Source organism: Aplidium turbinatum, chromosome 2 (assembly GCF_918807975.1).
Source record: "Aplidium turbinatum chromosome 2, kaAplTurb1.1, whole genome shotgun sequence".
NCBI classification, from domain to species: domain Eukaryota; kingdom Metazoa; phylum Chordata; class Ascidiacea; order Aplousobranchia; family Polyclinidae; genus Aplidium; species Aplidium turbinatum.
The window spans coordinates 32,186,489-32,258,577 of NC_137473.1; the positions used below are offsets into that span (position 1 = coordinate 32,186,489).

At 38.6% G+C, this 72,089-nt stretch overlaps 5 protein-coding genes across 7 annotated transcripts in view; 1 reads left to right on the plus strand and 4 right to left on the minus strand.

The window, feature by feature from the left end:
• Window positions 1-4,053: 4,053 nt before the first annotated feature.
• On the minus strand, window positions 4,054-5,152 carry LOC145788506 (protein FAM200C-like). Its single transcript, XM_082600269.1, has 2 exons — window positions 4,537-5,152; window positions 4,054-4,058 (listed from the first exon to the last, which is right to left on the minus strand). The coding sequence occupies exons 1-2, from the start codon at window positions 5,150-5,152 to the stop codon at window positions 4,054-4,056; spliced, it is 621 nt and encodes a 206-aa protein (XP_082456395.1).
• Window positions 5,153-8,724: 3,572 nt separating this feature from the next.
• On the minus strand, window positions 8,725-11,219 carry LOC145765100 (RNA-binding protein 3-like). Its single transcript, XM_082576853.1, has one exon. It carries the CDS (start codon window positions 11,155-11,157, stop codon window positions 10,612-10,614), a length of 546 nt encoding a protein of 181 aa, XP_082432979.1. The 5' UTR covers window positions 11,158-11,219; the 3' UTR covers window positions 8,725-10,611.
• A 5,855-nt stretch (window positions 11,220-17,074) lies between these two features.
• LOC145788507 (protein FAM200B-like) lies at window positions 17,075-23,253 on the plus strand. Its single transcript, XM_082600270.1, has 2 exons — window positions 17,075-18,520; window positions 23,143-23,253. Exons 1-2 carry the CDS (start codon window positions 17,075-17,077, stop codon window positions 23,251-23,253), a joined length of 1,557 nt encoding a protein of 518 aa, XP_082456396.1.
• Window positions 23,254-35,404: 12,151 nt separating this feature from the next.
• Window positions 35,405-37,517, minus strand: LOC145788508 (uncharacterized). The gene is made up of 2 exons (XM_082600271.1): window positions 36,522-37,517; window positions 35,405-36,337 (listed from the first exon to the last, which is right to left on the minus strand). The coding sequence occupies exons 1-2, from the start codon at window positions 37,515-37,517 to the stop codon at window positions 35,405-35,407; spliced, it is 1,929 nt and encodes a 642-aa protein (XP_082456397.1).
• A 31,934-nt stretch (window positions 37,518-69,451) lies between these two features.
• The window catches only part of LOC145765410 (uncharacterized), a 14,220-nt gene continuing 11,582 nt past the window's right edge, over window positions 69,452-72,089 (minus strand). For 2 of the 3 annotated variants that reach the window (XM_082577232.1, XM_082577231.1), the window contains 4 exons: window positions 71,778-71,970; window positions 71,035-71,111; window positions 70,395-70,605; window positions 69,452-69,859 (listed from right to left, as the gene is read on the minus strand). In XM_082577232.1, coding sequence (XP_082433358.1) covers window positions 69,755-69,859; window positions 70,395-70,605; window positions 71,035-71,111; window positions 71,778-71,970 — 586 coding nt within the window. In that variant the 3' untranslated portion in view covers window positions 69,452-69,754. Of the gene's footprint in view, window positions 69,860-70,394; window positions 70,606-70,766; window positions 70,972-71,034; window positions 71,112-71,777; window positions 71,971-72,089 lie in introns of those variants that run through there. The other variant, XM_082577233.1, reaches the window with a different exon arrangement.

A 72,089-nucleotide genomic window follows, 5' to 3' on the forward strand; every position in this document is an offset into this window, starting at 1 on the left:
CTATATATTATAATGATGTAGGCTAACCAACCTACTATGATACAGAATTTTGTGTCGTGAATATTATTTTGAGGCAAAAATGAAAGAATATAATTAGACTAAAAGCGAATAACAGAAATTGTTATATTGCAAAATATGCAGTAGCTTAATTAGGCTACATGGCCTTAAAAGGGCACCATTGCCCCCCCTGTCCCCCAATCCAGAAAAAATTTGAGGGCAGGGGGAGCATTCGCCCCCCCTGCCCCCCGCTTCCGGCACCCCTGGGTCCAGTCTGTTTGTTGTTGATAATGGGCATTGTTTCTATTGTCTTGACAATTGGCTTGTAGTGGCTTGAAACTTTCTGGTGCAGCGTTCAAACTCGGTATTCAACTCTGGCTAAGAAAGCATTGCAAATTTTGGTTCCAATTGCTACCACTTGACTGTGTGAATCGGGATATTCATCTCTGCTTTGCATGAAGAATACCGCAACGCCCTGGACCCCAAAAATGATCTGCGCATTGCATTGTCCCACAAGGTTCCACTTTTCGAACATATGATTGCAAAGAAGAGGCAGGAAAAAGTCCAAAATCTTGATTAACGCCATTATGTTCTCAGTTTGTGTATTCTTGATTTATTCGCTTTTGCATTTTGTGTGATTGCGTTGTTGAAGGCTGCCTTTTTTCCTATTCGTTAGCCATATAAAGGCCGGTGAGCTGCTTTTCTGCGTTGTTTTCGTATGTATTTTGAATTTTTTTCTCAGAACCGCTCCATTTCAAAACAGGGGGTGCGAGATTGGCTTCATCAATCCCATGGGGTGTGGGGTGATAAACGAATCGGGAAGCCCTGATCTAACGACACTCGCACGAGTGTCTCCAATGTTGCTGATTTTGAAGAAGTTCGCCACTCCCCTAGAATTTTGTTTAGCAACGAAAAACAACGTTCGGCATGTGTTGACGATGACGGCAAGGTAATAAAACAAGTATTTCAATGATGTGAAAGACATTACTAAAAGAAGCATAATAATTTTTGCAAAATATGATCAAAAAATGTTTTCCCCTCGGGTATCAACTAACCTAGTTCTTCTTTTTAACAACTGACTTTAACAACTTCTCCTTTTTGACTTAAAAACGACAATATTGCCAGCCGATGTAAATTAGCACTTCGGATTAACACTTTGTTAAAATAAACGCCGGGAATTAGAAACAAGACTTACAGCGCTGATGATCTCAGATGGATATATTCCATCAATGACAAATATTCCCGCACAATGCGACAGTGGCGATTATGACGCGCTGACCTAATTTTGCGTCACTCTTTGATACTACATATTTTGGACAGTTAATCCACGATCATTCCATTTGCGAAATTAAATAATTGGCTAGAAGAAACCGGCGGCCAAACTTGGCCGATTGAGGAGGTAGCACCGGCGGTCATTCAAGCACTAATTAGCGGCCATGGCCGCAGGCTGCTTTAAGGCTTGACCAGGCCCGTAACTAGGGGGGGGGGGGGCGCAGGGGGAGCGAAGCCCCCCCCCTGCAAAAATGTTGGCATTCCCTGGAAAAAATTATGTTAATTAGCTCTGTTCGCTGACTTTTCAATTTTATACTCAATTTTCTTGTGTTATTTAATTGTAAACATTGTGTGTTTAAGGGTGTGGTAGAATGTTGTCTCTTAAACAAAGTTTGCCTAGTTTTAAACGAAACTGCATTAAAAGAGCGAGTTTTGCCAATACCAAACATTCAAATATCTCAGCCAGGAATTAGCAACAAGAAAACATAGAGACTTAGCTTTATTACCGAAAAATGCCCTAGAAAACATGATCTTATCCTTTTGCTATGCCACCGGACAGCACCATTTTACAGGAATATTTATACCCACATGTTTGTTGAAAATGCTTTCAGAATGCACCAAATTCAAAGTAATTTTTCAAAATTTTCTGGGGGAGGCTCCCCTAACCCCCCGCTGCTGGGTGTCGCCTTTGGCGAAGACGCCGTCGGTCTTTGCCCGTCGGCCGTCAACCCCCACCCCCTTTCAAAATTCCTGGCTACGCCACTGACTGTTTCTATGATAAACTAGTCTAATGTAAACGTTGTATTAGGCCTACGGTTAATGTTCTTGCGTAAATATACCCACATTGTGTACAAACGTCGTTTTCGTACATGATACGGAAGGTAAAAGTTGGGCCCCCTCTAGAATACTTTTTGCCCCCCCTGCTGCTCCAAGCTAGTTACGGGCCTGCTCCCCCTCGATAGCGTTACGTAATATTTGAACGGTCCCTATCGGGGCGGAATGTTTTTGCGAACAAGTATTCTTTAAATATGCACTACATAACATTTTCTAACTGTCTTCTGTGGTAGGCACTTTGACATAGGACAGTTTTCCTTGCGAATCAGCTAATTTCAGTCATGCGACTCAGCACGTGATATTCTGACCGATCTACTCGAAAGATTTTTAATATGTACAAAGAAAATTAAGTGAATGTATCGCCACAAGCAGCGTGGCCTAATGGGTTATTAAAAGGTTAGGGCAAGGGAACAGTCATTTCGACTGCGTGGGTTCGATTCCCACCCTCTGCTAATGTTCTTTTTTCTTCTGCAACTGAAGTGAGTGGAAGGATATGATTTCAGTTTACTTCCACTTCCAGCGTTTTGAAAAAATAGGAGATGTTTTCCTCCTCCTCCTCCTGTTACCATGGTAATGAAAAAATATGTTGCCAAACTATTGAAACGCAACTTTTTTATTCACTTGTTGATTCATTCATATCAGTAACAGTTTGTATCCTCTGGGGATCCTTTTCTTGTATCATGGGCCAATCCTATAGATGTTTGCTGGTACACCCCTTCATTTTCTTTGAATATTGAAACGCACTTTGTAATTTTGGAGCAAATCGGTGTTGCAATTGATCAATAATCATCGAAACGAGTCAAATGACCATTAATTGTCTTAACAAGCGCGCCAGTCAGCAAAACAGTTTTTTTTGCATTGAATCAACCTGTTCAGACGTGAAATCACTGTAAAGAAAAACAATAGGCCAACTGAGTGATTCAACGTATTCAGACATTGAATCAATGTAAATACGAACTGCTAGGCTAATTCGGTTCTTTGAACAAATTTAATGGCTTTTGTAAATGTTTCTCAGTTGCAACCTATACCTAGTCAGCAAAAGTTCCCTTTTTACAGGATTTCAACGTCTGGCGACGTTAAAACGATGTAAAAATGACAGGTTTTGCTAGCCGGTAGCTAGGCTACTGTACCGAAGTTTAACTTAACCAATTAGGCGGTTGCAAACATATTTCCTTTCGATGAAACCTATAGGCTACCACATTTGGTTTGCCTATACATTACATTCAAAAGTTTTGTTGACATCATAGCATGGTCATTGCCTATATTCATAAGAAAATGTTTGCTTGGATTTTTTTAGCGACTAGATTTAGTTAGCCTACAGGACTTCTAGCTAGTACCGGTAAGCAGTCTAGTGACCCTAAATGAATAGGTAAATTAGTCTAAACCTTAAAAAATAATAGAATATTTTAATTACCTTGCTACATAAAAAGTAAGCTCTTTTACATGACCCATGTGCATTGATCAACACACTTTGTTTGACTAGTAGCCTGACTTTATACTAGTAGCCTGGCATCATAGCTCTGGTATCAGACCTAGAAGTCATTGCTAAATTTCAAGCTTTTTTCACACTGATTGGTGTTTTGGTTTCTATTTATTTTTTAAGATGTGACGGGGAAATGAGTTATAAAACGTTTTTTTTTAGTTTAAAATTGAAGCAACCTGTCAGGCCCCAGGAGTGGCAACACAGCAAACCCTTTTGGGGCATTATGATGTCATTGGGTGATAAATTACATCACAAATGACAGGATAACTAGTCAATTGGCAGTGAAAGTAATCGCTACGAGCCTTCGTATCCCCTTCTTTAGATATCCCTAGGTACGGCCAAGCGAAACAGATTTCAGCAACTTTTGGGATGCGGGCTTGAGCAATATAATGCTTTTCATTTCAAAATTTGAAAAAACGTCAACAAAAAATAAAAACTTAATAGCAATTCTGGAAGACAATTTGGAATTAGTCTGATAATACATCAAACACATTTTTCGAATGATTAGTCCAGGGGTTCTTAAACTTTTTGAGCCGCGCCCCCTTTTGACGTGCCATCCAAACTTGCGCCCCACCAAACTACAAAATTAGCAAACATTTATGTGTAATGATTACAGGAACTTATATTTAGCTTTCATCAATGTGAGGGATGTAATTGTTTTTCGGAAATCAAAAGTTTAATTCGAGGCTTTGTAGCTGATAATGCACACCTCAGATCGGCTTCACAATCAATAAGTTTGTTTCGATGTTTTGTTTTTATGTTCAAAAGTGTAGAAAAGCCACTTTCGCACAGATAAGTGGACGAAAACGGAAGAAGTGTGCGTATCGCCACGCTACCCACTCCCTTGTATATGTGCAAATATTTAACCCAAAAATCAGTTAGTGGCATTGCTTCATAATCGTCTTTTGCAGTGGAGATACACTTTATTTCCAAGAATTCCTCTTGCAAACCGTCGGGAAGAATGTCCTCGTTAACACGAAAGGGATCTCTTGTCATCTTCCATTCTAGAAGGTCGGTGTCACCCAAGTCTGGGAAATAGCGTTCGAATTCTTGTTTCAAAAGCTGAAGGTGAGCCTCCACTTCAGTCTTAAGCTCACCTTCCAGTTCAAGTTGCTTTTTGTCAAGTGCAGTATCTAGGTTGGGAAATGAAGCTGCATTGCCTATTTGTATTCGGCGGTGCCACAACCCCAGCTTTGCCACAAATGCTCGAATGGAATCATAGCTATTAATCCGGTTAGTACTTCTGCCCTGCAAGAGCAGATTTAAGTTATTGAGGGCCTTGAAAATGTCCACGAGGTATGCCAACTCCAGCTGAAACTTCTCTGATGAAAATGGCAGGAGATCTTGCTTCCCATGAGCTTCCAAAAATAGCATCAGTTCATCTCTCATTTCATACACGCGGGCTAACATATTACCTTTCGATAACCAACGAACAGATGTATGGAAGAGGAGAGTCTCATGGTTCGAATCCATATCCTTGCACAGCTTGGCAAACAGTCTCGTATTGACAGCACTGGTTTTGACGAAGTTGACGGCTCGTATGATTACTGTAAGCTTATCTTTCATTGCAGCTGGTAGAGTCCTGGAGGCCAGAGCCTCACGGTAAATCACGCAGTGAGATCCAATGGCATTGGGACTTTTTTGCTTTATCCTGGCAATAAATCCACTTAGTCACATAGTTTGACATCGCTCGCGCCCCCCAGTTTAAGAACCGCTGGATTAGTCTATCTTCCAATTGCGTTTCATCATGTTTAACCTAGGCTACATTGTCAAGTAGCCTAATTTGTTCAGATTAGGCTATAAGTTTAATTGTTCTGCGCCGAAATGGTCTTCAACAGCGATTGCCAACCAGTGCATAGGCTACGTAATTTTTTGATGGTCAGGAGAAAAACAGGGACATTATTTATGATGTTTCAGATTAAAAAATGATAAGAAACAAAACGTATTATGGATGGTACGGTTTAATTATACTGTAGTAAAATAGTTCCACCGTTAAAAAAGACTTTTTAAAAAATTTGAGGGAAAATATGGACTAATAAAATTATCGACAAAAGCGGTGGGCTACAGTAGTTTCATGCGAAAACCAAGATTTGTTTTTAAATAAAAACGAGTTTGATGCAACTGCTTATGGATTTATAAAATGCTTAAAATTTCAAGGAAAGACTAAATCACAAACGAAGATGTATATACTATTTAGAACGCATGCCAACAATTAAAACAAGAAAGGTGAAATGGCCATATGATTTGCAATAAATCTATTGGAAGACAACTTATAGAAAACGTTCAAATATTACGTAACGCCTTCGAGGGGGGGGGGGGGTATGCAAAGCGTTACGTTAGCGTCACATCGGGGGGGGAGGGGGTTCAAGCAAAACGATACGTAACGCTTTCGAGTACGGAATGGTAGTTTTTTGTGCTGAATTCGTAGTGAAAAAGCGTTACATGGGGAGGGGGGATTGTAAAAAGCGTTACGTTGGCGTTACATGGGGGAAGGGGGGTCAAAAATTCGGAAAAAAAGCGTTACGTAATATTTGAACGTTCCCTAAGAAGGATAAATGAGTTAAAAACAAAATAGGGGCAGATCACCAAGAATTCGAACTAATGATATGAAAGACTGGTCAGGACTTGATTGCAAAGCTGCAATAGAAAAACCTCAGAACAGAGAAAACGGACGCTTCATTGCCTCCAACCCTGGAAGAGAGGAAGATAGTTGATAATGGAAATGCGCCATAGGAAAACACGCGGTGTTTTCTTTAATTCACCAGACATCACTGAAAGGTTCCGTACCTCTAAAATTATCCCGGGTCTAAAAGTACCCCTACTGATTGCCATTGTAAAAATTATTTTAAACTTTAAAAAACAAAAGCTCTTACATCAGAAACCTAGCTTTGATTGAGGATTAGCTTATATGGTGAAATAATTCTACCGTGCGTAAAAAGGTAAAAGTGAGTCCAATACTTAATCTAATCATCGGGGGATGAGAAAATAAGGTTCTCATTATACTTAGCCTTCGGCACTAACGTGTAAAAAACACAAAATTTCCATCAAAACCGTGCTCAATAGTATCGGTTAGCTACATTTTCTCATGCCACCAAGTCTACATATGCCACTGCTTTCCTACAATATATATGATCAACTCGGGCAGACTTATCCAACGTATCATACAAACTTAAGAAATGCACATAACACAAGTAGGAATATTGAAATATTTTTAGACAATGCATTACAAAGACTAAACCAAGCAACATCAATGCAGAATAGGTAGGAGTATTCTGTGAACAGACAATTATTTTAAATTTGTTTTGCAAGCTGATAGGGGAAGGTGGGGCAGGACGGGACACTTAACTTTAATCGATGTTTTGCAGAATTCCTTTTTATCAATATCGGTAACTTTGGTATCATGTTATTTCTATTGCACACTACTACCAACCAGCAAGATACAAAGACTCAGTTAGTATCGCATGACCTTATAATTAACAAAAACAAAAAAAATTAATCTGTCCCATCTTGCCCCACACCTGGGGCAGGACGGGACGCGTATTGTTCATATGAGGAATCACCTGTAAAACCACAAATCTACTGGTAATACCTTGTAATTTCAAAAATGACTTGCATTTACAGAACACGTAATTACATCAGGGCAAAATGACAGACTACTTTTTTCCATAAAAATCACATACAAAATTGCCACGCCCATTATAAGCAGAACAGATGTCCCATCCTGCCCCAAGCAGCTCTGTCCCGTTTTGCCCCAATGACTGACATTTTGAAATTTTCTGTTTGTTTATTATATATGCAACTCACATCTAAAAAGTCAGATACCCCAAAAAGCACTTTTATTACTGTATCTCCAGACCACGTATCATCTTCCAAATTTTTCTGAAATCATGCTAAAATGTGAAAAGTTTTGATAAGATTTCTTATAGCAACTAGCCTTTAATCAGTTATCTTGTTGCCACGACCACGTTTTTTCTCTGAACATCTCTTTTTTTTGCAAGTCATCGAGAATCATGGTGTCCTTTAACATCTAAATGGGTAGAGGACGCTAAAGCTAATACTTTTAAAAATATCCACGGTGTCCCGTCCTGCCCCACGTCCCATCTTGCCCCACCTTCCCCCTACTGATTAAACAAATACATTAAAAGCTAAAACCAAGCATCAATATAATATTAACTTAAGCAATTTCAGGTCTTCTGCTGATATATAGCCAGCAATGTGGTTAGCATTTCTAAACTTAAATATTTAAAGTTTTGTATGGGATCGCTGTAGTAACAGACTAACAGTAATAATCACAGTCCAATACCCATTTCAATTAGCCTACAAATTGCGACTACTGGAGACCATTCGTTTATACAACAAAGTACAAACAGCAAAATATGTTCACATAAGGTAGAAAACAGAACACCCTTGCTTTCAGCAAACGACCAAGTGTTGTCAAATCACAACGTCTAAAAAGAACATCCATAAAACAACTTTTGATTATGAGTTTGAATACGCGTTTGATTTTCAAAAATAATGTGTTTAGCTGCAGACAACTGGTCGACCTTGATGTTTCGGTATAAAGACCAGGGTTCGTGAAAACAAAATGGGTGATGGTGATGAATGTGTTTAGTTGTTTGAGAAAATTTAGTTTGAAACTGGTAAGCAGACCGTAGCAAACAGTTCTCGTGAAAACACAACATCAACGTTGAATGCTCATCTCAATTCGCTTGATTTCCATGCACAGTCTTTTTAGGTACAAAATATGCGAAATGTAAGACTGTGTTGCTTTTGTACAGTTAAGTGAATAAAAATATGTTTCTCAGATGTTGCACAAACCAAAAAATAGCTTGAAATCACAAATCTGGATAACTGTGGTGTGGAACTTGTCATCATCAAACTCAAAAGCATCGCTGTGTGCAAACCATTTGGAAAGTGCTTATCATTTAAATTGCCATATCATTTGAAGATATTTATTAGTGGGGGTAGCTTCTACAGAAATAATAATCCAGCCTATAGTTGCAAATTTAAAGTAACCTATAATTTCAAACCAATGAAATCATCTTGCTGATGCCGATAAGCATCTACCTCGTCAATTGAAACATGCCTTCTGATGACATCCAAATTTTCAATGCTAATTTTGCATACAGAAACATGGCCTTGATAAAATCAATTTATTTTGTTCATATCACAAGTGTACACAAAGTTTTGAATGAACTCTTTTTGTCAACTTTACTGCAACATGCTCTTCATGCATCGTCTCGTCAAAAAGTGGTGTGATGTTCGTTTCATGGAACAAACGAAAATTAAGCAATGTATTCAAGTTACATATATTTCTTTATTTTAAAATGTTTAAAAATAAAATGAAAGTGTTCACTACGGTGGTTTTATACTATTAAACTGGAATTGAACAAATTCTATGTCAAAATACTTTAATTAGTCTGATTACAGTCATCCATGTAAGATATAATGCCAGTACAGTTGACAATTGAATTCAAACGAAACCAGCAGACCAATAAATCAATAACAGGAAACTACAAAACAAAAGACAAGTTCAAATCAAAAAAGTATCCACACAGATTTATGATAAGCCAAACTAAGAAAGGTTTCAATCTGATATGTTAATATTGCGGGGGACTTTAAAAGTATTTGCTGAACTCCCTTGTGAAAGAGACCAGATACAAATTTGGTAACTAATGTTTCAGTGTATGCGTCATTACGAAATAATCGTCACAGCAACACATGAAGTCTCAAGTTCTCAATATAGTAGACAAACGAATATGCATGACAGCAAGTTAAATTGCTGTTTGTAAACTCATCCACATTCAAACTCAGCTATGAAATGCTTGGAAAGTAAATACCTTTGTAACCCATACAAACATATTTGGGAAATAAAGCATTTGTCACATTTCTTCTAAAAGAGTCCACTGCATCAGAAAGAACTGAGCATTAGTTAAAAATAATTAGTAGTTGGACTATTATTTGACACAGGAATTCCCAAACGCCACAATTTTGCATCGTATTGTTGACATCCAAAAATGGCTAAATGCTGTGTCGTTGCTTGATTAAATCAGCTTACCTATGCCAGTAGTTCAAAAATAGGGGCTTGCATTCATTTAACGGAATGGCCCGTTTCGATGAGTCCAATTCGGCGAGTCCCCTATTCGACGACAGCCTTTTTCGGCGAGTTCCCTATTCGGCGATTTTTTGAAAATCCAACAACGCCTTATTTAGAGAATTTTGTATTTTATACCACAATATCGTTTCTTTTGCATTCCGACAAAAAAAATAATTTGAAACGAAATTTAGCGAAAAATGTTTGAACTATTAAATTAAAATGTTTGGTCACATTAAATTGATATAACCATGACATCCTACGTCATCTACCTTCTTTGCGTCATGTTTATGTCATTTGTCATGTCATTCATTTTTTAAATAAGCTATATATTTGTTGATTTTTTATGATATTTCAAATATATTTTACATCAAAACAACCTTTTTCACAAAACGATGCTATAACTCAAAACAGTCAAAGAATTTTTGATGTTAACAAAACTTATGAATGTAATGTAAAAGTAATTACATCGTTTTAACGTCGCCAGACGTTAAAATCGTGCACAAAAGGGAACTTTTGCTGACCAGGTATAGGTTGCACCTGAGAAACATTTACAAAAGCCATTCGATTTGTTCAAAGAACCCAATTAGCCTAACAGTTTCGTATTTACATTGATTCAATAATTGAATATTGAATAATATTCAATCGTTGGATTTACAGAAGGCGTCGTTGGATTTTCAAAAAATTGCCGAATAGTAGCAGACCCTTCATCTTACGTTGTTATTTAAAATAAAAGGGTGTTAATGCAATATCAAAAAAAGTCTTTATAGTAATTTGCTGAAGTTGTCCATCAAACGAAAAATACCGGAAGGCACCCATGTTATTTTTTCCTCAACTCAGTGAAAAAATGTAACCATCGAATTATCATAACATGGGGTACAAAAGGATCGATATATTGTGGCATTTTGTAAAAAGTGTCCAGTAAAATAAGTTAGTACTGGTATTGATTATAACCTCCTCGCTCTCCACGATTGTAATATCCACTTCTTGCATAATCTCCACCACCATATCCTCCGTAACTTTGTTGATCATAACCACCTTGGCCATAACCTCCTTGCCCATAACCACCTTGTCCATAGCCACCCTGGCCATAACCATCATGACCATATCCACCATAACCACCACGGCCTCCCATGTCACCATAACCCCCACCATTGTATCCCCTATCATAACTTCCCTGGTTATTATCTCTTCCTATTCTAAAGTCACTAAAAGTCCGATTATTATCTTGGTTTTGTGCTAATTTTACTTTTAATGGTCGCCCTTGAAAGTCTTTTCCATCCATTTTTGCTACAGCATCATTAGCAGCTTCATCACTGTCAAACATGATAAAAGCATATCCTTTTGAACGACCAGTGTCACGATCAAGAATTATTGCTACTTCTCCCATTGATCTACATTCGCTGAAAAATTCTTTCAAATCTTCTTTTCTGGCTTTGAAGTTCACATTGCCCACAAAGACTTTACATTCAGGCATTTTGGTAATGTCAGTTTAGTCACACAAAGAAAATATAGGCAAATGCCTATCTAAGCATACACTCAGCTGGAAACAAGAAACATAAATTATAAATTTAAAAACCTATAAAAATGCTGAAACGCATTTTGAGTTTTTTTATACGATTTGCAATCACTTCAAGCATTTTTGAGCAACAGGTTTACAATAAGTTGAGAAGAAGCGATCTTCCTGGCCAGCGTCAGCACTACCTGACTATGCGGGTGACCCAAAAAAAACTATATTTTGATTTTTAAACTTTTTCTTGTTTAGACCTCTGCATTGTGGTCCAAAATGACACCTTGCCAAGTTTTGTTGGGATTAGTGCATATTTGACACCCTAGCAGTGGGCCGGTACCGCCCGCCGGGTTAAAATCAGCCAGTCTGGCTATATCTCAGCAACCGGTTGGCCTAGAATGCTCAAACTTGGCTTTAAAGAAGCAGAATGCATGGTTTCCTATCTAACTTCCAGAGGGTTTTGAGTTCTAAAACATTTAGTTTATGAAAAAAATGCCAAAAACACGTTTTTGACCAAATGTGGCCCCCATAAACGGGTAATTTTTAACTTTTAGTGTAATATACAACACTAATTGACTAATAACACAAGATTTAAAATACAAGCAGCTTTTGTTTAATCACAGACAAGCTTTATTGTTTTTGCACTTTGGTTTACCACTTTACTCTCAACCACCGACCACTGTAATTAGCCATTAAATACTTCAAGTTAGTTTTTTTCATTTTTCGTATTAGTTTACCACTTAATATTTCTTAAAAATGACTTTGTGGTTGTGTCCAGCTTTTTGGTGGACAATGACTTCTTGGCCATATCTTGAACTTTAGAACGGTTAGCATGAGTGACTTTGATTGCTTTGTCCAACTTCTCACTACTTGGAGCAGAAACCTTTCCTCAACATCAGTGACCATGCCCAAAACTCTCTCCACAACATCATTTGTAGCAAACATTTCGATCAAGTTCTGAGAGCCGTTATTGGAAAGGGCTTAGTTCAAATGCATTCTCTTCAAAAATTCACCCGGACCTGATCGGACTAGACTCTTTTGAATTCATTAGAGTTTTTCCCAAGACTGAATGTCTGACTCATGAAAGTCCCAGATCTTGGCACCATATGGAGGAGTTCACATCATTCAAAGCTCTGCTACAGAACATGCCTGCTACAAACGATGTTGTGGAGAGAGTATTGCGAGATAGAACAGCGAGCATTGTGTTTCGGTAACCATACCGGTGTACAGGGGCTCTATCCACTTTTAGAATTTGGGGGGGGGGGTGATTTTTGGACAGTGGGCTAAAATCGTTATAGTCATTTCAACAACAACTTTGAACTCGTTGTAGTCATTTCAACCATTCCAATGAGTTGGGGGGTGATCACCCCCTCACCCCCCTATGGATACAGCCCGTGCCGGTGTAGCCTCCACAGTCCACACTAGCCATCAAGGCTTTTCACGTGTTTCGTTCATGAAGGATGGGCTCATCAGTATCACACCACTAATTCATGCCACATAGTTCTCAACCACTACTTTTATCAGTGAATTAAATGGTAGGGATTCAATAGCAATGAAATTGTCTGAACTGCTGCGGACAAGAAGATACAACTAAAAATTAGCTAACACATAAAACATACAATTAGCTAACATCTTGCTTATTGCACAAAACTCTATTGCAGTCTGTGGCATGTATATATATTTGAAACTTTTACAGACTGTTTATAATACAAAATAAATATATAAGCTTTTTTATTGCATGTTTGTTTGAAATTTTGTATCAAAATTTATTTTTAATCATTGCAAAGACTCAAAACTATCGACCCAGTTGGCCATGTTTATTAGGGTGCATCAAACGAGCCATCATTTTTTTAATGTGAGTTTTTTATTTTGGCAATTTAACAAAAGCGTTCTACCTCCTGAAAAAATGATTTTGTCAAAATTTTGTAAATTTTTAATAACATGTACCGGGTCAACATCGAGGTAGAAAATTTTGAAAATATTAAAATTATTATTTTTTTTTTAAATATCAAAATTGAAAAAAAAATGTATATAATATTCATTTCAGGATGAAGAAATATAAGGTTTTAATACTAACAGCCTGTCAGCCAAGTGGCGAAGCTCATGTAGTGGGATAACATCGCTTAAAAGTGCAAGTGGTACCATTTCTGCAGTCAAGTACCATAGGTGACGTGCTAGAGCTGTTACAGCACTCTTTGACACAGTTGGATTGACTGCCTTGTACTGCAGAGACTTCTTGTACAAAGATAAGTCATTCCAAGGAGCATCCGAAGCTGTGGCACAAGTGTTCCATCATGGACTGTATATCAGGCACACAAATGTAATCAATTCACGCAACTTCACACTCTGTTGTTTGCTAGTAATTATTCCAGATGGCAAGGAATTTATCTGTTGTTGCAGAAGAACAATTTTTGCAGAATACAAAAGTTTGGCCATCCATCCAGCCTTGTGCAAAGCACCGGGACGCTTGAATTTGAATTCTCTGTCGTGACCATCTAAATATAACAAACACAGTTCTGAGAATTCCTTGTAATAATCACGTTGATGGTGCGTGGAAGCTGCTGTATGATAAAGTGCCTCATTTGTCCATTCCTGTACTAGAGCTTTTGTCTCATCAGAATAAGAGCTTAAATCAAATAATGCAAGTGTTTCCTCGTTGGTATGGAGTACACTTTCAAAATTTTTCCTAAATCTGCTGAACACAGATACTTCTGGAGATTTTGAAGCTTCTATCTTCAGGTCTGTAAACACTTGTGCCAGCATTACCTCACCAACATGATGGCGGCATGCTGCCCAGAGCAATGGTCGTCCTTATGCCTGTTGCAGACTAACACAAGCAGCAGTCACATGGCCTGCATTGGATGCTGTTGTGTCAAACACCATTGACACAATAGATTGTTTACAGTTCCATATCTGCAGAAGTTCCATGCTTTTCTCTGTTATAATTTCTCCTGAACGCTTGGTAGTGCCTGGTGGATAAGCTGGAACTCCCAGAAGCTTCATTTCTTTCTCATTACCTACAGTCACAGTCAACCGTTCTTCATTCACCTTCTTGTTGGATAAAGTATTCATGAGTTTTGAGTCCCAGTAAAGTGATGCATATGTATTCATTCTTCTCTAACTGCTGCAGTGATTTTCTTTCCAACTTCACGTCGTGACCTGTCTGCAGTGGCATATGAAACTGCAACTTTGCTTTTGTCACCACCACACTCTTCAACGATTGTTTGGGTGTATGCTACCTGTTGAGCTGGCGTCAATTTCGTTCTTGTAGCTAATAAAACAAGTTTTGGAGATTTCAAAATATGATGTGCAATGAAGGCTGATGTTTCAGAAGGAATGACTCGATGATGAGTTTTACCTTGTGATGGAACAACAAAGTCTTCAATCGTTTCTAGCACTAGTTGCTACGTTCATCTGATGAAATTGAAAGTAAAATTAACAACAAACAAGATGGTTTATTGCTTCACTGACGTTTCGCGCACCATGACAATGCGCATGCGATTGTCATGGTGTGCGAATCGCACTGCAGTATATAACCTGGTGAAATTTTATTTTGTATGTTATTCGCTCTGAGGATGCGCATTGTCATGGTGCGCAAAACGTCAGTGAAGCAATAAACCATCTTGTTTGTTGTTAATTTTACTTTCAATTTCATCAGATGAACGTAGCAACTAGTGCTAGAAACGATAATTGTCCTGATGAACACCCAAACTTTTCAGTATAAAGTCTTCAATGTCATTCTCTTCATCTTGACTGCTGTCACTGTCAGACAGGTGAACTGATTCACTAGTAATTTCTCTTTCCTTTGCCGCCTTCTCTTGATAGATCTTTTGTCTCTGTATACATGTCTGCTTCCGCTTCACTTGCGATGTCAATGCTTGATCAAAAACACCAAATGAGGCAACTCTGTCAGTTTTCATTGATTGAAGAAACTTAAGATCTTGTGGGTTTTTGATTGCTTGCTCAATGCTCTGCGTCTCTGGTCCCCAAAGGGAAAGTTTTCTGTAATACAATTTCCATTTTTTTACTTTACCCAATGCTCCAGGAGTTGAATGCCGGTCTACTGGTATTTTTCGAAGTTTAGCATTCTTTTCAATCAATTTAATAATTTTATCACAGCCCCTTTTATGTGGCACCATTGGAATGTTTCCTTTGAGATAAAATGGAATTATCTTTTCTAGAACAATCTTTGCATTGTCTCTTTTCGTTCTGCTAGATTAGCCTAGCATCGCCGATGCATACTATTGTTATTCTGATAAGAGTAAACAGTGATACTGTAAAACAAGAGTCAGGAACCTGTTACGACATGAGAATGTTAGGACTGCCCCTGTAAAAGACTTTTGTGTGTGAAAATACCTTTACATCATGTAAGACTATATCATTCTGCATGCTTTTTGCTTAGTCCGATTTTGCCATTATTACAGATATTCAAGGCTAATGTTGACCCGGTAGAATTATTCAAATTTTCTGAAACTTTACAGATTGTGTTTTTACCAGAGGTAGAACATTTCTAATTAATTGCCATGACCAATTTTTTTGATTGGGGGGGTTTGATGCACCCTAATGTTTATTGTTTGGTCGCCAGCTTCTAACCCAACAATTTTCCACTTCAGCTACTGAGAAACGTCGCTGATAAAAGTTTCTCCAAAAGTCTGAGCGTTAACCATTAAAAACACAAAGACCTGCTCTACAGTATTCGGGAAGCAGTGCATTTAAGTAGGCTACATCTACACGGAATGGCCGTTTCGGTGAGTCCGATTTGGTGAGTCCAATCCCTAAATTGGGTTTTTTATCAATTTTTTTTTTGAATTATTGGGTACCGTAGTCTAATTATCATTGCCGTTTTAGGGTTAGAGGTTGGGGGTTAGAGGTTAGGAACTCACCGAATAGTAGCAGACCCCAACTACAAATATGTTTTAGGGCCTTGTTCTTCGGAATGGCCCGTTTCGGTGAGTCCGATCTCTATTCGGTGATTTTTTCAATTTTATTTTTAAATTATCGGGTACCGTAGCCCAGGGTTTCCCAAAGTGGGGTCCGCGGACCCCTGGGCGTCCGCAAAGACTGCACAGGGCAGGGGGTCCCTGACGATATGACAAAAACAGGCTTGACATTGTACGGTACCGTACTTCCATTGTCGCAGATGAATGCCGCCGTGATTTGTAACTAAAATGAATTATTTAATGAATGTTAGGCCGTGTCAATCTTAAATATTTGAAATGATTTAGTACGTCTTGGTAATTGCTCTACCTTAAAAATTGCATTCGGCGTCTATGATGCAACAATTAAACGTACGGTGTATAGCAGTCGGGAATGTTTGCTATATAGCTACAAGGCTAAACTGTTTTTCGGTTAGCTACCTGTAGGTCTATGCAGTCCGAGCATTAAAATAGATAACCCCATAGGTGGTAAGGTTATGAAGTTCTGAAGTTTCAATTTTTGTTCGAATTGGCCTTAGGCCTAGCTTAATAATTCAAAATAAAATAAAAATAATAGATAAAAACATAGAAATAACTCAATGCGAAGGGGCGGTGTTTAGGTATAAGAGTAGCAGTAGCGAAGGGACGATAGAATAGTAACGAATCGAAGTTATCAGATAATTCATTTGTGTTAACTTTTAGTAGAATGGCAAAGGTGGCACTGCAGCTGACAACATTTTTTACAAATATATTTCTGCACAGCTTTTTCTCCGGTAGTCTACAAAGTCAGTAGGCCTACAACAATTGAGGCTAAGCGATAGCCTGTTGCAAAAGTTTGTGCAGAAATAAATTTGTCAAACATGTACCGGTAGTCAGCTGCAGTGCCACCTCTGCGATTTTTCTAATATCCTGACTGACACGGATATTTTTTTTCTGTTTTTAAATTTTAGTGTTATAGTTCAAATCTTATGGATAAATTTTTGAAGCGAAAGGATAAGTCGAATGATTCGGAATGTGAAGCCCAGCAATCTCAGGATGTTTCATCCCAGAAGACGAAGAGACAAAAAGTTCGAACATACGATGAGGAGTATCTTAAGCTCGGGTTTATTGAATGTCCTTCAGATGTTACTAAGCCTCAGTGTTTAATATGCTACAAAACATTGTCGAATGAATGTATGAAACCAGCCAAGTTAAAGCGGCATTTGATGGCTCAACATCCTGAGCTAGCTGGAAAGCCACAGGCTTTTTTTGACAGAAAGAAGAAAGAATATTTAAAGCAAAAAGAAACTTTTACACAATCTTTGGTGTCGAACAAAAAATTAATGAAAGCATCTTATTTAGTGGCGCTAAGGGTGGCTCGAGCCAAGAAAGCTCACACAATTGCGGAAAATTTAATTCTTCCAGCAGCAATTGACATGTGTGAAGTAGTTTTGGACGGCAAATGTGCAGCCAAGCTTAAAGAAATTCCATTGTCGAACAACACGATTTCAAGAAGAATCGATGAACTTTCGAATGACATAAAGGCACAGCTGCTTGAAAGACTGAATCAAACTAATTTTGCAATCCAATTGGATGAAAGTACGGACATTGCCAGCCAAGCACATCTCTTGGTTTATGTTAGATATTCATGGGGAGACGAAATGATAGAAGATTTCATGTTTTGTCATCAAATGCAATGCAGAACAACCGGTTTAGACGTTTTCAACGTACTTTGTGATTTCTTTTCACAATCAGAACTGTCGTGGGAACAATGTGTGGCTATATGTACCGATGGTGCAGCTTCAATGACCGGCAAGCACTCCGGGGCTGTAGCTCGTATCAGGGAAAAAGTACCAAACATTATACGAACGCACTGCATGATTCATCGCGAAGCGCTTGTTGCGAAACATTTAGGAAAATCTTTGTCTGAAGTCTTATCTTTATGTGTCAAAGTTATCAACTCTATCAAAGCTCGCCCACTGCAGTCCCGAATGTTTTCGAAACTTTGCGATGAACTAGGCTCAGAACATTCAAGCCTTTTGCTCCATACGGAAGTTAGATGGCTGTCGCGAGGAAAGATTGTAGAACGCCTGTTTGAACTGCAAGAGGAGGTTTTAATTTTCTTGCGAGCGCACAATGCGGACTTAGCTTCACTAGTAGCCGATGAAATTTGGCTTGGGAAACTTGCATATCTGGCAGATATTTTTAACCTTCTCAATCAACTGAACTTGTCACTTCAGGGAAGAGATGCGAACATTTTACTCAGTCAAAACAAAATAACAGCATTCACAAAGAAACTCAACATATGGAAAACGAGAATAAATGAAAATGTTGTGGATGTGTTTCCTGTTCTGTGTGACTACATTGCCAACAAACCTTTAATAAATACAGATTTGATTTTCTCTGACATTCAACAACATTTGGAATTGCTTTCTGTACATTTTACGAAGTACTTTTTAAAAGAGACATATGAGAATTTTGACTGGATTTTAAACCCTTTTGTTGTTGCAAAAACTGATCTGTCAGGACGCAAATAAGAAGAATTGGGTGAATTGTCATCTGACCGAACTTTAATGATTAGTTTCAATCAAAAACCTCTTGCATCTTTCTGGTTAAGTGTTGAGAACGAATATCCACTGCTCTCACAAAAGGCTACCCAAATGTTATTACCTTTTGCCACTACCTACATGTGTGAGACAGCATTTTCAGCTCTTACAAATATGAAGACAAAATACCGGTCCAGACTTGTCGTAGACTCTGAATTGCGGGTTTGCTTGTCACAAATTGCTCCAAGAATTGACAAGTTGTGCAGTAAGAAGCAATCACATCCATCCCATTGATGTTGTCATTTCGATTAATAAACATGATTCAGTGTTACTTATTTTTATTTGTATTAACATTTATCGCTGGTTAGGCGAAAAATTGATGCGACATAAGATTAGGGTCCTTGAAAAAACACTTTGACAAATAGGGGTCCATTGCCCAAAAAGTTTGGGAAACCCTGCCGTAGCCTAATTATCATTGCCGTTTTAGGGTTAGGGGTTAGAGGTTAGGAACTCACCGAATAGTAGCAGACCCCTTGTTCTTACCTGAGCAGCCTTCAACATTGAGCTGCAAAAAAATCATAGCAGACGTAAAATTATGAATTGTGAAATGGCGTCGGAAATTGCAAAAGTGAAAATTTTGAACACGTTTATTTGACGTACTCAAACTGCATTTTTAAATTTGATGATTTCTTATAGATTCTAAAACTTTATGCGATTGCCGATTATTGCAAAATATGCAAAGCTCATGAGATAAAATAACTGCTATTTGGAGAATAGCAATCAAGTTTTCCCTTTTCACGTGTACAATCGTTCTTATTATGTAACATTCCATGATCAAAGCAATCGATCTCAAATCTTAGTGGGCATAGTGACCACATAAAATAATGATGCAAGGTTGGCTAGGTAATAATAGCGGTGATAGAAGTGGTTAATGCACACAGAAAACAATAAAAGCACAAGAAAATACGTAGAGTAAATATGCTCGAAAAGTCGAAAGCGACACACTCATCAACAACGGCAATATTAAATCTTCATCGTTTTGCAGTCACTGGCATACCCATTTTTAACCTTTGTGACGTTTTCGGCATGAAAATTGAAGAAGCAAATGTTGAGAATGTCAAAGCCACGATATTTATATTTGTGAACAAAACCATAAAACATCTTATCTTGCATTGTTTTATTTAATTCTCACACATTACAAGTATCTTTGCTTCAAGAACGCCATGGGGACTGGGGAGTCTTAATCCCATATTTTACTGGCTTAGTTTTGTTTGAATGGTTTTGCTCTTCCTATCGACCCCTCACGTCAGAAGTTATAGATTTCCCTGCACAGTGCACACTACTAGACATGCTTTTTCCCCTCAGTTGAGAAATTGCTGGTGTGCTGTGTGTCATCGAAACGAAGTGACTCAATCGTTAGGCTGCTGCATTTTTGTGGTCAATTTTTAATTTGAATAGCCTACAACCCAATTTTTTTGTCTTTTCAAATATGAGTAATAAAGTTAGAGTTTTTCTAATTTGCTGGAATTTGAGAATTTCTCTGGTTTGCCTAACTTTTCGTTCGTCATAAGAGGATGTAACCATGTTTGTCGAACGACGCATTACATTTTTGCTCTTAACAAGTTAGTTTGGTGACTGTAAAAAGTTACAATACTTCTTTAAAAAAAAATGGTTTTATCAAGGTCAAGTTTAATTTTAGGCAGTATTTTTTAGCAGGCAATTTATAGTTTGAAATAAAACCCTTCCGGGTAGCATCGAACTCATACCCTTGGGAATACCAGCCCGAGAAACATCCTACGCGCCACTGATTCAGTTCAATCAAACTATTGAATTTAAAACTTATATAGGCACTTTCTTCTTCTCTTGTCGTCTTTTGCTTTGAAAGAGAAAAATACGTCATGACCGGTCAAATAGCCACTGCCAATTATTTTTAATTGCAAAATATTGGTCTTTTATTCTGAACCACTATTTGACCAGTCATGACGTACTTTTTTTTCTTTTTCTCTGCGATCAGCGACTTCGGCTATGTTCTATTTTTTTCTCTTGATCTTTTCAGTTCGTTTGTTTGCGGAAACTGTGATCAACAACTTCGGCTTTTTTTAAACTTTTTTCTCGATCTTTTCAAGGGGAAAATTTTAAAATGTTTGCGGAAACTGCGATCAGCGACTACGGCTTTTTTTAATTTTTTCTCTCGATGTTTTCAGGGTACAAACTGTTCAGGGTACGAACTAGGTTGCATCCCGTTTGATCAATCTTCAGTTTACTTTTAGGCAGTGTTTTTTAACAAGCAATTTAGTTTTAAAAAAAAAAACGCTTCCGGGTAGTATCGAACTCATACAGTACCCTTGGGATACCAGCTCGAGAAAGATCGCATGCGCCGCTGATTCAGTTGAATAACACTATTAAATTTAGAAGTTATATAGGCACTTTTTTCTTCTCCTCTCGTCTTTTGCTTTTAAAAAGAAAAAAAGTACGTCATGACCGGTCAAATAGTGTTTCAGATTAAAAGACCGGAGCAAACATGACCGGTCAAATAGCCACTGCCTTTCAAATTTATAAAGTGGACGCAATTACCTCGCTGGTCACAAATAATTGCATAGAGTAGACTATATATAATTACAAGCCTTAAAGCAGCCAGCGGCCATTGCCGCTAAGTCAGGCCTTAAAACTCGTGTTTTTTTCCGGCAGCCATCGTGGCCAACCGAGAGCTCCTTCTCGGCGGCCAAACCTCCTCAGTCGGCCAATTTGGCCGCTGGTTTCTTCTAGTTAATTACTGTATTTAATTTTGCAATAGAATGATCATGGATTAACTGTCGAAAATATCTAGTATCAAAGAGTGACACAGAATTAGGTCAGCGTCAGCGCGTCATAATCACCACTGTTGTATTGTGCGGAAACATTTGCTATTGTATGGAAAATATCACACTGCGATCACCAGCTATAAGTCTTGTTTGTAATTCCCGGTGTTTATTTCAGCAAAATGTTAATCCGAAGTGCTAATTTACATCGCAGTTGAAACAATTTACTCAGCAGTGAGCAGTTGAAACAATTTAGTGTGGTAAGATGGTCCCGCAATTCTGGATTACAATCCCGATAAAGCAGTTATTGTGTGGTACAAGGATTCTATAGCAGGATGTCGCCCAGACTTCAACAACACTACGTGATCATTTTGGCCTTGTTGCAAGTCTAATTCTATTTGCTTGTGCTATCATTATTTGTATTTTGACCTCCAAGCACGCAGATTTGGCCGCCGAAAAGGAGCTCTTGGTAGGCCACGATGGCTGCCGGATAAAAACACAAGTTTTAAGGCCTAAATTATATATAATAATTATATATATTATATATACATTATATATTATATATAATAATATATAATTAATAATTATATATATAGTCGAGGTAGCCTGAGAAGTACGGTACCGGTATGTAAGAGCAAAAATTCAGCCTGGCTGGCTAAAATTAATTTTTAAAGTTGTATCAAAGAAATTTGCAAAATTTTATCTCAATGCTTCTGCTCTTTTTTACAATACATAGCCTCGCCTTCTTATAATCAAACAGTCAAGTAAGTACATAGGCGTAGCAAGGGGGGCGAAAGGGGCCATGGCCCCCCAAATTTTCAAAGTTTGGGTTCCGAAGTTGAACCCTTTGTTAAAAATATATAATTTGTATAAATTTATATCGTTTTCCAAGACATCTGGCTATTAATACCCCCCAGGACTTGTTTTAGACGCACAAAATGACACCAATAAATTTTGCAAATCGCAAATCGCGCAAAGTTTACGCGATTTACGCTTCTTTTAACTAATCTGTGGAAGCAATTTCAGAATCGCTTACTCTGTTGGGTTTTTGTGTAGCTGAGTTTTTTGTGTTCTCTAATTTTAGCCGCAGTTTTTGCCCATTTGTGTGTAACAGCTACCTTTAATAAGTTAATAGCTGTTTATCTGCCTATAAATTTCATACAAATATTACCCTGAAAGTGTTTCCAGAAAGCGCTATAATTCATTATTTGAGTGTAATTTTGCAAAAATTTTCCGGGGGAGCATGCCCCCGGACCCCCCTAGAATACGCGTGCCTACGCACGCTCTAACCCCCGCCAGCTTTATTGCTTCCCTTGCTTAATCCACCAGGATACGCCACTGCACATCAGAAGACGATGTCTTAAATCAAACACTTTGTCGTTCTCTTCAATTCATCAAATATTTGCCCCCCCCCCAAATTTTTTTTCTGCCTACGCCACTGAGTAAGTATAATGCAAATTTTTTTTATGCCAGTTTGACAAAAAACCTACAAACCTACAAAACCAACCGCGTTTTGGAAATGGTAACAACTAGAACATCACACAACTCAGGCGAAAGAGAAAATTAAAGAAAGAAAACTAATCGGGAAAAATGATGGTTTGCAAAAATGAGAGAATTGAAAGTAGTTACTTTTAGCGCCAAAAAACTTGAGAGTGCGATGTTTTAACTATTTCCCGATTACTTTTATTTTTTCAATTTTTTCTTTCGCCTTAGTTGTGTGATGTTCTAGTTATTATCTTTGGAAACAGCGACATGGACGGCAGAGTTGCCAAGTCAGAAGTTATAGCACACGGACACCGGGTCGGATATTATAAGGATGTGTAGATTTTAGAATTTAAACTCTTAATCAACTTCCTGATTTTACCTTAAAATCTGAATCTAAATCCAAATTATTAGCATTTTAAAATCCAGATCACACGGCGCTAGTTTGACTCTCGGGGTGTGCGCTTGAGCAACGCATTTCAGGACTGCTCTCCATTTAGCGGCACCTAGTGAATGAAATAATTCCCCGGCAACAACACTTCAACAATGGGAAAACTTCACTTTGCCAATCTCGATAACCGGCCCTGCGTCAAAAGCCTCTGCATGGTGCTCTGCAAGTATGCAAAAAACTACCAGGAATAACCAATCAAGGCTTTGTCAGTACGAGGATAAAGATTCAAAACCAATCCTTATCTGGGAGCAAAGTCTAATCCGATAGGATCTTAATCCAAATCAATGTTCATCTCTGCCGTAAGCAATGTTTTCACATTTTTTACCGGCAGTGCAATACAGAAATCAATCAACTTTACTTCAGCGTAGCCTCACACACAGAAAATTACGTTAGGCTATATTTTACATTCAGTAGGCTTCCATGGCGAAGATACTCTCTGTCTGCCCCGATAGCTCAGTGGTTCGATTCAAGATCAAGCGGCGCTAGTTCGACTTTCGGGGTGTGCGTTTGGGCAACGTATTTCAGAACTGTTCTCCAGTTTGTGCTCACACTAATCCCTTATCTTTGAAAACGAACATCTTGAAACGAAAGAACGTAGCCTACAGCCTATGAAACGCCCTAGCAGTCTTTCTGACGTCAAGCGCGCTGAAATTCATTTGATCTGTAGCTAATAGGCTACAAATGAATACCGCGAGCTTTGGGCGCAATCTTGCGTCTAGCTTAGAAATTTAGGGAGTTGTAAGCAGGATTGCATTCCTGGAGGGGCTCGGGGGAGCTCGTTCAAGCTTCCAATAATTTTCAGCTCTTCTGGCTGAACAACAACTTATCGACTGAACAAGTAACACTTTAACAGCTTTCTCACAACAGAACTGCAAAAATACACTAACATAAGTTGGTAGCAATCGCCATTTTCCGTGATTAGGTCCCTCCCCCAAAACATTGGTCGTGAAAAACACGTGAAATTCTGAAAAAACTCGTGTAATAGGCTACACGTGTAGGGGAGATGCAGGAGAGTTGAGGCACAGGGAGAGTTGAACCACCACCTCTAGCAGAAATTCTGTTTAACATAATTGCACTCTACTGTCACCAGTGGTATGAAAAAACAATGTTACAGCTTCACTGTTGTCAAGAAGGCTTCACAATATAGCCACGGAAAGTTATCTTTGAAAATGCAAAAAATGTATCAAAAAGTAGATTTGACAAATTTCAGCATTTGCTTAAATAACTCTAGATCTATAAAAGATATTTAAATTAGAAATATAGTGCAGGGTACCTTTGGAAAAGGTGATTGTATGTAACAATTACCATGCAGCTTCTTAAAAGCGTTTTGAAGAAATCCACTCTAAATTCAGAATGGCTACGATTAGGAGAGTTGAATCACCACGTCAAGGAGAGTTGAACCACATGGCTCAACTCTCCCTTGTATTTAATGAAATTTTTTTTTCTCAAATCTACAATTCTAGCGTTTAAATTGTTGTTTTATGCTTAAAAACGATAGGTCTATAGGCCTACTTGCTTGCAACAGTTAATTATTGAAGCAAAAATATCAAAGCAACTGGACTTTTGCTTCAACCTATTTGTTAAAACAGTCTAGCCAATCATGCACATGTTTCAGGCATTGTGGTGAGTTCTACAAAAGAGCCCAAGCTATCTTTGCTGAATTATTTGTTATACTGTGATTGAATAGCTAACCTAACGGCTTATCTATTACAAGGGTCATTAATAATTAACGTTACAAGAGATTCAATTCAAAAACTGGCAAAGAAGGCGAACGTGGCCTATGGAACCATGTTCACAGTTCTCAAGAAGGATTTGAAGATGAGCCCATTTAAATACATGAAGAAACAGTTGCTAAATGTCAATACTATTGAGAAACGTCTCTCCAGAGCCAGAATTCTGCTCTCACGCATTGAAGGAGGCACGCTGCCAAACCTTGTGTTCAGCGATGAGAAGAAATTTGATGTCTAGCATCATTTTAACAGTCAAAATGATCGTGTTTGGTCAAGAAATGGTTACATGGAACTGTAGCGCACCCAGCATGGGGCTAAGGGGGCTCAAGCCCCCCCCAAACCCGCCACTAAAAATGAAGTTTTTGTATGCTCTTCATTTATACATTTTGCTTACAGGTTAGGCATGAATAAGACACAACAATACAACAGGGCTGAGCATTATAACAATAGCACTTGCTGTTGTTTCTCTGGGCAAGAAACTTTACGATAATTGCCTCTACCTAGTGATCGATTTCGAGTAATGGGTAGTACCAAATTTAAGTCATAAGTAAAGTAGACAACCGGAAACAGACATTGCCGTCGGCTGCAGCGTGGGTCAGGTGTATGTCGGAAGGCGTACACCGATGCATAGCGCTCAAGTCCGCTTTCCCGCAATGCAGGATAAAGATAAACAAATAAACAATCAAACAAACAAACATATTTTACATATTTAACTAAAAAATAGTTTTAACAGTTGAACGTTTTCAGTTTAACTTAAGCAATCATCAGGAATCTGAAAATATTTATAGAAATGCAATAAATTTTAACTTCTTGAAGGTAAAAGTACATTAGGAAAAGGCAACTACATAAATAACTACGAACAGGGAAGGTGATACATCAAGTAAATGTTGAAGAGGATGGACTTGCCTCCAGCAAATAATTGTTTGTTTAAATTTGGGTTGTAGCGTTTGATTAACAGTGCCTCCTATCATAACAATGAATTTTGGTGTCAAATTGGGATTTGCTTTTGCGTAAAATTTTAAATGAGTCAGCAGAGAATTTTCGATCAGAGCAAAAAGAACACTCCATGATATGGTCTTTAATGGCACTTTTCTTTAACTCAATAAAGTTCAGATGCTTTTGTACACTCGTGGTCAAATGTCTGTTGGACATACCGATGTACCGTACGTCAATGCCGAATCACACAGACATGTAAAACTGTATAGCCTACGACGTTTGAGCAGAGAGACGAAAGCGTCTGGGACTTTAGTTGAAAATACAAACCAAATTTGAATGTTTTGTAAGTAGAAAAAACGTCCACATCAAATTTATTGTTTACAAAATTAGTGTTTTGTTTCAAACTGGTTTCGTTCTAGTTCTTGTTTTCGCACTTATTTGTGTTGGCAAACGGAAAGCTAATTCTATTTAGTCATAGGCCTACATGACGAATACGTCGAGATCTATAGAAGATTGCAAGAGTGGACGCAGGGATGAGGATCGAAGCTGATGATGCTATATAGTAGCATTGGGTTCACTAGGCCAACTTCTAATCTGATTGAAAGAACGAATCCTGATGTATCGGCAACCGGTGGGTTGTGGGCTGTGAGCAGTGGCGTAGCGAAGGGGGGTTGAGGGTTTCAACTCCCCCCCCCCCCCCCGCCTTGGCACGCGTGTTACGTCACGATATTGAGAATGATGCTTTCACTTTCTTAAAAAGAAAACACAGAGACTTTAACTTTATTTCGGAAAAATGCCGAAGAAAACATGATCATATCCTTTTGCTATGCCACCAGACAGCACCATTTTACAGGAATATTCATACTCACATTTTTTGTTGAAAATGCTCTCAGAATGCACCAATTCGAAGTAATTTTTCAAAATTTTCTGGGGGAGGCCCCCCCAGACCCACCGCCGCTTTGTGTCGTCTTAGGCGAACACGCCGTCGGGCCCCCTCCCTTTCAAAATTCCTGGCTACGCCACTGGCTGTGAGTGCCTTTAAATATTAATCAAAAAGAGATGGGCATTGGCCTATTGTCACTGTCACTATTGTCTCAAATCACTCGGCCGACATTTCTGAATTAGCCCCTCCCAAACTTTTTTTCTGGGTGCGCTACTGACATGGAACCCCGGGTAGTCACTCGGAGACAAGGGGCGGAAAAAGCAGTGATGGTGTGGGCCGCAGTCAACGAATCAGCAGGAAGGAGTCCATTGTGGACCAAGGAGTGAAATTGAACCAAGAAAAATGATATTCTTGAGGGTTCATTGTTGCCTTGGGCAAAGAAACACTTCAAAAAAACTTAACTGGTCATTCCAACAAGATTCTGTCCCTTCACGTGGAGCAAAGAGAACACAAAACTGGCTTTCAGCTATAATGTGCCGTTCTTCATTTCCAAGGAAGAATGGCCTCCTTCATCCCCAGATCTGAACCTCCTGGACTTTGGTATCTGGTCTTACCTGGATAGTGGAGAACAAGGTTTCGACTAAACACAACCAAAGTTTGGAAGCGCTGAAGGCTAATCTGAAAAAAGAATGGACCTCAATACCTCAAAGAGTTATTTGTGACTTTTGCAGGTCCTTTTCGAAGCGTCTCCGACTTGATATCGACGCAAATGGCGGACACATTGAGTAAAACGTGTTTTTTCTAAATACAGTACCGTAGTCTATATGTCTTGTGGCTGAAAATGATAGCAATCCATTCAGTTGCAAGTTTATCGAAGAAGGTACCAACAGTGTAGGCTATCTATTAAATGCTGTTGCCCTTACTAATCATGTCGCTTCAGGAGTAGGCTATGTATCGACAACTTTTGGCGATCTTTGAATCCCAACCAGAAGCTTTGTCCTGCTTGCTTGTCCTCTTTCCAGCTATCGGGAATAACAACGTTACTTCTCACAGCAAATTCGTAGGCAAGCATGCGACATTTGTCTTTTGACCAGCTATAATAGGTAGAGGCCAAGTTTCACGTGATTGGCTAGCTCGGTTTCCATTTCCATTGTAAATATCATATTAGCTGTTTTACATTTCTTGTATTCAAAATTGTCATGACGTTTTTCTTTGCGTTTCTTAATATATCGCTCTAAAGTGGACCTGTTGTTGACCCCAAATTCGTTTGCAGCTGATCGAATCCAGGTGCCACGTTCATTTGCTTCAGCAGCACGCTGGAGATCTTCTTCAGAGCTACTACGAATAGAAATCCGGGTTTATTTTATGGCATACTGCTTACAAGCTTGATGTTTTCTTTTAAAAAAGTCTGCACTCATAAAATTCTATGGTGCATAAATATACAGTATATTAGGCTTACAGATAGCTTACTGTTTAACAGAAAAAGTCATTCTTAACTGCACTGATTGTTTGTCGAAAGCACAAATTATGACTCACAAGGTTTATGAGGCTTTTGCAGAACATTGCTACTCTAACTTTGAACTTCTACATTACATGGATCAACTCTCCTTATCCGGTTCAACTCTCCTTAACCCTATGATCAACTCTCCTGTAGGTGCAGGAGAGTTGAGCCATTTGGGAAAACTTTTTTAAAGTTAAATTCTGAAAATACGTTTGATATTGACTAACATTTAATCAGAGTGATTGGAAGCCCATTGGTTCTACTTCAACATAAGCACACAACATTTGGACCAGCAACCATACAATCGGAAATATGGGCTCAAAAGCAAAAATTGGCTCAACTCTCCCGCATCTCCCCTATTTCTCGTGTTTTTACGAGCCAATGTTTATGGGGTCAGGCCCTATAGTTAGCTAATTAATTCTATCATGCAATCTACATGTATAAATTAAGCTTTTTGGAAATAAAGCAATAATGAATGACATAACAAATTTTATGGCTCTTTTGACATTCTAGATGTCTGCGTGTGAGGTACCGGTAACTCTTGCATTGAATAGCCTTTCCCACCAAATGTGCCTTAAAATTTAGGAAAGTGGGTAAAATTTTCAGCTTTGTGTTGCGACCTCACATCGTGGTAGCCTATCAATGCTATGTGGAATAGTCCCAGCATTGTATAAACACTTCTCAGCCCTCGCAGAAAGAAACAGATCGGACCATGTTTACAGGTCTCTGCATCAAAAATGACCACCAAAGAATTCGTAGAAAGTTTGGCGCTTTTAAAAGAGTGTCTTCAGCAATCGTCGCTTTTGTCAGAAACTCTCCAGACTGATAATATCAACTTTGTAGTAGCTAATCGTCGCGTCAAATGGACTGTTAATTCTCTAACTTATTTCAAATAAAAAATCTAGTATTTTTTGATGAAGTTGTTAACTTGAGTCCTGGAAGTACAAAAACTAAAGGCATAACGTTGGACCAGTTCAAAGCTCGACGTAGAGACTATCCTTCTTTTGGTCGTAATCGGTTCATTCAAGCTTCCGTTGACAACATTGGAAGCAAGATGGTGGACACCAACAATGAAAATTCTGTGAACAGCTTGGAAATTATTGTGCCAAAGTTATGGTCCGCTGTAATCGAAGTTCCATGGCAAGAATTAAAGGGGAGCAGATTGTTACGGATAATTTTTAAATCAAACGTCACATAGAACCGTTGTCTACTGAACCTGACGTCTTACATCATGGACTGTTGCTAGAAATAAGCAAAGATTGCATCACCTTTGTCACACCTGTGAAACATTACATAATCGTTAAATCTTGAATTACGAGATATGGTGTAGGCTAAGCCAAATTCAACAGATGTTTGCATAGCTTCATAATTCTTATCATTATTACGTCACAGAAGCTGCTTACGTGCGTTTGAAATATTGCAATCTATTCTCATCATTTTAAAATTGTTGCTTGAAAAGTTGGTCGCATATTTAACTGTTTTGCTTAGTGCTTGCCAGCTGGACGAAATTTCCGTCTTTATCTCAGTAATTTGTATTGTAGTGACAAGTTTTAGTGGCGTACTGTGTTGCGTCCCAATTTCGACAGCCTTGAGGCTATTTTTACAGAAATACAATTCTTGAATAGACGTTTTCAGAAGAGTGTTCAAGTTATTGGGTAGACTGCTGTACAATAAAGCTTACTTTGCACTTATTTTGCTGTACCCAGTTACGCCTACAGCATGTAAGAAAGTGTCGAAAGAGGGAACTGTGTCCTAGTCTATTGTGTTTTAACCTTAATTAGGCTACATGAAGATTTAAGCTACCAAATTTAAGCAAGCTAACAAACGCTCTCTTTTTGATCTGGAAGAAAAGTTAGAAGAATAAGATGCGGATGTTTTGGCAGCCATTGTAAGTCACTGTACTCATTTGTTATACACTTTTATGCCACAAGCTACATGACATTGTGTAGTATTCCGACATGGCTTCACCAGCCTTATGTCATGCAACAACCGATCAGTTAAATTCTAACATGACGTGTTGACAAAATATTTGTTATTGCACCTATAAAGTAACTGTTGTCATATTAGTTAGGCCTACATGTTTGTTTTCGCTTTGCAGGTGGTAACTACAGTAAATCATACTCAAAAAAGATTAGAACCTTTTAATTATTCAACTGCTCAGTTTCAATTTTTAAAACTTGTTTGTTTTGCTTTATAAACGCTTCTACGTACATTTTGTGTGCAGAAATATTTTAGTTTGTAAAATAGAATCATGTTTATTAAACCAATTTATGATGATTTTTAAAAAATACCCTAACAATTAATCAATATATAGAACATGTGGTTGTTTGGTTTGAGTTTACGATCTAGACTTCGCTTGTTACCTTGTTCAGTTTTAAACTGACTATTGAGTAACGTGTGGATGTTCATTTAACAGCGATGGAAAATAACAACAGTTGGAGGAAATGATTGTACCGAAACTGTGTGGAGAGTTATGGGACTTTTAATGAATGACGATCTGGCCGCTCAGTTTAATTGGAGTGGAAAAAACGACAAAAACTGCCTTTCTTGATCTGAAAATAAAAAAAAGTGTTATTTGGTAAGTTTGTATTTATATAATTGTATATTTAAGTAGTTTTACGAGCTACCGTCAGTAATAAGTGCTGCAATGCTAACACCATGCATAGGCCTACTACGTACGATGGTGGAAAATGCCAGGCTTGTTTCTTTTTATGAATATAAGCTAAATATAAATCAAATCAACTGAGGATTGACAAAGTGGAAGTTTTATCAAGAAATGGAATTTTTTTCTATAATATAAACGTTAAAATGTGACAACGTCCTGTAATAGATCAGTTTCTACTATTTAGCCATGCCTTCACAATATCACATGCGTGGTTGTTGTTGCAGAATAAAACACGGGTTTCAGCAGCACTTTATCACAAAAGATGTTTCAATAATGCTGAGTATTATCACTGATGAATTATATTAAACCACTTCCCCCCCGATGTGACGCTAACGTAACGCTTTACATAACCCCCCCCCCCGTCGAAGGCGTTACGTAATATTTAAACGTTCCCTAATTACAATTTTTTTATATTACTACCCGTCTTGCTACGTCATAGGGGGTTTATACAGTACATTTAATTGTAGTGAACCCCGCTCATGTCCTCATGCAGGTTAAGGATACTTGCCATCGGTTCGATCCCTAATAATGAGTTAGTAGTGTAATTAAGTTGTTGTGAGCGAAGTTGTTTTTACAGAGAGCTCATATTGTATTATTACAGATGTGATTCGAAGGCAAGCCAAGGCGACGGACAAAGTTATCGAATTTGCAGTGAAGCGGTATTTGAAGGCGGCTGGTGACAGAAATGAAAAAAAAAAAGAACCGGGCAATCAAAACTTCCGGCGCAGATAAAAATTCGGACGATACATGAACGCTATCTGTTTTTTGATTGTTTGTTGACCTTTTAGTGTTCTCTTTTAACATCTTGCTGCGAATTATTATTTTTGCGTGCCTCTTAATTCGGTTTGCTTCCTTCGTACAGTAGTTGTATTTGGGGACAATTTTATCCCGACAAGCTATTGCCAAACACTGTTGTGCCGTCTATTCACTAATAAGCCTATTAATTCTTGTAGTGAAGTCGAGTTTAATGTTATTAATCATTTAATTAATATGTTTAATGTTGTTATTCAAACGTGTTTTCGGAGGGGTGTTTTGCCGTCAGTCCTAATCCCTAACATTACCCCGAACCCAAGCTCTTTGGCGTCAAAACGACCTGTTCCCATTTTTTTTTTTTTATTTACCTAATGGATGCCGGAACGCAATAATCACTCATGATTGTTGGTATACTGCATGTATCCTACGTGGATTTACATTTTTTTTCATGTAATGGTATGTTATGAGGGTTTGAAGGTTGCCAGCAAGACAGCCACAACAGATGTGCAACGAAAATGCGTTATGGTCGTCGTTCAGGCGGCCCTTCCCTATAATTGTAGTTGCCGTGCTGGCAACCCTCAAAGCCAGATAGCACAAAAAACTTACTAATTTGAATTTCTCTGCTGGCTACGTATTAATCTTTATTAGATCATAGAGTACAGTGGAAGCAATAGTAGTGTTCTTGATGTTGCTGTGTATTTTCTTCCTGTGCTATGATTTTGACGTATTGCAATACCTACCATATATGCTTAGTTATGATACTGTCGTATGTAGTACGCAATTGGTTTCTAACCGGGAGTAAATTTTACTTACCCCTACCCTAGGGTAAATCTTGCAAGTAAAAATTTTAATCAAACTCATGATAGTTTCGAAAACCAAGAAAGTTTTTTTAATAGAATTTTTTGCTTAAAAATTATTGTTTTGCGAAAACTGTCAAAATTCACTTAACAGCTGCTGGGCTTTTACAAATAATCTCATGTTTATTGTTTTTAGCTTTGCTCTCACATGGCTTGGACTTGTAAATTGTTTTGTTATTTGTATTACAAATGATCAGAAAAACCGCCATTCATTAATTACTGAAACATTTTTTAGCATTGTACGTGTTACGAAAGTGGAGCTGTGGTAAGACAGTGTATTAAAAATCTTCATTGTTTTACATTCTTCAATTGCGTCTCGCTTTAACCACAAAAAGACAATTAATACACAAAATGCTTCAAAAAGTTTTAGTGTTTTGTTTTGATAATTTCGCAAAACAACAGCTCTCCCGTGATTTGTCACAACCTAATATCCGCCATTTTCAAGTTTTCGAGATAAACGACTTTTTGTGTTTATAGCTGTAAAAGTAACAAGGTAAAACACTCGAAGTTGACTTTTGGAAGGCTGGAGCGGACAACCAAACAAAATATTCAAGAATGAAATTTGAGCCAGGTTTTTGTTTGTTTATTAAAATATGGCTTATATTTGGTTTTGCCAGATAACTAGTTATAACAAAAGTATTAGGTTTGTATGATAAAACCTAATATATACTCTCGATGTTGACTTTAACCGCCTTATTGGCTTATTTAATGTTATGTTTTTGTATGATAAAGCCTCATATAAGCTAAATGTTGACTTTGACCACACTATGTTGACTTTGTAAGCCTTATTCAAACCTAAAGTAGCCTACCGGTAAGCCTCTGGATTTCTCCCAGAACTGTGTATCATTTCATCACTGTAATCTCTAGATGACTTTGCTGATATCACAAAAGCCTGCTAGGTTAAAGGCTGTCGCTGACTCAAAATTAGTTGCTGGTAGCCTACTTAATAACCATGCCTTCATTTAAGGCAGAGGTGACGAACCTGCGGGCCACATGCGGCCCGTCAATGAGTTTTGTGAAGCCCGCAAAACGATTTGACAATCGCTCATGCATTAAAGACATCTCAAAGCTGTTTTATGCATTCACTGGTACACCTTTCCTTTGCTATTTTCTTGCCCTAAACACTAACTTTCAAGGTTTAAAGTTAGAAAATAGGAAAGCTATAAGGCAAAGTTGTTTAAACACTATTCACCAACTTCACCTTGTACTTTTGGTCGATTCCAATCGATGACGTCATATAATTTTGACAAGCGCTAAGTTGTGTGGCCCGATAACTCATGTGTAATTGACAAAGTGGCCCGCGACCGCAAAATCCTGACCAGCCTGGTAAGTTTCCTTGATGTATCTTAGCACGTTCCGATGAAACTTCAACGTGACTATCATTTCCTCCACTATTATTACCAGACTGATGCAATAACACTTCCTTCTTAGGCACCTGCAACTCATGCTGCTGCAATTCTGTCTTCACCTGACTAGTGGTAGGCTTTGGCTCAATCAGAAGGGAAGTTTCAGGTTGATTTAAATTTGGTGATTTGTGCATAATAGGAGGCATTGATAAACTCATTGAGTGAATTGCTTTTAAGTTGTTAGCTGGCTTAGCCTGTTGCAAAGCCCTACACCTATCCAACAAACTATATGCAACATCTTCTAATTGGCTAATTCGTTTTTCTAATGGTGTTTCCACTATCTGATCAGCCTCCAAAACTTCAAGATGGAGCTCGGACAGTGCCTCAACAAGATCCAAGCACTGATCATACGCTGCGTCACTATGCATATCTAAGCCCTTCCTCTCTAAAATAGACAACTGCACTTGCAGTTTGGCCAACTGCCTTTTGGTGCGCAAGGCTGCAGATTGGTTGGTGACAGAAACTAAGTGGATAGCTGAAGAAGCGGCACCTTCATGTTGATCTAATTTTACATGGGAAGGTGGCTCTGCTGAAGAATTTGAATCTTCAGTGTGACTACTTTCACCTTCATCTATCGAAGTTTCTAAATCACTATCCGCATGTGTGGTATCATCAACCACTGTCACCTTAACCTTCTTATTATCTACTTTCTTGGGAGGCATGTTAATTGTTAATTACAAAAAATAAATAAAAACAAACTATGCAACTGTACCAGCGCACTAAGAAAATTAATATCTGCACCCAGTAGGATAGCTCGGCCTACTGCCAACTTAAAACTACAGTACAGTTGTACGTCAACACACAGTACTATAGTATAATATGCTAGTAACCACTTAATCTAGCACAGTCTGAAGCACACTAACCCACTCACACTTCCAGGTAAGGGGATAAGGCAACAAAATGCTGTAGCACAACACAACAATGAAATGAATATTTTTTACAAATCTAATGTAGCTTTAGGAATGTGTGTATGAGAAAACACTTACTGATGGGCTTAGGTATTAGACTCTAACTCAGACCAAGTAGGGTAAAGCTCTGTCTAACTGTTCACACTGTCAGGCACTACAACTTCAGCACAACAATATTATGTCCAAATGACTTGTAATGCACTGAGTTTAAACACTAACAACAGCATGCAACACAAACAAATAAGAGAGCACTTACCACACCTTGATTACAAACTTACTGACTGGTTAAAACATAATCCAGAATTTAGAGTCCACATACAACGCACCATTTGTAAAAAATATTTTCCCTCACAGCAAATTTCTGCCTGTCGAGTCGCGCACACATTCCAAAAAAAAACGAAATTTAAAGAGCGCTACGGTTCAATGATAAATTTAGACTCGAGGCAGTCGCATTACAATTTAAATAAAACGGGGACAAATTATCGTTTGTTACAGTCATGCCCCTTGAAGCTTGGTCAGCAGGGTTCTGCTTCGTGTCACGGACAAGAAAATTTGAAATGTCAGATTCAGCACCGAAATTGCCTACGCCTGTTTCTTTTGGTCGAGTACCTCTAAGCAACCACCCTAAGGGTGTCCTGACTGCATCAGGTCCTTGCTTTGGGTTAGGTGCAAAGCGGCTTTCAATGCATCGGTGGGCGACAGCATGATCATTTCCGATCAACAGTGTAACTGTACCATGGTCCAGTTGCTTCAAGTCAATGCCTTGGAGGTGCTTGTGCGTTTGCAGATACTCCAGAGAAGGCGCTTGAGTTGGCTTGGTAGGTATCTTGTCAACGACGATCACATCTGTCAGTTCTTGCACTTCGCCGCCAACTACTGGTAGAACTTTCAACGATACAGTTGAAGAATTAAAGGAATATGGTCCACTGGAGGACATTGTTTGCACCTGGAAGTCACCAGATGGCTCAGGTTTCAATTCAAGCATGTCTACAAGTTTTCGTTCACAAAAGGTGCGGTTTAAACCAGAATTTAGGAGAGCATAAGTATGTATTACCTTTCCTTCTCCTGTCACACGTACGGGAACGATGTCCAAGTAAGTTGCCGAGTTGCTTGTTCTGGAATGGAAGGTTTCTACAACTTCATTTGTGTTCCTTGCTGATAGTCTTCTTCCGGGATCATCTGGCTGGCTATCATTTCTATTAGCAAATGGGGTTAGGGTGTCGTCTCTGGACGTGTTCTCCAGTTGTGACCAGATACCGATGTAAGAGAGAATGATGTGATGAGCTTCCGCATTCAGTGCATTTACCTCGGCTTCTGCAGTCGGCACGTATGTGATCTGGTCCAAGACAGTTTAAGCACAGTTTGTTCTTCCTTACAAATTGCTCCCGTTCAGTGACGGATTTGGCTTTGAACTCTTTGCAGTGTTGCAAATAATGTGTATTATCGCACAGGATACATTGTATGAGTCGCTTGTTGCCAATTTGGAGCTGTCCGGATCGTTCAGTAGGTTTTGTCACTACGTTAAACAGTGAAGCCTTTTGTTTCCCTTTGATGTCAGGCGTGTTAAGTTTGTCGACATTTGATGAAAAGAGTTTCACGCCATAGATTGAATTGGCAATCCTAGATTCGTTCGTTATGAAGCCAGCAAAGTGTTGGAATCCAGCCACTTTTCCAGTGTCATCATTGATTTTCAGAGCTTCAATTACCCACTTTTCTTTCAGAGACGCTGGCAACTTATTCACAAGGCAGGTGATAAACTGCACGGTATCCAAGTTCGAAGCTTCGGTGTTGGAGCTCAATGATGAACAACATCTTTTTAACAGGACGGACAACTTCTCCAATTGTTCGGGTTCGTGGTGAGAAATTCTGGTAACAGCTCTCAAGCGTTCCTCGCAAGCATGCGCAATAACGTGAGGTTGGCCATACCTCCGTTTCAATTCTTCCCACACTTCATCATAGCAATTGTGACCTTCGCTGCTGTCGGCAAGGTGCCTTATTTGTTCACAGACTGCATCACAGCAGTGCTGCATGAAGTAAGACATCTTCCTGTCGGGTGTCAACCAATCAGAAATATGAGACTTAAAACGGTGCCAGAAAGCCCAGAAATCGAGCGGGTCACCAAAGAATTTCTTAACATCTGGTTTAGGTAGAAGTCGTTCTGAAAGATCAGGTTGTCGGCTAGTATAATAACAAGGGTAATTTATCTTTTGGTCTGGCATTCTTGCAGACGTTGCAGTTGGTTCTTGTTTGTGCCGCTCATCACTGTGAGACAGAGGTTCCATGTGTGTGTCTCTGTGAGTGAAGGTTTGCTGTGGCAATCGTACGGGTGTCATTGATCCAATATTGATAACCGAAGAAGAATCATTTCGCCAGAGTGCGGCTTCAGTTTCGGCAGCTTTAATTTGACGCAGGTCTTCAGCTTCGGCTCTCTCACGTTCAAAGCGAGCTTTATCCTGCTCCAACCGAGCTTTATCCTGTTCCAACTGAGCGAACAAGCGAGCTTTATCCTGTTCCATGCGAACTAGTTCTTTTTCCTCTCGTCACCTGGCATCATTCTGTTTTTTTGTCAAACGAGCTAGTTCCAATTTGGCATGTGCTTCACGTTGACGCAAACCATACATTGTACTCGATGACCGAATGCTTCCGGATTTGGAGCGGTGAGAATGAGTTCGCAAGGACGAGTGATGTGAGCGTAGTGGAGGAGTTTTAGTGTCTGACCTCTCGCATTCCGTGAACTACTGTTTGGCTCTATCAGCAAATTCTTCTTTACCTTGAATGTAATCTCGTTTGGTTGAAAGACCTCCTGGAATTTGTTCATTGTCAGGGACATCGACACAAAGCGCCATTAAAGATGCATAATTTTTGTCAATTTCTAACAGGATAGTCTGTACTTCTGTGAGGTTTTCACGTTTGCTCATCAGCTGTTCACCACGCTTGTAGCTGTCTCTCAAAGTATCAGCTGCTTGTTGAATAGCTTCGGCTTTGGAACCCATAACTGTGTATGCAAATCCGCTTCGTAACAGCATAAGCTAATTTCAGCAAATGAGAGATGTCACGTAACACTGATGGGAACTTGGTAAGTAAACGCAAATTTGATCGTCAGGTTGGTGAAGATCAGCAGTTCGGTTAAATTGACGAAATCAGCTTCAGTTCAAAGATGGTTAAGCTTTGATGTCGAATTTGAAAAACGATGTTGTGTGCGACGCGAACACAACAGGTACGGTAGTTAATTGCGCCGGTGACGTCACGATTTTCCTAATCCACCCGGCAGGACTGAGCACTGTTAAAGCACGCCAACTTGAAGAAATCACTCGGTTTCCAATGACTGCTTCGCAGCAATGAAGTTTATACGGTTTTTCTGTCAAGAAATAACACAACATAAGACACTAGTCACAATTCAGCAAGCATAACAGTCGAACTGATAAACGTACCAAATTTGTTGACTAACAGTTCTCAATCCACTGTACGGTACACAAGTTCCACAGGTTGGCCAATGACGCACTGAATAAATAAATTCGCGATGTTACCTTTCACAGTTATTACGTAGGCTACCGTACAACCATAACGCTAGACCAATATTAAAAACAAAGAAACGTGGCAGTTCACATGGCCTAGTTAAGATCGGTTTACAAGAATTAATTTCCATTAGGCTGACAAATTATTGGTCAATAAATCAGTAGTAAACATGAATCCACAATTCACGACACAAATCAATCAATCATACAATTCAGAATAATAAACGTACCGGTAGTATAACCGGATCAGTAAGGCCAAATGATGCACTTGTACGCGGAGGATTCTATAGTGATTGACTCTGCAATATTTAAGTTTGAAATATTAGCCTAACAACAATTTAGGCACACCAGAGATAGCCTACGTTACGTTTGTTCAGGGTAGAAAGTCAACATTCTGCTACATAAAACATTATTGCATCACAAATAGGCTCACCAGTAAGTTGAACTTTGAGAGATAGCAAGCTGCAAATATGGAATTCAACCTACACGTAAATATTAGGCTACCATAGTAGTTGTCAAACTTAAGTCCTGTAGAAATACATAACAGAGAAGCAGCTAACAAAGCATAAACATCACCCAATCAACTTTCAGTCACAAACTACAGTAGCTAACAAGTTCGGCTAGCTGGCAAACTAGCAGCAAAAACGAAAACGTCTCGAAACTTCCATAGACAATCTCGTGGTGAGTGTTGCCATTTGCAAATCAGCGATAACATAACAATGAAGGGAAACGACGCTAGGTGGCGAATACACAAATTAACGGGAGTAATGCAGTAAAACGAAAGGCAGGCCTTTCAAGGACCTGTTGAAAATCTAACAGCTAGTGTGTTCGGATGGACATTTTTAGGCTAGCCTACATAATTAAGCTTATTTAGTGCTTGACAACATTTTCGCCCAATCTGCTTTATCAAACGCTTTTAAATCCGCTTCATGCAACTCAAGAGATGTAAGATGTTGTGAAATAGCCTGCTGCAATTGCTTCTGAAATTATGGCTGTCACGTGACGATATCCTGTTACGTGATTGGAGTAGATGAATATGTTAGGTTTCAGAAAATTATTCTTGCACAGATTAGAATATGTTAGGTTTTACCCACCAATTATCTCGAAAACCATACTACATTAGGGCACAAATTTTTGTCTGGTGATGCATGAAGTCTTTAAACGTAGAAAAATGCAAAAAAGTCATTTTTGACAAAATGGCGCATATTAGGTCTACCAAAATCACGGGAGAGCTGCTGCTGGTGGCCGAAACAAAAGGGCTTCAGCAGGGCGACATTCGTCAGTCCAGCGACAGCGCGCGCAGCAGCAAAAACGTGCCAATAAGTTTAGCGAAATTCGTTGGCGTACAGACAGCGCGCCGTTAACTAACTTGAGCGACTTTCGCGACCGAGGCGCTTACGCACAGCTGACTTTATTGTCGAATTTCGCCAGCGTTACGCCGGCTATACGATGAGCAGATCGGTGGCGGCTGGATGGCGATTATCGCTGGCGCGTCGCCAATAACTTCGCTAGCGTGGAGCTGGCTAGACGCCAATCTTTGCTACTTGGGTACAGATATTAATGGAAATTGATGAGAGATTTCATGTCACCATCCTTATTTCAGATTTTCGATTGTACGTTGGCAATTCTTGCGATATACAGAGATGGGCACGGTACAATTTAAAAGTACCGCGGTACCGGTAGCCTACTCGGTACTGGTCAAAAATAGTACCGCGGTACCGGTACTATTTTCAAAAAGTACCGCGGTACCGGTACGGTAGGCTACTCGGTACGGTACTTTTTTAAATACAAGTTACAAGACTTAGAACAGTGGTTCTTAAACTGGGGGGCGTGTGAGGCTCACAAGGGGGACGCAAGAAATTGAAAAACTTTAGGCCTACAGGACTTATGACTAAACAAGTAAACTGGTCTTTGCAACTACGCTGGACAGTCGATTGTTGAAGATGAAACTTTGTGTTACAGCAGTAGGGGAAGCAGGTGACCATAGTTGTGCAGGTTCCACAGTTGCAGGGGAAGGTGGGGCAAGACGGGACACTTAACTTTAATCGATGTTTTGCAGAATTCCTTTTTATCAATATCGGTAACTTTGGTATCATGTTATTTCTATTGCACACCACTACCAACCAGCAAGATGCAAAGACTCAGTTAGTATTGCATGACCTTATAATTACCAAAAACCAAAAAATTAATTTGTCCCATCTTGCCCCACACCTGGGGCAGGACGGGACGCGTATTGTTCATATGAGGAATCACCTGTAAAACCACAAATCTACTGATAATATCTTGTAATTTCAAAAATGACTTGCATTTACAGCACACGTAATTACATCAGGGCGAAATGACAGACTACTTTTTTCCATAAAAATCACATACAAAATTGCCACGCCCATTATAAGCAGATCAGACGTCCCATCCTGCCCCAAGCAGCTCTGTCCCGTTTTACCCCAATGACTGACATTTTGAAATTTTCTGTTTGTTTATTATATATGCAACTCACATCTAAAAAGTCAGATGCCCCAAAAAGCACTTTTATTACTGTATCTCCAGACCACGTATCATCTTCCAAATTTTTCTGAAATCATGCTAAAATGTGAAAAGTTTTGATAAGATTTCTTATAGCAACTAGCCTCTAATCACTTATCTTGTTGCCACGACCACGTTTTTTCTCTGATCATCTCTTTTTTTGCAAGTCATCGAGAATCATGGTGTCCTTTAACATCTAAATGGGTAGAGGACGCTAAAGCTAATACTTTTAAAAATATCCACGGTGTCCCGTCCTGCCCCACGTCCCATCTTGCCCCACCTTCCCCTACATGTGCCATTTCCCGCCATTTCATGCATGGTTGATCAAGCATGACCACACTCCTGTGATGCCTCTAAGTAATGTGCTAATTTCTCATAGGTAAAAGATTTCTATAGTGCGTTCCCTATGCAAGCTGTTGCTATAAATGTTAGTTTGTTGCAGTTTTTCCTGGTTTTTGAGATATCAGATAAGTTGTCATTTTTAGTAGATGTTGATTCTCTAGGAAAGTAAGCTTATTTGTAATCAGTAAAGGTGCATAGAGCTTGCATTACCTGCACTTCTTCTGGAAAAGGGTTTCGCAGTGTGGTCAGAAAATCTCTTTCAAGATGGCGGAGTCTTGATTCCATAGTTGTGCAGCACGTGATTCCTTAGTTGAGCATTCTGCACAACTATGGACACCGTACGAAAATTCTTAGCACTGATATTGAAAATTCTCAGCAATGAACCAATGATATTCTCAGCACACCAGTAGCTCCTCAAAGCAGTGAAAATCCTCCCAATGTGTATGTTTCTCCATTAGATATCCTTAGAATTCCTAAAGCTCCTCCTCGCAAACTTCAGTTCAATCAAAGGAAGAGAAGAAAGTCGATTATTCTTTGTTCAGCCCCATCTCTATGGAGATGCCTAAACGCGGTGTAGAGGTAAACCCAAGTTGAAAACTAGGCTCACTCCAAGAAACTCCTGGGTGTAATTGACACACCTAAAAGTCCCCAACAGCAATTTTTGGCGGAAGAGGGCAGTGTCTGACGGGCATCCTGTAAGGCGGGCCTCGATGAACAGAGGACTCGGCAGCTCGTTGCAACCAGTTCCCCTGAAGCTGCATGTTTCGACTTTATTGGACCGCAGTGGACATGGAGCTGGCCAAGAGTGTGTGCGTAGTCCTCGCGTAGTCACGACCACCTTTAACTACCAAACAAGCCTCTGTCTCAATTTGGACCTGAACCCAACAAAGCCCAATGGCGATGATATCACGGGTAACGGGGAAGGCTTGGTAGAGTTGGAAGCCTCCAGCCCGGTTTCACACATTGGCGGGGGACGCCGACGAACTTATCAACAAACAAAACATCTGCTATACAGCGACGTTTTGTATGTAGACCCATTGCTAACTATATTGTAAAATAGGCTATTACTGCCATTTTTATAGCCTACAGCATGGAGGAAAACAAGTGAAGATCTGCTGAATGCGTTTTTGTAAGCGTATGACCCTGTCCGCTTTGTATTTGAACGTCTATTGCAATATTTAAGTTAATAGCCACACAAAGCAGTTGCACAATTTAAGGAATCAGAATGCACAACTATGGACACCTATGACCATATTTGTGCAACTTTAGTCACCGTTTTAAAATGTCAAAAGCACCTATCAGTTTATTTGCAAAACTTGATTTCTATAGTGTTTTTTGTTGGTAAATGCTTTTACTATAACCACATCATAACGTTTGTTTGCTAACTTTACTCATGATTCAGTTTTTGATTAAAATGTTAAAAATTGCACAATTATGGTCACCTTCCCCTACCAGTGTTTGTAGAGCGTGTTGTTGTTACAGTACATCTCGCATTCTTTGTTATGTTTTAGACGTTGCTAAATGTTTCTGCGACACCTTAACTCTCGTAACACAACGGTTTTCTGGCACAGCAGCCTCAAGCTCTAATTGTAATAAATAATAATGGCAACGACTGGCTGATAAGTGACAGCGGCTAAAAGTGCAGCAGTATCCCGAACTCTACAACAGTACCATGCGTAAACTTTTTTTTAACATTGATTTAATTAGGCTTATTTTTAATTAATCAATTCTATTGACATAAAATGAGTGGAAAAAGAGAAAGTATGACGAAGATTATCTGAATTTTGACTTTATAGGCTAGATACCATAGTTAATAAGTGAATGACCAAGTTGTACCACAACGCGTCATATGCTTTCAAAATCTGAGCAACGACGCTTTGAGACCAACTCGTTCGCAGCGTCATCTAAAAAAAACACCTTGACCATCAAAATAAACCTTTAGCTTTTTTCCAATGGAAGAAGGACTCTTTTAAAAAAATGAAGATTGCAAGTAGCGATCCAGTGCTTTCGCCAATCGTTGTTGGCGGAAGTTGTAGAAGCGTCTTTCGGAATTGCTCACATGTTAGCTCGGGAGAAGAAACCCCACAGACAATTTACAAGAGAAATTCTTGGAGCTAGCATGAAATTCTACTGAAAGGGACGACTTTGAAGCAATGCCACTAACTGAGTTCTGGGTGAAACATGTAGCCTACAGACATTTACAAAAGTGTGGGTGCTGTGGCTATACGCACACTTCTTCCATTTTCATGCACTTGCTTGTGCGGAAATGTTTTTTCTACTCTCATGAACATAAAGACAAAATCTAGACACAAACTTGACTGTGAAGCTGATCTAAGATGTGCATTTTCTGCTACTAATCCGCGAATTAAACATTTAGTATCCATAAAACAGTTACATCCTTCGCATTAATGCAACTTACCTGGAAAGGAATTGCTGTTCTGCTTAATGTTTTTTGATTTTGAAACAAGGTGGGGCGCGAATTTTGTTAGAATTGTAAAAGGGAGGCGTGTCTCAAAAAGTTTAAGAACCACTGACTTAGAATGATGAATTTTTTTTTGTGATTGTAATCGAAATAATCTTACATTTAAAACCACAAATACGACTCATCTCCATCCCAATTATGTTAACAAGCAGTGGCGTAGCTAGGGGAGGCGGGGTGGCGGACCGCCCCGGGCGGCACGTCTGGGGGCGGCACATTCAGACTACGATTTTTTATTTTGATTATAAACTGATAAAAAACGCATTTCATTTTCACATGCTTTTTCTTGAAGGGGCGGCAAACTCTGAATCCGCCCCGGGCGGCACATTCCCTAGCTACGCCACTGTTAACAAGTAACAGCAACGCGCCATAACGATGTTCATATTCTACACAAAGACTGCTCAACCAGCCCTTTGGTAGGCACGCAAAGCTGAATGGAACAGATCAAAAAATAAAGTCACAATAAGTCTCTTGATTTTGCTCAGTAGAGTATTGGCCTAAATGCATAAATCTAAGGTAGGCATATTAATACTTGTTACTTTATAAACTTATAGTTAAGGGCCAACCCAACAGGCCGTATAGAAAGCTATTGGAAGTAAAGGCCATTCAACATCAGAGATGTAAAGTAATGAAAGTAGTGTTACTTAAGTAGGCTAGCAATAAAACAAAAAAACTGGTATCCATCTAAAATGGACTGGCTTGCAATTAGCATAAAAACTGGCATAAACATAAAAGCAACTTGCAAAAAATAAAAGACAGTGACACTATATAATTCCTTTTTACTTTTATGTTAAGTAGCAATGTTCAGTAACTAGTACTTTTTGAGTAGTTTTATTTTACATTACTTTCTACTTTCACTTGTTTAGTTTTATGCTAAAGTAACGTTACGGTACTCGAGTAACTTTGATAAAAATCTGTTAAAAAGGTTTCATTTCTAAAATAAAAAAAATATTTTTAATGAGAAATTGTTAAAAATGAAAAGTTTTGTTAAAAAGAATTGTTAAAACGAAAAGTTTATCTTCCTAAGACCTAAATGATTCATTAAAAATTAAACTATTAAGTGAGATATTTTATGACTAAAAATGTTGGGATTTTGAAATATTTTTTCAAAACTTGATGAAATTTGTCAAAAATGTTTGTTTTTTTACTGCAAAATTTACTAATTCTACTTGAGTAATTTTAAAGATCAGTACTTTTTTACTTCTACTTGAGTGATAATGTGCTCTGGTACTTTCCACTTGCAATTGTAACGAATTAAAATTGACCTTCAGTAACTGTACTTTTACTTGACTATTCAAATGGACTACTTTTTACACCTCTGTTCAACATTTATCTCTAAAGATTGAACAGGGGCCCATAACATTTGAAAAGCAGTAATTATGCCACATACGGAGCAAACCGCAAAACAACGAATCCTCATTGGACTCTTTAACACACACAATTCAAAGCAAAGAAAGTACTAAAAAATTTTAGGAATTGCAATACAGTCCCCAACACTTTACAAAAAAAAATTTGATAAGACCCTAAAGTTATATGCCTATTACTTTATAACTAATTGGGTATTTAGTAATAGTTTGGGGCAAGTCTGTTCTAGGCATTCGCTTTAAAAAACAGTGGCATCTCAAAATGAGTGTCACTTAATCCAGCTCGTTTCGGCCTCAAAATGTCTTTAGCGGTGGAAAAAAACTCTTTCAATAGCAACACTTGAAGGGATTGCAGTGTTTGTTTTAATAAACAATCTTTCGATCGTCGGATGCTTAAATCATGCATCTGTGATGCATCTCTGAGGACACATTTTGAGAAATTCATCAACCAGTTTAGATGTAGCCTACTTTGTCGTCGGCTTCTCGGTGGCTCAAACAAAAAACCGAAAAACTCGTCTTGTTGAGCAACTTCTTCTAAGTCGTCGCTGCTGCTTTTAGCTTCATTTTGACTTTCTTGCTGATCAACTGAGTCTTGATGCTTTTCGCTATGCTTTCCGAAAGAAATGAATATCGTTCATCCATGTTCGATTGTGGGATCAACGAGAGACGAAAATGTGGATGCAACGCGCTGGCGAGTTGATGATCAGTGCTGTGGAGTACGTGATGAAATCTCGTTTGAATGGCTTCCATCAAAACTGTCACTAACGGCAAGCAAACACCAACGATATTGTTAGCATTACACTGGTCTACACAAAATTTCAGGTTTGGGTTTTGACAACTCATTTTAGCTAACTTTGGGGCGCTGAATCCGAAAATGAACTCAGATTTTCTCTATCACATCACGTTTTTGAGACATGAAATATCCCTCATTTTTGAAAAAAATCAATTTTTGCCCCCCTTCTGTTGTCAAAACAAAGAATTCTGATGCAATAAACACTGTTTTACCTGCAATAATCTAGCTTTAATTAGCAAACAAGCATTCTATATTATATTCACACAAATTTGTGTTGTCTTTATTAAAATTGCATGCCTTGAAATAAAAAAATAGGCATGCAAAAGAGCAACCATAATAACATCAAACGCTACATTATGCTGACGAACATGTCGATAGGACAGTGACAAGGTATTATCTGAATTATAGCCTACAGTTCACACAATATGCACATAGACATTCCAATGGAGTGCAGAAATTCTGAAGACACACACAGAAATAGCAAAGTGCCAAAATAAAGATTGACTCAAAGGGACTTGGGCAGGGAGAGTTCAGAAACAGTCAAAAAAAGAGCTTTTATAAAATATGAACTCTTCACTTATAAGCTTAAAAATGCTCTTTTGAGGGACTTTCTTTTATGAGCAGCATCTGGAATTTCTTTTAAAACTCCAGCAATAGTCGGCCATCATACGACAATCCCACCGACCTTGATAACGTTCCTCCATAATTTTAATATCCTGGTGGAAACGTTCACCCTGTTCTTCACTAACTTTCCCAAGGTTTTCTGGAAACTCATCCGCATGGCTCTTCAAATAGTGAACTTTGATGCTCATCCTGCATCCCAAATCTTCAAAACTAAGCAGTAGCTCTCTTAAGAGATCTTTATAATTTTCTGCTTTTCTGTTTCCCAAAAAATGTCTCACAACAGCACCGAAAGCATTCCAAGCTCTAGCTTCGAATGGCAACATTGATTTTACAAAATTGTCATCCTTTAACAATTGCCTGATTTGTGGTCCATTGAAAATCCCAGCTCTTTTTTTCTCTTCACTGAGACCAGGAAAAGCATAACATATATACTTAAAACACTCTCCTTCATGATCCAAAGCTTTTACATATTGCTTCATGAGATCAAGTTTGATGTGAAGAGGAGGCAAGAGGATCTTTTTGATATCAACTAACTGATCACGTATGATATTTTTGTCTCCAGGTGTGAAGGTGAGCCTTGGAGGCCACTCTTCTTTATTCCAGTGCTGATCCTTGGCCCTGCTGTCCCAGTAGCATAGGAAACATGGGTATTTGGTGTAGCCACTTTGTTGCCCCAGCAAAAAGTTTACGATTTTTAAATCTACACAGATGAGCCAACCATGCTCATGGTACTTTAACTTTTCAAGAACGGTTTTGATGTTCTGATACTCTTCTTTCATTGTCACCGAATGTCCTATCGGAATAGAACCGTACACGTTACCATTGTGAAGTAGAACACACTTCAAACTTCGTTTGGAGCTATCAATGAAAAGTCTCCATTCGTCTGCATCATACTGTGGTAATCCCATTTCTAGAAGAAGCCCTTCTATATTGTTGCAATAAACGAAATCATTGTGGGAAGCAAAATATGGAAACAGTTCTTCTTCTCGTTTGCGATAAAATGTCACGCTTGTATCAGCTTTGAGAAGTTTCCTTTCCTGTAGCCTTGATGCCAATAACTCCGCAGATTGTTTAGGCAAATACAAATCTCTCACTAAATCATTTAATTCCATCTGATTAAACTGGGAAGGCTTGTCTGACAGATCCTCGGGTGCTGGTTGAAAAATTTCACTTTCTCCTTCACTAAACGATGCTTCTGCAGAAGAAATAACCTCTTCGTGTAGTTCTGGAAGTGATGTAAATAGTGGCAGTGGCTTTTCATCACTGTGAGGAACTGGCCGCAATGCTGAATCCAGATTTGGATATTTCAAACGATGTTTACTCTTTTTGTTATACCCTTTCACACTAACAAGACAAAAATAACAATCGTCAACATAATTTCGTTGCTCTCGCCAAATCATGGGTATTCCATATTTCATTTGTGAACTTTTTCCTTGCGACCAACTTCTCAGACATTCAACGCAGGTCTTGCACACTTTATGAGGAGCCCAGCTTTTGTCATGGTCTCCCAACTTGACTTTAAAGTAAGCAAGATGTGCCCTTTTTACAAACGTGGTAATATTGCATTGTTGAGACTTCAACATGAAGCATCCACAAATGTAACAAAATATATCCGGATCATTACAACATTTTCTTATTTTACTGGAAGCAGACATAGCTTGAGATCGAATATAACCTTTCTTTGTTAGTAGTTTTCTAAGAGCAAGTTTTTCCACAGAAACACCACTTTACCAAAAACTCTAACCGACTTGAACTCAAACTTATAAAGTATGAAAATACCTTTTCCTTCTACAAACCACTTTTCAGCTTGAACTCTGATGGTGGTCTGTACAATGTACATGTGCTTTATGAAACTTCTAAATAAATCTTCTTTACTAAGCAAGAATTTATTACTAAGTCAAATCTACTCCCACCAGTTGTCTTCCTACGATATTCAATCTGCACAGAGATAGCAGCTGACCCACAGATAACGCCTGAGAAGCCAAGACAGGGAGTTCAAGCCAGCATGGAAAAACTCAACGCTACCAATCTCCACTATGTCCTATTACGATTATCATAACAGGAATTTTTTTTTTTAGAGGAAATCTGAACCAATTTATGAATTTAGTGTAAAAATATCTCTATGTTTGAAAGTTTATAGCTGTCAGAAAATAATAATATTTGACATTTTACTGCACTAAAAAGGGTAAAATTGGTCAATTTCATAAAATAATGGCAACGATATAAAGAAAACTTGATGTGATAGAAAAAATCTGAGTTCATTTTCGGATTCAGCGCCCCAAAATTAGCCATAATCAGTTGTCAAAACCCAAACCTGAAAAAAAAAGTTGAAATTTGTAGACCAGTGTTATTGATATTGTCACCAACGAAATTGTTCACGATATGAGTTAACATTGTTGAAAAAAAAGTACCGATAAAAGTAGGCTACCGGGTATTTTGACCAAAAAAGTACTGGATATTTAGGCAAGGCAACCGGTACAAATTTCAAAAAGTGCCGCGGTACCGGTACACAAAAAGTACCGCGATACAATTGTACTCGGTACTGCCCACCTCTGGCAATATACCAGGCACGATAAAGTTTCTCAAGACTGTAGTACTAAACATGATTGCTATAAGTTCTGCTGAAGCCGAACGTGGATTTTTGCAAATGAACTTGGTCATCGCACCTCTACGATCACGGCTGACCAAATCGCTTGTTTCAATAATGCTGTTCATCAGCATCAATGGACAACCAGGGGCGCCGGAACGATTTTTCACTGGGGGGGGCAAGATTACGAAAAAAGGGCACTTTTGTTTACTAAAAAGCCAATTTTTTTTCAAGTTTTGAGATAAGATATAGTGACAATGCTAATCTATCAGCTCACTATGTATTGAGTAATGATAGCCTACAAGTGTCCAGTATACAAAGAAGGACATCATGCTATGTTATAATGATGTAACCTAGTGTCAAGCCCAGGCCCGTAACTAGCTTGGAGCATCAGGGGGGGCAAAAAGTATTCTAGAGGGGGCCCAACTTTTAGCTTCCGTATCATCTACGAAAACGACGTTTGTACACAATGTGGGTATATTTACGCAAAAATATTATTCGTAGGTTATTACTGCGTTTAAATTAACATAGATTATCATAGAAACAGCAGCGTGAACTGGCATTAGGCTATAGAGTCAATTACATGCTTTTATAGCTTAGGCTAAACAGTTAACTAATGACAACAGCATAGAAATTGAGAAGCAAAATCATTTTTAAAACATCCGACCATCAACTAGTGATAAAATGGTTAAAATTGGCGTAGAAACCGCAATGAAATTTATGAGTTTGTAGTTGATTCTTTTGTTGGCTAATCCATTGCCTTTGATGGACTTCGAGTTTGTTATAGTTTATTTACATTTTCTTCTAATGAGCTACAGAAATCACACAAAATATACTATAGCCTACATAGAAAATAGGCGTTTAACTAAGTTATGATCAAATAGGGCTGCAGCTGCTGCATCTGTCACTCATCGTTTTGTAAATGATTGTACAATGTGTACATCGCACCTCATTTTCTCTACTGTAGTGCAGAATCAACAATCATCTCTTCAAGATCAATCCTTTAATGATAATAGTGAGAATATAGTTCACCTCATCAGTGAAAATATAGTTCACCTATCCTCGTCACAGATAGGTTAGGTCCTATACCTTAACAGAAGGCGTATATGGACTTCACTGAATCTATTAACAAAAACGTCCAGGTCTATTTTCTCAGTCATTTCCTTTTCAAACACTAACAGAACCAAGTTCGCCTGGAACATAGACCTGCGTGTAGGCTTGTCTATTCGAGATAAGACCAAGAAGCTTGTTTCACAAACCGCACTACTGGACCCTAGTGATGCCACCGTATAGCGGCAAGCTTACATGCATTCGAGAATGCCACTCGTTGATTGTAGGCCTACTGTTCTTTCAGTAGCCTACAATGGAATCCTGGTGTTCTGCAACTTCCACATGGTCAATTGGTCATGTAGGAACTGTTTTGAGACTTGCAATTCCGCTTCTGATGGAATAGGCCTACCTATCTTCAGTTGCATATATAGTGGAATGAGCGATTTATGGTCCAAGCAGTTTTCATTTTCTTCTAGAAAGCGCACGAACCACGAACAGATGTGTAAAACCATAATTTGTATGCAAATCTGAGCTTCAACTCTAATCCTATTTTGTCTATCATAGCATACATAAGTAACTTTGTCAGATCCCTTTCCTCCTCCATTCCTGCAGCAGCTAGTAACTCTTCTATCACTAAGAAATCAGTAAGGCGTGTAGGCTATTTAAATTACGCTTAGGCCTACATCGTAGCAGTGCTTCACCAGTTTCATGATCAACTGTTTAGTTATCTAATCATGCAATTTGTTGCATTCCTGCAAAAGCGCATCATATCCATCATCACTATTCGTAGTAACTGCATCATGTTGATTGAAGTGTCTATCAACTTTAACCATTCATTTATGTCTGTTTCGCGCATCTGGGCAGGTATCGGCTGACTTCAAAATTCCGAGTATTTTTTTCATCAACAAAGCGCAGAACTCGTTTTTAGACATTTCTTTGACAATCTGTGGTGTGATATCTTGGAATCTTTTTCATGGTGTGATTAAACAAGTTTATGAGCAGGCCTCGTTCTTCATGCACAATTTTATCATAAGTACTTCGAAAACTCAGTTCATTTTCTGCCAGAAACTGCACTATTTCTCTATCTACTGCACTGTATAGTAGGTAGCCTATGTAAGCCTACACTGGATCTAACAAGCAATAAATCTCGAGTCTGCCTGTTTAACACAACATTCCACTACACCATTATTCTCTTTAATCACACTATGTTTACAATGAAACAACTCATCTGGTATAAAACTAAAAATTCAGCAAAAAAAGGTAATTAATATCATTCTTCCCAGGGGGGGGGCTAACATTTTTGCAGGGAGGGTTTCGCCCCCCTGCGCCCCCCTTAGTTACGGGCCTGCTTCCCACCCAGCACAGCATGTGGGACCTTTCAATAATTAAACAACTTGTCGCTACAGAGTGTGTTGACTGTTGATCTGTGGTGTATCAACCAAATTTATAAGACTCGATAGAAGAAGAGTGAAGTAGCCTACTGTAGATGTTAGGCTATATGGAAATTTTACAAGACCAATTAATTTGCCCACAGCTGCTTCTCAAAATTCCCAAATGCAACTTCATTTCGTTAGTGTCACAATCAAGGTGCAATGCCTCGCGATGGCTTGCTTTGTATCTTCAACGAGCGTGTTGTTTTGGTTGTGGAATTCTGGTGCGATGTGTTATTATCGGTTATGACCTAAAGTAACCTCTGATGACGAAATCTGTATTATGTAACATGTTTTCTACAACCTTCGGTCCTACGTGACTTTCTAGAGACTTCTGTTGTTTACATTTAAATGCTGCTTGATAGAACAATGGTTCTTTATGATGTAACCTTGCGTAACCTTCTCGAAGTTACTGGACTGAACAACCAACTATATAAATAGTGGTGTAGTTTGTGTATTATATTATTATTATGATGATTATTATTGAGTTGGTTATGAGAGTTGTGCTATGAGTTGTGGATTGGTAGTTGATGCAGAAATTAGAGTTATTTGAGAAGCCGTTCGTTAAAGTTCTTCAAGAAGTCAGATTATCATTTCACTAGTAGAATTATTCGACATTTAATTGACTGCTTTTCGGTTTAACCCATTAAAATACGTCATTGAACCTTTCCAAGTCTTTTTCCTGGTAAGAGATAGAAAGAAATCGTGACAGTTAGAAATTTTCAACTCAACACTGAAGAGTTCTTTTGATTATTTCAAGGTTATCCCATTAAAAAAACAAAATAAAAACAAGATGTTCATGCACTTTTATTCATGATCTTTAAAAAAAGATCTTCAACTTCCGAGATGAATCTCCAACAATGCAAAAGACGGGCGTGAAGTTACAAACAAGTTTATTGCAAATACATTAAAACGTTTAGAATAATCATAGTAGATTCCTAGACCTAAATGGTGATTCTTCAATGAGATGGATGAGCTCAGTGGCGTAGCCAGGAAAAAAATTTGGGGGGGGCCAAATATTTGATGAATTGAAGAGAACGACAAAGTGTTTGATTTAAGACATCGCCACCTGATGTGCAGTGGTCTATCCTGGTGGCTTGAGCAAGGGGAAGATATGAAACTGGTGGGGGTTAGAGCGTGCCGAAGGCACGCGTATTTTAGGGGGGTCCGGGGGCATGCTCCCCCGGAAAATTTTTGCAAAATTACACTTAAATAATGGATTATAGCGCTTTCTGGAAACACTTTTAGGCTAATATCTGTATGAAATTTATTAGCAGAAAAACAGCTATTAACTTATTAAAGGTAGCTCTTACACACGAACGGGCAAAATCTGCGGCTAAAATTAGAGAACACCAAAAACTCAGCTACACAAAAACCCAACAGAGTAAGCCATTCTGAAATTGCTTTCACAAATTAGTTAAAAGAAACGTAAATCGAGTAAATTTTGCGCAATTTACGATTTGCAAACTTTATTGGTGTCTTTCTGTGTGTCTAAAACAAGTCCTTGGGGTGTTAATAGCCAGATGTCTTGGAAAACGTTATAAATTTCTACAAACTTTATTATATTTTCAACAAAGGGCTCAACTTCGGAATCCAAACTTTGAAAATTTGGGGGGGCCATGGCCCCTTTCGCCCCCCCCTGGCTACGCCTATGGATGAGCTTGGTGATCTTCAACGAGCTATACGCTACAGCAGGCATGGCCAAATGGTGGATTGCGATGCGGTTTCGGATCTTTTCAACTTTTTTTGTGGATCTTTCAAGTTGGCTGTGAAAAAAGTTTCAAAGTAGCCTATTTATTTTAAAATTTGCCTAATTTTTTTTTTTAGTCTATAAGGCCTATATATATTTTTAAGGCTTTTATCAGGGATTTATAGCATAGGGATCGCCAACTCGGCTGGAGTTCAGTCATAGACCTTGTGTCACATCCACTGATGTTAATGGCAGTTGGAAAACCCAACTTACAGCTGTGTATGCATTACTGGTGCCTCAAATACAGATGGAGCTGTGCAGTCTCAAAGGAAATGAGATTTCTATTTCAGACTCAAATGTGTTTTGGTCATCACCTTTAAGCTTGGAAAGGTACCCAATTACTGCTAAGCTAGCTAGAAGACTACTTACTTGCTTTGGCTCCACTTAGGCCTACTTGTGCGAATCGTTGTTTTCAGCAATGAATTTTGTGAAAAACAACCATAGAACACGACTTACAAATACTCATCTTCATGAACTTGTAAGAATCGCTGCAAGTAGCAGGAAACCACGTTTCGATAGTATTGTGAAATCAAAGCCCACTCATTATTTTTCTCACTAATACCAGACCTGTTTATTACAGCACACGCCTTGTTTTAGATGTACACAAATAATTGCATATCTTTTGTATGATACAAATGGAAAAATGCACATCTTCAGCTCATTGTGGATCTTTAAGTTGTCAGATTTGGCGATAGTGGATCATGGCCAAAATTATTTGGCCATCCCTGGGCTACAGTATTGGGAGACATTTTGGTCAGATACAATCGTAAACTACCCGTTTGCTGATGCAAAGGCGATTTCACATTGCGGTCGGTACATCACAATTAAAGTCGGTTATTTATGGCCTTTTGCAACTAACAGATAAAAACGAAGCAAATTTTGCGATCATTTTAACTTTTCGAGATTGAACTGTTGTCTCCTCCGAAATTTTTACCCTCTATTGTAGACAATCTTTTTCCTTCTAAGCAGGCTATATCGCCCACTTTATGAATCACTGGTGGACGTGTCGGTCCTACGCACGCTACACCGTCCTGCAAAAAAACAACGCGGCAATATTTACCTTACAAATCTTTGTTCATGGTTGCACAAACGCTAAAGAAGTCTTGAAGATACAGTTTTGTCATTTGTTACAGGATTCAAACAGCAGGCCAATTATAAATAGAAAGATTTTACAAGAACAATTTCATTACTCTCAGAAAATAAGGTAGAAAATTTCCAGTGTCTGCAGAGTTGTTCTATATAAGTACGCTTAGATGACGTACCAAACCTGAAGAGAATGTCAGCTTTAATTAGCTGGACAACCGCGTGATTACATCCAGTCTTTCTACTTTCACAGGGCCTTTTTGTCATAACTTTTGCTTGGACAATATCAAGTCTTTATGGATTCGCTCCCATCATGGGATGGAGTGTATCAATGGAGCAATACATCAACAATGGACGAGTTTGCTCGTTTTTATATGTTGTGGATCCATCTTATGTCATTTACATGGTTTTCGGGATATTTTTTCTTCAGCTCATTCTGATCATCTACCTCTATGTCAAAATATTTAAAGGTCAGCTTAGCTGTTTTAAAATAAACATTGCTGAAAGGAGTATCGGTAGCTAATATCAAAAATATTTTTTCTTCTTTTTAACTTCATGCTCCAACTTTAACTTAATAGAAAATGAAAATTATAAGTACGGTAACATTATATTGTCCACATAGCACTCATTAGTCATTGAACTATTCGCTTGTAGAAACTGTCTTCAGACCTGTTATATTCTAAACGCAAGAGTATCCATGAAAACTATTGCAAAACAAATATTCTTTATATGATTAAAGCCTTTTCTTGCAGTGTCCAGAGCACATGGAAAAAAAATATCACAAATTCAGCGATCACAGTCAAGACTCTTTCAACAACGCAGCAGTTGTGACAACGCCAGCATTCCTCATAGCTCGCTTGCCCCGTTCAGTCAATCATGCCCTACGTTGCCCTTATGCATCCATGTTTCCGATTCTCACAAGAGAATACTTGATCTTTTCTCAAAACAAAGCAGCAAAAGTAAAATAAATCTACCCCTTAGCTTTAGCCCAACTTCGGAAACCCAAACTACATTGAAAGATTCCAAATGCTCTTTATCAAACTCATTTCATGTGCCCAGAACAGCCACTGTTGATGATGACGACAGTGTTTTTGCATATTCCTGCAATCTTCCTAGCAATGTATGTTCACCACAACCGGCTGCAACAATACATCACAAGATGAAGTCCGAACATTCTTCCTGCAACTTTTCCACCGATAATACTGCTTCCTATGGAATGAAAAAAAGTGTGTCGTATGCTGGGACTCTGGGTCTGTCTTCAATGAATTTACAGGTTAGCGCTTACTTTACAGGTTAGTGCTTAATCGTACAAATGGTTATTTACAGTTTGGTTATGCTCAGATATGTTGGCTTGCAAGCATGCTGAAAAACACCTCTTACCTCTACCCAGGATGTATTAAATTGGGTGTGTAGGCTATTGTGTAGTAGTGGGCTTCGCACGTCTATTCCCGTGTATTTGTAAGATGTTAAACAAGATGTTATGTCCGCTATCCTGTTTTGCATCATAGCTGCTGCAATAGTCTCAGAAACGAAAGATAAATGTCTGCTATTCAACCTATAAGCTATGCAGACGACATGGTCATAATTAACAACTCAGAACAGACAAGAATTTCTCAATAATTTGTCAAAAACCGGTGCTAAATTCGGCCTTCAAAGAAATGTGCCCAAAACCAAATGTATGACAACCGATACAATTGACAACTCATTCAATCTCACTGCATACGAATCGCGTATGTTGGCCATAAATTATCTTCTACCAACGATGGAGAAACTGCAGTACAACGCTGAACCGGTCTATAGGCTGGGCAGCATTTGAAAAAAAAAATAAAAAAAAAAAACTTAATCTCCCTCCAATTATAGACTCCCAATCAAACTAAAATCAAAAATTTTCAATACTTCCCTTTTTACCACTCCTGCTATACAGTTTAGAATACGTAAATTGGAACAGTGAAGAATGTGCTAGAATGTGCAAATTGAAACAATTCCGCAACAACGAAAAAATTTACAACTTTCCAAAATCACATTATGAGAAGCATGACCAAAAAAACTACTTGATTACATGAAAATAGAAGACCTATATTTAGGCTTACCATATGTCCCGTTTTAGGCGGGACAGTCCCGCTTTTTAAGGTCTTGTCCCGGCGTCCCGACCGGTCAGCCAAACGTCCCGCTTGGGCGTTCAGCCAGCCAGCATAATACACGAACATTACCAATTAGCATGTTCTCGTTACTGTTGTTGCTGTGTAGCGTACCGGTAGCCTACTTGCTGAAGGTGAATGCGTGTCTGCAGCATTGACTCTCTTCTAAGGCAAGCTAGAAGAAGCAGGCGAAGTAAACGTAAACTTGTTTTACAAAGAAGCAAGAGTTTTTACGATAAATGCTTATTGTATCTGGATCTTTATGATGGTTCTTATAAAGATGTGCTTCCTCATCTTTGGATCGACCTAAACAAAGAAATATTCTGGGTGCGAATGTGTGAGTCTGCGGAAAAGATCAACATGATGTTTGGGAAGCAGGTGATCTACAGCGACTCTCTTTTCGACGAACAAGTACTAGTGAAACGGCAGATGTCTGAACGTTGTAAGGAAGAGAGCTGGCAAAATGTGTCTTTGGAACAAAAGTGGGTCGAGATGTTCAAAGAATTTGAAAAAAAATGCATACGCGTTTCAAACTTTCAAAAGCTGGTAGAGTTCATATTTTGTTTACCCGGAACATCCGCACCCGTTGAAAGAATTTTACCTATCGTGAAGAGCATGTGGTCTGACTCTGAGAGCAGAAGCAGGATGTTGGAGCAGAACGTGAAAGCTGTTATCACATGTAAAAGCAATACTGATTGGTCCTGCTCTGACATTTACGAGAATGTAAAATTGAACAATGTCATTTTGAAGAAGGTGTTATCTACAAAAAAGTATGATTGGGCAAATATGTAAATACGCAAATGCTTGTACGCAGTGTTGGGTAAATTCAGTGCAATTGGGAGGTACTTATCGACTTGAAAACCGCAGGCTATTTTATTATTCTTTCTTCATTTTGCTTTACAGAAAAAACCTAATTTCGAATTGTTTTGTATTGTTAACGTCAATTCCTTTCTATTTTTTGAACTGAAACCGATATACAGACAGAGAATATGCGCATGAACTCTCGATGACAATACGGTCAATGAAGACAGCCGGGATGGCTTTAAATGTAGCCTAGCCTATGTAACAAGTACTGTAGTATCGGAAAATGTAAAGTTAAAAAATCACAGCTAAGTGGTCTTGGTCTTTGTAGGCGTCCCGTTTTGAAGTCACAAAAATATGGTAAGCCTACCTATATTGACTACACCAACTTCTCTCTTCAAGACATGTTCCATTTAAATTAATATTATTTGTTTTAACTAATTCTTCTCCACAATTTTCCACCTTAGGCTAGGCTTGCAAATGTCTTCCCAGGCTTGTTAGTCTTGGTGTCTTTGCAGGAGTGGACACCTGAGGTGGTTGTATTTTCTATTCCAATAAAATAACAAGTGGGAACTCAATATAGTAAACACTGAACTGAGTGCTAGCATTAATATAATTAGGACAGAGTGAACTGTTCACCAGGCATTTGATAAATAAAGTGACTTGCGTTCCATAACGGTTCACCAAAAGAACGCAAGTCCTTTTATTTCATAATACTGTAGTTGACTAAATAAAACATAAATTAGGTCATTATAAAGTGGGTTTCAATTTTCAAAAATTAGGAGATGTTTGTAGCATTTTACTGGCATATTTATTTATTTACCGCGGTTTCCAATTCTGTTTTTCAGTTGTCCAATCGATTGAAGAGGAGCACTACTTTGAGAAAAACTGCCACTGGCAGCAACGTGAAATCCCTTCGCACCATTGCGCTCGTGGTCGGTTTCTTTTTTCTCATGTGGACACCTTTTTTGATTGTTTCCGCGATACAGGTAACAGCGCTTCCACTTTTGTGGTAATTACCACAATTGTGGAATTTTCATCATGCTTGTGGTAAAAATGTGGTAATGAAAAATTTGTGGTAAAAATGTGGTAATATGGAAATTTTGTGTGGAAATGTTGCCAAAATGTGGAAATTATAAATTTTGAAAATTTGACATAAAATACTATCAATAAATAAGAGCATTTAAACTGTTGTCTTCCAAATTCGAACAGATATGCAAAAAAACTACTTATAACAGCATGTGACTAGCATGTTCCGCTGTTTTCGGTTTGATTTTGGAATGCGTCCTGACTTTTGACTTTAAAGGTAGGGTGACCATGTGATCATATTCATAGTCAAGATGTCTAGTCGGGTCAATATATGAAATATATGGTTTAAACTTCAAAAAAATTCCTACAAAAGGTTTTTCAATGTTTTTTTGTAGTATTTATCATCAAGAATAATATATTAAAAATCTAGGAGAATCAGAGCACCGGAAAGTTGTCATTTTCAAGATGGCCGCCAATACAGTATAATCACAATAATTCACATAATATTAGGATTATTAGCAGTGGGCTATAAATGGGCAATTTTTTGTTTTGCTTTAGAAACAGATTTTTGTATTCCATTTAGCCTATCTCAACATAAAATGACAAAATTTTTGGTCTGAGTTCCAAGAAAAAAGTGTGCAGGGCAAAAATTCAAAATGGCCGCCATTTTCCGCAAAAAAATCACGTTTTTAGCCATAACTTGGTCATTTTGGGGTATTTTTACCTGGTTGTGGTGTCTTACCCTATGTTTGTGAGATCACATAATCTGTTTAAGCAATAATAAGTAGGCTATAGCTTTTATGTGTAGAGTTATAATATAGTTTGACAAAATTACCACATTTTTAAACTTATTTCGTGGTTTTTATTTCGATAAAAACCACGAAATAAGTAATTAATTCTCTAATTCTGGCGTCTATCTTTTGGTTTTAGGTGGTAAGGAATTCATCAAAACAATTCAAAATGAAATTAACTCATTAGTTTAATGGAAAGTCTTATATGAAACAAAACCAATAGTGAAACACTGGCAGCATAAGAGTCACACACCACTTATTAAGTTCTTTACATTCAGTTGCTTAATAAGTCCTGATCATCATCTTCATCCAGTAATGACTGATTGTAGGTATTGTCACAGGCATCAAGTTGGCACTGTCCACATGTTGAGGTACTGGGTAGATTATTCCGCCTACAGCTACACCTGGCAGTGGCAGTGCTACAGGCAGTTGTGCAGTTGCAGTGGATAATATTCAACAGGGCATCTGGGGCCGCATTCATGTCCTACTCTGTTGGCACAAACTACTGTACATTAGAGTGTTGCGAGAGACGTTCCGACGATTGGTCATTAGCCGTGAAAGGTCGTGTTGAATATTACGGCGGCGATTTGCATGCTGCAGACTGTTTATACCATCATTCTTATAGTGTTAATTTTATATATGGATTTAACGTAACTTTGTAATGCGGCAGAGTATTGAGGCAAAACGTCAAAAATCTGGGCGACCGAAGGATGAGGAACAGGACTAGGCATATCTAAAGATGTGTTCACATCTTGAACAGAATGATGAAGAACAGTTAACGATATCAGACCTCAGATCTAAAAGAAGGAGTTTTTAGCAAATGATGATTGCCTTCCTTATGGATCACAATATCTGAAAACCCAATTACAGAAACAATACGGTGAATCAATTCATATAGCTGAAGGTCAGGGTCTTCTTGGCATTGTCACCATGAGAGAGAAAACATCTGAAATCCTCCGATTTCATTACCTAAAAACAAGGCAGGAGGATGATGAAGAGTCACAAAAGAGAAAGCTGAGTTGCGTGGAAGATCTAAGAGCAGTCAACTGTAGTTGTGCTATCAGTCTATGGTTGGGGTAGCGCGAGCACTAATCGAAGCGGACAGGACAAGCAAATGGCAGATGCACCTTCGTGCAGTTTCTGACTGTCTACCAGTATTCGCGGCTGCAGGGCACTTCAATTATCTGAAACCTGCTCTCTATTACATCCAAGAAATGGACCAACTCTCGAACCGGCACCCAGAGTTATCTCAAAGGTTTCAACAAGGGTACCATGTTATCCGTCGCTCGAATCAGTTTTGGGCTGGTCTCAGCTCAGACCTAGTTATTGAACGGAGCTTGATGAGGTCACTGAAGACGTCGGGAAGTTTAACGCGTGGAACCGGCATGACAGAAGAACAGCGATCCTTGTGGACAATGTCGACTCCAGTCACGTCTGAGTACAACTATGCCATGCAGGAATTCAATAAACTCTTCTACACAACAAGCGAACAACACAAGGAAGCAACACAGGCTAGGGTTCAGAGAGACAGTTCTGATCTTGAAAAGCTCAAGACATCACTCGCTGGTTATGTACCTTTTTCTCAGGATCAAACCCTAAGGAATATTGTGAATGGTGTTGTGGCCGAGGATGACGTTAATGTACATGAATTCGAATCAGTCGGAAGGAACATTATGGACAAAATGATTGGACAGTTTGTTTTCTCAATATCTTTTAAGCGGAAGGATAAAGCCAAGACATTTGGAAACATCTCATTAGTGAAGGTGACACCTGAAAGAACGATTGACCAAGGTTTGCTTTTTCAACGTTTCCTAGTTGATTCACAACTAGGGGTTTTATCTCTCGAAGATATCTTGAAGTATGAACTGAGCCCGTTTCCTCCAGCACTGTTTGAAACAAGGAAAGTGCTTCGGATTTCGGAAGCCTGATAAGCCTCAACTTGCGAATGCTATCACAGACTATGCAACCAAGGCAGTTTGGGAAATTCGTGAATCCATAGGAGACACTCCACCAAAAACTCAACACTACGTCATAGGATTCCCTCTCGTCATTGCGCTACAGAGTACCAAGAAAAGAAGTAGTCTCTTCCCAATAATTTGTGACACCAGAACGCCTACCACCTACTGAGCCATCAACAAAATTGCACTGTCTAAGGGTTTACTACCAAATAATGGTGTGGCTAGGACAGGAGAGTGATATGGAAACTTGCGGGTGGGGTTGGAAACTGGAAGGCAGTCAGTTTGTGCCAACAGAGTCGGACATGAATGCGGCCCCAGATGCCCTCTTGAAGATTATCCACTGCAACTGCACAACTGCCTGTAGCACTGCCAGGTGTAGCTGTAGGCGGAATAATCTACCCAGTACCTCAGCATTTTGACAGTGGCAACTTGATGCCTGTGACAAAACCTACAATCAGTCATTACTGGATGAAGATGATGATCAGGACTTATTAAGCAACTGAATGTAAAGAACTTAATAAGTGGTGTGTGACTCTTATGCTGCCAGTGTTTCACTATTGGTTTTGTTTCATATAAGTCTTTCCATTAAACTAATGAGTAAATTTCATTTTGAATTGTTTTAATGAATTCCTTACCACCTAAAACCAAAATAGAGACGCCAGAATTAGAGAATTAATTACTTATTTCGTGGTTTTTATCGAAATTAAAACCACAAAATAAGTTTAAAAAAGTGGGTAATTTTGTCAAACTATATTATAACTATACATGTAAATACTAAAGCCTACTTATTATTGCTTAAACAGATTGCCTGATCTCACAAACATAGGGTAAGACACCACAACCAAGTAAAAATACCCCAAAATGACCAAGTTATGGCTAAAAACGTGATTTTTTTGCGGAAAATGGCGGCCATTTTGAATTTTTGCCCTGCACACTTTTTTCTTGGAACTCAGACCAAAAATTTTGTCATTTTATGTTGAGATAGGCTAAATGGAATACAAAAATCTGTTCCTAAAGCAAAACAAAAAATTGCCCATTTATAGCCCACTGCTAATAATCCTAATATTATGTGAATTATTGTGATTATACTGTTTTGGCGGCCATCTTGAAAATGACAACTTTCCGGTGCTCTGATTCTCCTAGATTTTTAATATATTATTCTTGATGATAAATACTACAAAAAACCGTTGCAAAACCTTTTGTAGGAATTTTTTTGAGGTCAAATCATATATTGACCCGACTAGTCTTTCAGATTCTAGCTGCGGTGTCAAGTACAGAACTTTGCAGTGGCGCAACCAGGGGGTTGGGGGTTACAACCCCCCCTTTGGCACGCGTGGGACGTCACGATATTGAGAATGATGCTTTCAGTCTCTATATCTCTAAAACAAAGTTTGCCTAATTTTAAACGAAACTGCATTAAAAGAGCGAGTTTTGCGAATACTAAACATTCAAATATCTCAGCCAGGAATTAGCAACAAGAAAACATAGAGACTTAGCTTTTATTACCAAAAAATGCCCAAAAAAACATGATCTTACTCTTTTGCTATGCCACCAGACAGCACCATTTTACAGGAATATTTATACCCACATTTTTGTTGAAAATGCTATCAAAGTGCATCAAATTTAAAGTAATTTTTCAAAATTTTCTGGGGAGGCCCCCCAGACCTCCCGCCGCTGGGTGTCGCCTTTGGCAAAGAGGCCGGCGGCCTGCGCCCGCCGGCCGTCAAAACTCCCCTTTCAAAATTCCTGATTAGCTACTGGTACTTTGCTTTCTTATTTCGGACGTTCTATTAATTAACTGAGTAGTTGTTTTAGGCCTTATTTTACACTATAATAGTGTAAATATAACCAAATAATAGCGTTGCCGGATAAGGAATTCTGTCGTAATTTGAGAAAAGTTTGAAGCTGTTGAATAGTTCTGGGTAAAAATCAAAACCCTAACCTTATTCCTAAGTCTTACCTTAACCCTGACTAACTTTAATCCTAACTCTGACAACACCTGATAGTAACTATGGCAACAAGTGAGTAAAAATAGCCACTGTGTTAATGTAAAAGTAAGTCGAAATACGGTTAAGATCGGGTAAAAAATCACAGTAAAAAATGTGGTAATCTGAGGACAAATGTGGTAATACAAGTGGTAATCTAGCTTTGTAAAAGTGGAAGCACTGACAGGTAATTTGCTCTTTGCAATTGCTTGAGTTTCGCTGATAGCAGCATCATCGTTGTTTACTTCACAATGTAGATATTAATTAGCCTACCTGTTTTAGCCTGCGCCTAACAAAATCAAAAACTTAAAAATCAAATTAAAATAGATCAAAACATTTTATACCAAACTTATTAAAACATTGCCCAACTTCCCATCATTTGGCTGAAAAATCGCAAATCTGGAAACTTTCTCTGTGACATAGCCATTTTATTGTAGACTTTACAAAAAGCCAAAAAATATGAAAGGTTTCATAATCAGCCAATTTTCAAAACGAAATGTCAGTTTGAAATCTTCGACGTAGGATTGCCCTGCAAACTTGTGCCCTGTAGCGCACCCAGCATGGGGCTAAGGGGGCTCAAGCCCCCCCCAAACCCGCCACTAAAAAAAAGTTTTTGTATGCTTCTCATTTATAAATTTTGCTTACAGGTTAGTTATGAATAAGACACAACAATACAACAGGGCTGAGCATTGTAACAATATATTTTACATAATAACTTGCAAATAGTTTTAACAGTTGAACGTTTTCTGTTTAACTTAAGCCCTCATCAGGAATCTGAAAATATTTATAAAAATGCAATAAATTTCAACTTCTTGAAGGTAAAATTACATTAAGAAAAGGCAACTACCGGTACATAAATAACTACGAAAAAATTTGCTCCACAGGGAAGGTGATACAATGATACATCAAGTAAATGTTGAAGAGAAAGGACTCGCCTCCAGCAAATAATTGTTTGTTTAAATTTGAGTTATAGCGTTTGATTAACAGTGCTTCCTAAATTTTCGTGTCAAATTGGGATTTGTCTTTGCGTAAAATTTTAAATGAGTCGGCAGAGAATTTTCGATCAGAGCAAAAAGAACACTCCGTGATATCTTTAATGGCACTTTTCTTTAACTTCCTAAAGTTCAGATGCTCCTGTAGGCTACTCTCGTGGTCAAATGTCTAGTGGACATACGTACCGATGTACCGTACGTCAATGCCGAATCACACGGACATGTAAAACTGTATACGACGTTTGAGCAGAGAGACGAAGGCGTCTGGGACTTTAATTGAAAATACGAACTACATTTGAATGTTTGTAAGTAGAAAAAACGTCCTCATCAAATTTATTGTTTACAAAATTAGTGTTTTGTTTCGAACTGTTTTCGTGATAGTTGTTGTTTTCGCACTTATTTGTGTTGGCAAAGGGAAAGCTAATTCTATTTTATCATACATGACGAAAAAGTAGAGATCTACAGAAGACTGCAAGAGTGGAGGGTTTCAACACCCCCTCTCCCCCCTTTGGCACTCGTGTTACGTCACGATATTGAGAATGATGCTTTCAATCTCTTTATATCTCTAAAACAAAGTCTGCCTAATTTTAAGCGAAACTGCATTAAACGAGCGAGTTTTTCCGATACCAAACATTCAAATATCTCAGCCAGGAATTAGCAACAAGAAACATGGAGACTTAGCTTTATTTCGCTAAAAAGGCCGAAGAAAACATGATCTTATTCTTTTGCTATGCCACCAGACAACACCATTTTACAGGAATATTCATACCCACATTTTGTTGAAAATGCTATCAGAATGCACCAAATTCAAAGTAATTTTTCAAAATTTTCTGCAGGAGGCCCCCCAGACCCCCAGCCGCTGGGTGTTGTCTTAGGCAAACACATCGTCGGCCTGCGCCCGCCGGCCGTCAACCCCCCCCCCCTTTTTTTAAATTCCTGGCTACGCCACTGGCTGTGAGTGCCTTTTATTGTCACTGTCACTATTGTGGCAAATCACTCGGCCGACATTTCTGAATTAGCCCCCCCCTAACTTTTTTTCTGGGTGCGCTACTGCTTGTGCCACTCTTGCTTTAGATTAAATCTTTATCTTGGAAGTTTTGCAAGGCTACTTGTAAAGACTTCAAACTGCTGACTCAAGCCTGGTAGCTGAGATTAGCGCGGTGAAGTTTCTGCATATAGTTGAAGTGTAATTGTTAAGTTAGTGTCGTGAAGTTCTGTTCTGTTGCTTAAAGCTTTGTGTTGATTGCAGCGGCGCCGCTGACGTGTAAGGTCGCGTACTCTTCCTTTACACCTTTGTTGAGTTACCATTAACACGCTGCTTGGGTTGAAGTAGGGTGGTGCTAGTATAGTTTTCTGTTGCTGTTACGTGAAGGTATATTTATGTTCTGCTATGTTTTTCAGACGCAGTGCTTATTTAGTTTATTAAAGCCATTAAATGGTGTCATCTACTTTTGTTACTTAATTCTATTCGTTACATAGCTACATAAATTATTCCATGTATTAGGTGCGCTGAATGAAAAAGCTGTCCTTAAAATGGATTGCTCAAGCGCACACTCGGAGAGCCGAATCAGCACCGTTTTATCTTGCCATTGCTTCATTTATAAAATCGAAAGCTTAACCAACCGAGTGGTGGCCTACATTTTTTCTAAACTTTTGTCATTATTTTTCTTCAGGTAATCTGTGCCTCAAGATGTGCGCTGCAAGCTTTGGTTGGAAGTTATTTATTTCTCTTAGGTATTGCAAATTCAGCAATCAACCCCCTTGTTTACATATACACTCACTGAAAATTGAAAAAGCACATTGCAAGGCTCTGTTGCAAAAAAATTGTAATGATTGGACCAGTAAATTCTACACGCAAAGCTGCAAAAGGATCTTCTGCTTCAAACAATTCAGTTTTTTATTTGTTTAGTAGCGGATCAATAAAAACATAAGTGGTATCTTTTCCGCCGGAAAGTGTATTTCTTTCCAAAAATACTAACTGCAGTAGACGCCAAAGTTGTCAATTTTCCTTCTGCAAAAAGAAAGAATTCCTGCAATGAATTTGCACATGAAAGAAAAGCTAATCCTCGCCTGTGTCCACCTCGCAGCGGCAAAACATTCTTTGTTGGTGACCAGGAAGGTTCACGTTCTAATGGCCGTCTACAGATTGTATAACAGAAGAAACGAAGCACATCTTTTTTCTTTCGTCATGGCTTACGTTTCACTGTGACGAAGCTTGTGGTATCCGATCATTGTTGCATGCGTATGATACGGTATGACCATTATGCAGCCTATCATTGACTTGACGTAACTTTTTAAATGCATTGTATCTTTTAGGAAAAAATTACTTTATCGATGTAGGTAGTCTACTTATAGTGCATTAAACTTAACTTACCAGCTAAATGATTTTAATTTATGTAGGCTATTTTCTATAGCAGAGGTTTTCAACCTTTTTTGCACCGCGACCCCCTCAGAGGCTCAGAGCAATCAGGATAACCTCGCGACTCCGATAAAAATATTCAACAGATGCCTATTTAATACAAAAGTTAACCAAAGTTGATTCACGATGACATCCAGTTATGTCGTTTCGCTGTTCTAATGTAAACTTTTGGAACTGAAAACGTCTTTTCACGTGTTGTATGGCTTTATTAGGCTACATTTCCTCCAATTATTATTTTCTGTTGTCCTTTGTTCTATAGGATATTGTCAGGTCTAGGCTGTTATTGAAATTGATGGTTTGATTAACAGCTGACCTTTAGCCTACTCCGGTAGCACCAGTTCAATGTAAACTGTAAGAGGGACTGGAATTAGCCTATCTGCATTTTGAAAAGGAAATTTGGCGAAATAAACAGAAACATGACTGATGTTGTTTAACATGACTTTAACCCACACCAGTGGAAGCCGTGCCACAATTTAACTGTGTTATTCGGTGAATATAGCGATTTCTAGCAGCCAAATCAACAAAATTGCTATAGGCTACTGCTGCTTGCCAAATTAACAAGCGGGATCCTTTCATTGAAAAGCCAAGGTGTTTTTAATACATATAAATTAACAAGTATCTGAACTACTGGCCTGTGTGTTTACTTCTCGACAGTCAAGTGTAGAAAGAATTGACAGCGATTGTAGCCTACCATCTGGTGAGTAGTAGGCTATAGCAGGCCCGCAACCAGCAAATATTTTCGGGGGGGGCATTTAATTTTTATCAAAGAACAAACATTAAAATGATGCATTGTGACATTTTTATGTTAATGTCCACGCCGATTGATAAGGGACAAGAGTGTGTGACACCAGTGGCGTTGCCACAAACAAAAATTGGGGGGGCCAAATATTTGATGAATTGAAGAGAACAACAAAGTGTTTGATTTAAAACATTGCCACCTGATGTGCAGTGATGTATCCTGGTGGGGCAAGGGAAGCAATAAAGCTGGTGGGAGTTTAGAGCGTGCCGAAGGCACGCGTATTCTAGGGGGTCCGGGGGCATACTCCCCCGGACAAATTTTGCAAAATTACACTCAAATAATGGATTATAGCGCTTTCTGGAAACACTTTCAGGGTAATATTTGTATCAAATTTATTAGCAGATAAACAGCTATTAATTTATTAAAGGTAGCTATTACACACGAACGGGCAAAAACTGCGGCTAAAATTAGAGAACACAAAAAACTCAGGCTACTCTGTTGGGTTTTTGTGTAGCTAAGCGATTCTGAAATTGCTTCAACAGATCAGTTAAAAGAAGCGTAAATCGCGTAAATTTTGCGCGATTTACGATTTGCAAAATTTATTAGTGTCTTTCTGTGTGCCTAAAACAAGTCCTGGGGGGTGTTAATAGCCAGATGTCTTGAAAAACGATATAAATTTCTACAAATTATATTATATTTTCAATAAAGGGTTCAACAGCCATGGCCCTTTTCGCCCCCCCCCCCGGTTACGCCTATGTGTGACACTACCATGTTACGGTTCAATGGTCATAACTTATGTCAATCACGTTTTTGTTTAGTACAGCATTAAAGGAAACTAGCCTTTGTAACCTTTTCTCATTTAGCTATGACTACCCGAGGAAGAAAATTACGATATTACAGTAATGTGTTCAGTCGATTACAAATAAAACACAACATCTGTAGGCTACGAACTGCATTGGCACGACTGGAGTCATAAATTAATCAATAACATATATTTACATCAACATAAACAAACAGATACATATGAATAAACTCAACACGATAATTACAAATTACAATCCTGAAACATTTTGTTGGCTCAACAAGCTTTTATGTTTGTAGGCCCAAAGAAGTTGATTTTGCAAATGCAAAATGACATTTTAATTTAGAGCATAATGTCTAACTTTCTACTTGATTTGGCAAGTTCGTTTAACACCAATTCCGCGCTTGGAATTTGAGTAACAGATAATGAGGATGCCAGCCTAGTTTATCGAACAAAATCGTTAGCATGGCTTCCAACCAGCGTAGCCTACTTTCGGTTTCGATAGTATGGCTTTACGTGTACGACGTACGTCTATTCATAGTACATTTCATACTGCATAGAACGCTTAAAGTTTTTTCAAAAAATTTCGGGGGGGGCAAATGCCCCCAATGCCCCCCCCCTGGTTGCGGGCCTGGGCTATAGTAACAGTTGACATCGCTAATGGACTGTAGCCTAGTTAGACCAGCGGTATACCTTTAAGGCTTATGCAATATATTTTCCTCGTTTTAATATTTTTTTTTGATGAAATGTTTTTACTAAATAAAAAGTAAGATAAAATCACCACAACCAATAAGGGATGCGTTTCAACCAATTCTTGAACGAGGAAAATTTCTGAAATTAAGCAAGTATTTTAGAGACACATTGCATTTTAATCATCGGTCGGCTGTGTAGGAAGCTTGAGAGGGAACCTTTTCGACACCGCTGAACAGTAGGCCTACGCGACAGTAGCCTACGCGACAGTAGCCTACGCGTGTCTTTAGCGAGACATTTAATACCATGTCTGGCGCAAGCATGGATATTGGATAAGCTAGGACAAAAATTTTTTTGAATAGGCTGCGTTTTGAGAGTGAGATTTGAAAGTATCTTTTAGTTGTGAAACAAGTATCACATCACGCCCTTCTTCCCCAGTATGCTGAGAAAGCATATAGCCTACTTCGTAGACTACGCCCACACATGTCACTCCAAACATGTAGCCTAAAATGAGCCACTTCAAAGAGTAGATGTCTATAGGCTACAATAAAACAAAATGCTTCACCACTTTTCACGACATCTTTATTACCAAACAAGAGCAAAAACACTAAACAATTCTATGCAATTATCGCTCCTTGTTCACAGTGTCAAGATTTGGACAGATCAGTTGCAAATGTGTTCGTCGTCGCTACATCTGGCGACACAAAATTAACGCAAAACGATCTTTTACCACATTAAGCGCCAGAGGCAGTTGCAATAAGGTTATAAATTGCGATAAAACTATTGTAAGAAGGACGTATATTATTTGCTCACATGATATAGACATAAATCAAGAAAGAATTAAAGGAATCCGCTTGCTAAGTTTAGTGTCAGTTGACAGTCACTGAAAACATGAGCTCGTTTGAATGGTTTGATTTTTGAACTTTTCCTCGAGAACGGCCGGAAGGTTTAATCTTCTTATTGCTTTGAGAAATCTGAAGTCATAAAACGATTTAACTAAGTAAAAAGAATTTCATTAATCATTTAGAAAATGAAAAACCGATGAATTTAAGGAAAAGCTAGTCAATAAGACGAATGTAGTTTAATTTTCTAAAGATTGCTGAACCATGTCTGAATTTGTGGCTTTACTTTATTTCTATTAAAATAGTGGCTTATTGAGCATGTTAGCAAGGTAACGTCAACACAAATATGTGATTACTTTTATCATATCGGTTTTGCCGGGCTTCCGGGGCAGGGTTCTTACTTCTGGTACAAACTCTTACGACCTGAAAATGTTTCCAATTCCAAACTTTTGTACACAGCATCCTTGATACTTTCCGACTGGCGACACGCAACAGGGGCAAACAGATTAGTGGCGCTTTGTTACAAAGTAAAGCTTTGTGTTACGCATTAACGAGCACCATTTAGAATGATACTGATGGGCGCAAAAGAGTATAAGTGGTAAAAATATTGAATCGTCAAAATAATAAACTAAAAATATAACAAAGTGTTACGTGTCACACGCGATACCTGTGGAAGTTTTGTCCTGGCGCTGACTTGCGGTACCAAACTCTGCGAACTTCGTTTCACTGATTCCACAGGAGGAAGCTTGCGCTCCAGTTTAGCCCGATGAGCAGCGGCCCTATCAAGCTTCGTGTTTAGGTAGTGGGGAAGTTTGATTTGGTTTCTTCGAGGGGAATGGGAAAATTTGAAAGTGTTGTTGATGCGCTCAATCAGAGACCTGACATTTCATTGAAAGTTATTTGTAGAGGCAAATGGTTCTAAATTGTTTCGGTAAGTTTCTACTATGATAATAAAGGCTACAAGACTAGTTGGTTGTTGTGAGGTGGAATGAGCACCGGTAGCTATAATGTTCCGAAGACGTCGATTCGACATCCATCGAGGGCACACTGTTGTGTGGTTGGCAAGGTACTTAGACATGCTTGAAAGTAGACTGGGAGACTGGATTTCTTGTCTCCTTGTCCACTTAATCGAAATCTCACTAACTAAGGCATTATCCTGGATATGACAAAAAACCATGGACGGTGGTCAATCACTTCTCTGGATTCTTGCAATGTCAAAGTGCAGCCTTTTGACAACCACACTCCTGCAAATAACAGACACTGGTATCAATCTATCAAAAAAAAAAAAAACGAAAAGTAATGCTTACTGAGTGTATGCAATCCTATCTTGCAACAAAAATGTGTCCATATCAATGGGGTCTTCTTTAGGGATCGGTCGCTGCAGCTGTCACAAACATTGCAGTGAGTTACACTATTGTTTACTACACAGTACACAATCCATAAGCGCGTTGGGCGATTTAATGATTTTGTTGGCTTTAATAATAATCACCATTCTTGTTAAAATTTTCCATGTTCTAAGCGTCAAGTGACTTGTTTCACCACTTCAACTTGGGACTTAAGGGACTTGTCTCACCACTTAGGTAGCCTAAGCTATCGTTAAATAACTGATCCACATAAATAAAGCAAGCAAGTAGTGAGTGGCTGATTATTTTCGTATTGGCCGCATTAATTCGCTTCCAATCGTGCGATCTTCAATCGACACCTAGTCGAACTGGATATTGAAATCGAACGGTTATTTCTATTCAGAGTGTAATAATTGATTGGGTTTGATTGCTGAAAGGAGGCAGGAGAAAACGAACTCGTCAGGTTACTTCTTTTAATATCTTTGCTAGAAAATGCAACGAAACCCTTATCCTCTCACTTTTCAGTGGGATGAGAAGAATGCACGAATTACAAGAACAAGCAGAGGATTTACAAAGAATGCGACAAGATATGTTCTTGATGATATATTCTGCACCTTGTTCATTCCTTCAGGCCTCATTTATAAAAAAGGTATATATTTTCAATTTTTTCGGTGATGGAGTAAAACGGAAAATTAAAAACATCTCACCACAAGTCTTGTCCCAACATTGAGCCGGACACTTCGCCTGCCGTCTGCAAATGTAACATGGATGCCTTCTTGAGAAAGAATGCGAACTCCAAAGTTTTTGTTTAGACCAAGCGTGATTGGTTGAAATGGAGGGGCGTGGACGTGAGTGTCTTTATCTTTCCACTTCCACTTTTTCAATCTTTCGCCAATTGGACTGCAGAAATTTGTGAAAAACATCAGACAGTTATATTTCATTTGTCTATCATTGCAGCTGTACAAATTTATCGAAATCAAGTATTAATATGAATTTTATCTCAGGAAGCTTGGTACACT

Coding starts and splice junctions, on each gene's coding strand:
- LOC145788506 (XM_082600269.1), bottom strand. CDS start 5,152: ATGAAAGATAAGCTTACAGTAATCATACGAGCCGTCAACTTCGTCAAA.
- LOC145765100 (XM_082576853.1), bottom strand. CDS start 11,157: ATGCCTGAATGTAAAGTCTTTGTGGGCAATGTGAACTTCAAAGCCAGA.
- LOC145788507 (XM_082600270.1), top strand. CDS start 17,075: ATGGATAAATTTTTGAAGCGAAAGGATAAGTCGAATGATTCGGAATGT. Junction 18,521..23,142: donor AACATTTGGAATTGCTTTCT/GTACATTTTACG, acceptor CTTTCGCCTTAG/TTGTGTGATGTTCTAGTTAT.
- LOC145788508 (XM_082600271.1), bottom strand. CDS start 37,517: ATGGAACAGGATAAAGCTCGCTTGTTCGCTCAGTTGGAACAGGATAAA. Junction 36,338..36,521: donor AAAAGGCTTCACTGTTTAAC/GTAGTGACAAAA, acceptor GTCTTGGACCAG/ATCACATACGTGCCGACTGC.